At 54.0% G+C, this 60545-nt stretch overlaps 1 protein-coding gene across 5 annotated transcripts; it reads right to left on the bottom strand.

Moving 5' to 3' along the window:
• Positions 1-4868: 4868 nt before the first annotated feature.
• PPM1F (protein phosphatase, Mg2+/Mn2+ dependent 1F) lies at positions 4869-31178 on the bottom strand. Of its 5 annotated transcripts, none has more exons than XM_037158744.2 (8): positions 31093-31178; positions 24852-25094; positions 19275-19426; positions 14814-15016; positions 14034-14222; positions 12330-12473; positions 9930-10023; positions 4869-8710 (listed from the first exon to the last, which is right to left on the bottom strand). In XM_037158744.2, exons 2-8 carry the CDS (start codon positions 25046-25048, stop codon positions 8298-8300), a joined length of 1392 nt encoding a protein of 463 aa, XP_037014639.2. In that variant the 5' UTR covers positions 25049-25094; positions 31093-31178; the 3' UTR covers positions 4869-8297. The 5 variants fall into 5 exon arrangements, with proteins under 5 accessions (XP_037014639.2, XP_037014641.2, XP_037014638.2 ...); XM_037158746.2 differs by having other exon boundaries at positions 31116-31171; XM_037158743.2 differs by having other exon boundaries at positions 31048-31156.
• Positions 31179-60545: the final 29367 nt, after the last annotated feature.

The following is a 60545-nucleotide window of genomic DNA, read 5'->3' as shown; positions in this document are numbered from 1 at the left end:
TGAAGTCATCCACACATTTCACCAACACCTGCGTTAGGGCACCAGTGAGCTGGGAGGTGGGGGAGAGAAGGGCTCACTGTTTTTGACAATCTTATCACACATATAGGTCTCAGATGGTCAACAATGAAAAGCGGTGTTGTTGTAAATTGTACCTCAGTCCAAAAAAGAGGTGGGGGCACGGCGACCGTCTCAGCCACAGCCCTAGCTTATTGGGGTTTAACTGCCCCAACTTTGAGCCTCTGTCTCTGTCAGCAGCCCCCAGGGCCCATCAGTGGGGAATCAATAATGGGCCCGCTTCCCTCACTGATAGAGAAAAGATCTGGGGCCCAGAGAGAGGAGCAACCTCTCAAGTTCAAGGTCAGACCTATGGAACGCATCCTAGAACTCAGAGTGAAAAGGATAGCCACCAATTCCATGTCCAATTCAATCCTCAAGGTGACCCTGCAGATGGGGAGGTGATGCCATCCTCCCCATCTACAAATGCAAACTGGAAGCTCAGAGAAGTGAAGTTCCCTTCCCCAGGCAGCAGAGGTTGGCAGAGACCAGCTTTGAACAAGGTCTTTGCTTTCTGCCCCTCCACCTGCCACATGCCTGCTTCCAGAGGGAAGTCCCTAGCCTGCGCACCTTTGTTGACACTTACAGAGCCACCTGGTGATTTATAGCCTTCATTCAGTAGATGTGACAGATGCATGTGGACACCATGTCTGGGAGAGGCCCTGGGTTGAAGACACAAAGATGAATGAAGAGCAGTTATAATCTAATGGCAGAACTATAAAGCAGCGCATCTCTGTGCTCAGATGAGAGAAATGTGGCCCCAGGAGGGAAGTGATCTACCAAAGCCCGTGTGGTCAGTGAGGGGCAAGAGCTGGATGAGAGTCTAACTCTGTACCCTATTTCTTGATAAAGAGTCACCCAATGGTCCACACCGACGCAAACTGCTCACTCTCTTGGGTAACCACAGAAGTGAACTGAGACCACAAAGAGATGCCACTTTACACTCATTACATCGACACACATTTAAAAGTCTGATGAAGCAGGTGCTGGTGAGGAGGGGGAACAGAGGGCACCCTGTGCCACCCACATGGCACAAGCACCCTGCATGGCCCCATCAGGTGGGTGAGGATGCAGTGGCAGGGGCCTCCCAGTTGTGCAGCTGTGCAGTCACGGGGGCCGCACCCGGCACGACGCTCCACCGGTGCCAGCCTGATCCCCCAGTCATCTCTCAAGGGCCCCGAGTCCTGATCCGCACCAGGCCCCGGAGGTTCCCGGGCCAGTCCACCCCCGCAGCTTCGCTCTGGGGTGCGCGGGTCCGGGAGACCCGCCGAGGATGTTCACACAGCTCGGCTTCTGCAGAGACCAGAAGCCCACACAGCGTGGATGGATGTGAAAAACAGGGCGTCGAGTCATGAAAACATGAAGCAGAATACACACAGCAGAAAATGTTTTAAGTCTTTTCATGGTTTTCATCATTTTTCTATCTTTTCATAAAAAGAAAAGCAAAATGAGCATTGTTTATAATACCCACTTGACTAAGTGGGTTAAAAGGCTGTGGCCTGTGCATACAATGGAATGTTACTCGGCCATAAAAAGAATGAAATCTTACGTTTTGCAATGGCATGGATGGACCTAGAGGGTATTAGGCTGAATGAAATCGTCAGTCAGAGAAAGTCAAATAAAACAAAATTGCAACAGATAGATACAGAGAACAGACTGAAGGCTGTCCAAAGGGAGGGGACTTGGGGGGCTGGTGAGAGACGTAAAGGGACTAAGAAGTACAAACCGGCAGTTGCAGAAAGGTCACAGGGATTAAGCGAAGCACAGAGAACGTAGCTGATAATATTGTGGTAACTGAGTATGGTGTCAGTGGGGGGACTAGGAATATCAAGGGGAACACTATGTAAAGTATATAATACTTGAATAGAAAATTAAAAAGGACAAAATAAAAGTGTATAGGGAGATATATATTCATATATATACAGTAAAATTCATTTGTTTAAAGATTTTATTTATTTATCTTTAGTGGGGAAGGGAAGGAGAAAGGGAGAGAAATATCAATGTATGGTTGCCTCCCCTGCTGGAAACTGGCCTGCAACCCAGACATGGGAATCAAACTGGGATCCTCTGGTTCGCAGGCCCACGCTCAATCCACTGAGCTACCCCAGCCAGGGCGTAAAATTCATTTTAAAAATCCTCTTTAAAGATGACGCAGAGGGTGGGCACTCAAAGGTACACACTGTGGGCAAGACGGTGTTCTGGGTTGGTTGGTGGGTCTGTAATTATTATGCTTCATAGCTAATCTATGGCATCGATTCTCAATGTGTTTATGTCAAATACTTCATATTTAGAAAATGGAAGAAGTGGCCCTGGTGTGCTCGCTGTGGGGATCAGGCATGGAGTTAGGGACAGCGGGCAGCGGGTGCACGGCAGGGCCGGGCATGTCACGCTGGCTGAGCCCGGACAGGAAGAGAGGCCACCGTGAAAGGGGAATGTCCTGCGGAGGCCCAGCCCTCCTGGGGTGCATGGTGGCTGCCGAGGGCCAGCTTCCTTAAGCAAGGCTTCTTTCTCAAACATGACGATGCAAACGGACGTTCTGTGTGCCCGACTGCAGCCTGTTTTCGCCAGCACACAGCTCTTATCCTGAGTCTGTTTCGTCTTCCGTGGCTTGATACTGTTCTAGCAGTGTCTGGGCAAAAAGGTGCCTTTGATTTCAAAAAGTTTTATTTTTGAAATTGTACTTCTAAACACCTTAGTTATTTTGTTCCCTGACCAAAATCATATCTTGTTTTTCCTTCTCTCTTGTCTGAGTTTTGTCATGTTCATATTGCTTTATAATTTAAGAAAGGAGATGGAGAGGGCAGGGAGGAGGAGAAGGGGAGGAGGTAAGAGAGAAGGAGGAAGTGGTCTCCCCCGTCGCAGCCAGAATGACTGAGGCAGTGGTCTAGTGAGGGGCCTGCCTGGGGTGGGCAGTGGAGCCCCTGCGGGCCCTGGCGCCATGCCCGGAGCCGGCACCTGGAGCAATCCTCAAAGGTGCTCTGGGGAGGCCATGCCCCCTGCTTGGCCTTCGGTGCCCAGATGTTGGGGACGCCCCCAGCCCACTCCCAGGAAGCAGACCGGAGATGAAGTGTGGCTTTATGTGTGGGCTTGGCTGAGCCGTCCTCGACTGGTTCAGAACCTGCCTCTGCCCCACCCCAGCCTGATGAGGACGGGAGGGCAGTGCGGGACCAGAAGGGGCAGCTGGGGAGCCGTCAGGGCCCTCTGAGGACAGCTCTCAGGGTGGGTTACTCATCAGCTTTCCCAGAGGGGCATCTTGCTTCTGCCCACCTTGAAGCCACCCTCCCCCCAAGCCTGCCCTCAGGGAACCTGGCCGACTGCCTTGAGGCCCAGTTCGCATGGCCCCAGCTCCTACTCCTCCCCCAGACAGACCCTGTGCTGGACTTGACCTCTGGGTGCAGATTGTTTCCTTGCTGGCAGAGAGCCTGGCTGATGTCCCTGATCTCCCCGCTACCTGCCATCATGATGGCCTGGTCTGGCCGGGGCCACTAAGCTCTCGCCTGCTCAGAGTGCCCTGTCCCTCAGGTTGCCCCCTGCCCCCAGCCAGTGGCCCCAGAGAGAATGCTGTCCTGGGCTCCAGCTCCATGGCAGTGGGAGGAAGTGCGGAGCCACCATCTGGCTGCCGTGATGAGATTCAGACACATGAGGCAACTCATTAGGGAACAATGGAGACAGCATATACTTAAGAACGAGGATTCTGCTGCGCAGATTCTGTGGGAGCTTTGAAGGAGGAAGAGGGGGTGAGGGCCGGGGAGGGCAGATGGGTGACTAGCTGAGGCTGGGGGGTGGCAGTGACAGGGCCCGAGTGGAAACGCCGGCCCTCCCTCGGTGAAAGGACGAAGAGATCCAGCTGCCTCCCTGGTGGTGAGCGGTGGAGTGGTCTGGAGGGCGGGAGACCACTGCCCCAGGCTGCCTGGGGCAGGAGGGGAGGGGGCCCTGGAAACTCGCACGGGTGATTCAGGAAGGACTATGGAAAATGAGGCCAACCAGGCCTGAAAGCAGGCAAGGGGGTCCCCTAGGCGAGGAGAGTGGGTGGGCAAAGGCTGAGGCAGGGGCTCACAGAGGGAACGATGCAGCAAGCCCTGGCCAGCCGGCTCCAACTAACCTGAAAGCACAAGCTACCCCACCCTGTTTTGCGGAGCTCAGGCAGCATTTTGGGGCCCTGGCTCAGCAGCTGCTGCATGGAGGAGACCGTTTTTAATACTCATCCAAGGATATGGTTGTAAAAAAAGCAGACTTTAGAGAGAGAGGAAGGGAAAGAGAAATATCGATCGGATGGTTGCCTTCTGCACGCACCCTGACCGGCGTTAGGTCCTGATGAGATCAAACCCACAACCTACTAACAGAGCCATGGTCAGGGCGTGGAGGAGGCCATTCTGCTGTTGTCCACATTCCCTTGACGTCTGGGTTCAGCCCGCAGCACAGGGAAGAACCTCCCACGGGGCCTCGGACCCACTCGCTGCCATTTGAGCACTGTGAGGGCAGGGCTCCTTCCTCAGCGGCCCAGGGGCCCCAAGGACTACTGTGGGTTCCCAGGGGCCTGGCCTTGGTGCCACGAGCCCTGCACGTGCTCACCGTGGATGCAGCTTCTTGCTGCTGGTGAGGGTGGGCTGGGAGCCCACGGATGTGAACCAGGCTCTGGGCAGGCCAGCTGGAGGGGCTGGGGGCCAGTAGGGCTCCCTCCGGAATTCATCTGCTTCCCCTGCAGCGAGATTTGTAGACGGTCCCCTGCACCCCACAAACTTCCAAACACCCTGGACACCCAGGGGAACCAGGAATTCAGAGGTGAGACAAGGCAGGACTCAGGACTTGAGACATGTTTCAGAACTCATGGTTTATTAACACTTGAGCACAGCAGCCCTGGGAGGAGACGGCCTTTCTGGTCCCTGCAGGCAGGGTAATAGCCACCCGGCCTTAGAAAGGACCCCTACCCCCCACAGAACCTCACAAAATGCGCACAGATAAACCCTTGGCAAGGCTGGCACAGCGTGAGAACGGCAAAGCGCGGCAAGTTTGGCAAAGCTGTGGGGCCCCCGAGGAGAGCCCAGGCCCTAGGGGCTGCCCCTCTGGGATATGGGCAGGATCAAACCAAACAGCCCAGTCTGCACAAGCCCGCCTGGCTGCCGCAGGGCTGGCATCAGGCCAGGCCTGTCAGAGCTGTGCCCGAAGCCCTAGGAACACTGCTGAGGTAGCTGGGGGAAGGGGTGAGGCGGGACTGCAGTGGGCTCAGGGAGGGTGGGATCCAGGATCTCAGCAAGCCCCTGCTTCTCCCCGCGGCCTGGCACCTACTGCTATCTCCCTAAAGCACACCCATTTCCTAGCCCTGGGTGCTGAGGACAGGCTGGGTTGGGGAGGTCATGGGTTCACCTCTGGATTTCAGCAGGTGGGTAGTTAGACTAGCTGCCCTGGGGAGCCCCGCTGTGCCTGCCCCCCTCTCCCACCCCACCCCCACCCCCACTTGGGATCGGCTTTACCTGTAAAAGTGGAGCTAGAGTTCTCCAGCTTTTGTATTCCACATAAAGCCCTGGCATCAGTAGCTCAATTCTTTTCCAACCCACTTAGTTTTAAGAATAGACACTAGTAATACTTAATCACCCTGCTGGTGGTGGGGGAGGGGTCCTCAGCAGCATCTCTCCAGGACGTGCTGGGTTTGCCCCAGGGCCTCCCTGCTCCTCCAGAATTCCAGAAGCTGCTGCAAATTCAGTGCAACACTGTGCCCAAAAAAGGGGAAACTGAGGCCCAGGGAGGTACAATGACTTTTGCAGCTCACATAAGGAGCCGGTGGCAAAGCTGGGACTTGAGAGGGGGATCAAGGTTTCCAGACCAGTGTCTCAGCTAGGAGCCCTCTTGGGAACTGAAGAGGAAGTGGAGCCAGCTGCTCAGAGGTTGAGGGTCTCCCAGTGGCTCCCCCTGCAGCCAGTCCCAATGGAAAAGAACCGCTCTGTGCCTAGGGCCGCAGCAAGAGAACACAGACTCTTTGGGCTGCCAGGCCGGCCAGACCGCAAAGACCTCTGCTGGCGGTGGGGCTGGGGTTCAGGCTTGGAGCCCAGCAGCCTGGCTGGGGGTCAGAAAGACAGCAGGACAAGCCTGGAGAAATGTCCTGGTGGAGCCTCCAGCCAGGGCACAAAGCAGACCATTAAGTGGTGTAATCCAGACCCCACACAGCGAAGCTTCTCTCTTGGCAGCAATCAATGGAATAAGATCAGCAAATAAAAGAGGAAAAAAACCGAGCCCACTGCCCCCTCCTTCCAGTCAGGCCACGCCCTCAGGATGCCAGGCTGTAAGTAAAGGGTGGGGCCACACCGAGTCTTGTGCTGGGAGGGGCTGACAAAGGGGCTTCTGACCCCCAGAAGGCAGTGGGGGCCTTCGAGTGAAATGGGGCAACACTTGGTCATGCTGGCTGCCGAACTTTCTCTGAACAGCAGTGCCTGTGTCTAAGATGCTTTATCACGAGGCCCAAGCAAGGCATTGACTACATGGCCTCAGTGTCTTCGTCCTGCTCTAGGAAAGGGGTAGAGTCAGCCTTCAGGCAGTGGCCCCCCAAGGCTCCTATCCTTCCCTGGGACTCCCCTCAGTGCCACTGGGATTGGGGGCTCCCTGCGCGGACCGATCTGGGGCCCTGCTGCTGTAGTGGACTCGGAATGCTCCCTCTGCACCTCCTGGCGTGGGGCCCTGGCACCAAGCTTCCTCCCACTGCCCAGCGCCCAGGGAACACCCTGCCAGGGCCTCGGTTAAGCCGCTCACTGCCCTGCTTAGACCACCACTCTCTACTCCACACAGTTGTATCATCCCCACCGTGAGCTTCGCCTTCCCAGAGCAGTCGGGGACCCGGACACGCTCTCTCACAGACAGGCAATGCTGCAGGCAGACACAGCAAGGCAGCAGGGGCCACCAGCTGTTGGCAGAAAGAGGGGCAAGGGCTGGGTGGGTGGGACAGACTCCTGGCTGCACTCGGCTGCCTCCAAACAGACCCACCAGCTACACCAGACTTGCCAGAGCCTCTTTCATGTGTTTCTGAATGAAACCAATCCAACTACCAACACACAGGACATTCTGGAACATTCCAAACAGCAGCAAGGCTCTGCCTGCTCATGGAGTTCAGGCTCTCAGCCTAAGGTCCAGCCAGATACCAAGTGGCAGAGCCAAGGAAGGTGGGGATCAGGCAGGGGCCAGGGTCACCCTGAGCTCCCGGAGCCCCGTGGTCTGGCCTGGGCCATGCCGCACAGCCCACGTTCTTAGGGACCAGCCACTTTGCTGCCAGTGGAATGTCACTCTCCTGGGAAGAATTCTAGCCTAAACCATCCACTGTCACAAAATCAATCCCGCTTTTGTGGAAACTTAAATGTGCCTATTAAGAGCCCATCCCAGGCCTGGCAGGTCCAGCCTTACCTAAAACTGTTTAAGGCACTTGAATGGCTTATTAACACTACCTGGAAAGATTTTTGTTTCAATCTTGATTTAAGAAAAAAAAAATTGGTAATACTGCAAAAAAAGTTTCCCCTAAAAAATATCAATACGTTAAGTTTTCTAAGGAATAAAATAAATGCTAAGCTCTGCTTATTAGACAAACAGGTCCCCCTGGCACTGATGGAACAAAGACAAAACCTGAAATACTGCTTTTCCGAATTGGACTTTTCCCCGGGCGGGAAGAGGGGGGTTGGCACACAACAGACAAGTGTAGCATCTCTGAGCTTCCCCTCCCGGGGTGTGTGGAGGACGAGAGGGGCCAGTGAGGCCAGAGCCACACGTCACGGCTGCCATGATGCAGGCGGGTGACTGCCGCAGACCCGATCCCCGATCCTCTCCTGTTTGGGGAGCAAGCTCCACCAGCCAGGCCCCGCCAGGCGTGTCTGCAGACATGAAGCCCACCGCTGAGGCCGACGAGGAATGGGTGAGAAACCTGCATCGGGCACCCTGGGTCTGCCCAAGGGCCCACACAGTGTCCTGCTGCCCGGTGTCTTTGGTCTGGCTGCAGTCAGTGACTGTGGCCTCTGGTTCCACCCCTGCCCCATGGGGAGCAAGAGCCAGTCCAGTTCCCGGGTCATTTTCGCTTTGGTGAGGACTCCTTTGTTCTACTGCCCGTCATGAGCAAGGCATGATGCCACCGTCCCGCACATCTCCGCAGCGGTCCGGACGGACCAGTGGGAGCAGTGTGAGGACTCGGGAATCCTAGGGGAAAGCACTGCTTGGGTGGTGCCCGCTTGCCACCACTACCCGTCGGGTCCTAGGACATCTGAGGGGTGGGGTTACAGGCAGGGACCACCGGGGGCCTGGGCCTCCTCACTTCTCCACGGAGCATTGCTCTCTGACTCTGAGAGGTCAGAGGGCACGGCCTGACTTCTCCGGTCTCTCTGGGAGTCCCCAGCCCCCTGGACACCACCCTCCAGCAGGTCTTGGGGATCCCTGAAGAAGACCACCATGACCGTGATGTTGTCATGGGAGCCCCGCTCCCGGGCTGCAGCCACCAGCTCCTCAGCGACACGCAGCCCACTGCCCTGCTGCCGGACCAGGTGGCTCTGCACAAGGCCGGCAACCTCCTGGTGGGCGACTACGTCAAAGAAGCCATCACAAGCCAGTAGTAGGTAGTCCTCAGAGCCGGTCAGCTCCCGGGAGGCCGCGTCTGCCTCTCCAGACACATAGGGCTTCTGGAAGACATCCCCTGTATACGGGAGAGAGGCGCCTGGGGTCAGAGAATCGGCCTGCTGGCTGCTCCACTCGTTTTGCCAGCCTGGCCTCGCTGTGCCTACTCCCCTCTGACACCCATGATCATGGGCAAAGACGCAGGGCAATAAGATATCGCATGGAGGGGACATGACAGATATATTCTGGTGTTCCTGGGGGAAGAATGAAGACCCAGGAGGGTGGGAGTTCAGCTCCACAAAACTGCTTTCGCACTTCCCATGGAGCAGGGCCCAGAGTGCGTGGCCTGGGACGCAGCATGGGTGGTGGCCCTGGCTCCCCTGAGCTCCTGACAGCGCCCCCCAGACACCCAACTGGCGCTCAACCAAGCTCACTCCTCCTCCCTCACGCCTGCTCCTCCAGGAGAACGGCACCACGATCCTCAGGTCCTTAGGCCCAAATCTTGGGGGTTTCCTCTGATTCTCTTACACCCCACATCCAACCTGTTAGCAAGTCCGACTGGCTTTACCTTCAGATGCAGCTCAAACTCTCCTCCTCTCCCAATTTCTATAGCTCACCTCACCCAGGCCCCCCAAGGCTGCCCATTGGCCCCCTTCTACCCTGTCGTCCCTTACACGGAACTGCCCAGAACTCCCCACCCCCTGGAAGGGAGCCTGGCTCCCACTTCCCTGCCCTGGTGTGCCCAGAGACTCAAGGGCAGAAGCCACAGAAAGAAGGGGTATAGAGAGGGCAAGATTCTTGGCAAGGAAGACAGACGTTATCAGGAAGGAGGCGATTCCTCAGTGTCTGAAGACGAGATGGGGCTGCTGAGCCCTGGACTGGGGCCTGGCAGCGGTGGACGCTGAGAAAATGGGGTGGGGCAGGTGAGGGGCTGCTTTTACTTCAGATTGTCAAAGACAGGGGAAAAAAAGAATCATTAGTGTGTGTGTGGGGGGGGGTAGACCTCACTTACGGAGTATTTAAAACTCCCAGCTAACCAAAGGTTTCCCTCTAGATTGTTTGAGGAAGGGTTTCAACAAAAAGGTAAGGACGTGCAACTTGAGCCACAATGATCTGTGCGAGATGGAAGTTTCTTAGGCGTCTGTGCCTGCGCTCTCCACCCTCCCTTCACGGTCTGATTGTCAACCCAACCCCACTGACGACAGGCACCTTTTCAGCACATGACACTGCTGTCCCCAACAGTGGGGTCCAGAGGCCTGAGCCCTGGGTGGCCTTCGCTCCTGCCCTCACCTCCTTACCAATGGCTCTGGAGACAGCCAGGGTCCCGTTGACTCTCCAGCAGTCCGTGTGAGACACGAAGCCCCCCAGCGCTTCGATGCGCTCCTTCTCGTCCTGCGGGAGACAGCCGGGGCGGGGGCAGAGTGTCCAGCACTGCCACCCAGAGGAGGTGAGCCGGTGTCTAAGACAGCGCTCGGAGCCACTGCTCTCGAAAGACGCCCAAATGGGGCTTTAGTCACATAGTGAGAAATTCTGAATAACCTAATCGCCCTTCAGCTACAGGAGTGATTAAATAGGTCATTGTGCAAACACAGACAGGTCACTCATGGCCACTGACCAGCAGCCCATCCCTGAGCAGCATTTCAGGGTCAGGGACATGCTCATGAGGCAACAGAAGGAACACGAGCCCCAGGGTCAGACGGCAGGTCCCCAACTGCCTCTCTTGTCGTGCAGGACACTGTCCCTTCTCTGTAAGCTGCTGCGAGGAGACCGAGCACGTGCAGCATGTGGAAGGTCTGGATGAGACCTGAACCAGGCCCTAGACAAGCCCTGTGGCCCGGGTCCTCATCCTTCTCCTGCACCCGCAGACCCTGCCCACTCCCAGAGGACTACGGTGCTCCCGGCCTGAGTGGACAGAACGAGGCCCAGCCCAGCTGTGAGTCCTCAAACCTCTGGCCCTATAAACCACCCCCAGCTAGAGGTTTCCAGCCATGAGTCTGCCGCCTCAGGGAGGGTAACGACACTGTCCGCTGCTTGATGATGAGCCTGAGGCTTGGAAAGGGTGGAGCCAGGGCCAAGCACGGCCATCTGTCCTTGCTCTTTGCCACGGTGTCACGTCCCACCCTGAGCTCAGGCAGTGTTTGGAAAGTGCTACCTGCAGAAAGTACTCAGTGGGCCTCAGAGGGGGTGTAGGACTCTGACTTACATGGGTGAGGCCAGCGGGTGCAGAACCAGCACCCCAAGAAGAGGTTTCTCTCTACCACTAACTCGGGCCACAGTTCACCTGACTGCTTGTCTTGGGGCAGGAGGGCACACCTGAGAGCAGGCACTGGAGGCCCGGAAGTGACAGAGAGTACCTGCCACTTCCTGGCTGTGCTTTGGGCAAGTTACTTAACCTCCCTGGGCGTCAGTTCTCTCCTCTATAGCACGGAGAGAGCGGCGTAGCTAGGAGGCTGCGCACAGGCTGGGAGCTGCCGTGAGGCTGAGGAAGGCTGTCATTCCCGGCTGTTTCCATACTCCCTGCAGTGCTTTCTAGACGTCACAGAGACAGTTCCACAGAATTACATAAAACCAACACTTCACGTGGAAAAGCCCATAAAGACAAAAGAATTTGCAAATCACTGCGCAGACAGGGAGCCAAGCTCCCCGATGTTTATAAGATGCCTACAGATTGGTAAAAAAAGGGCAACGGTTTGGGACAAACATGGGTGAAGGACGGGAACAGAGTGTTCCCAGGGAAGGTGATGTAAACCATCTTCAGCACTTGGAAAGATGTGAGAGCTAGTTCCTTAACAGAAACTAAAACTAAACAAACGCCTTCTCTCCTCAGGACCCCACCCAGCCCGGGGGGCGGGTAGTTCGGCAAGTCCGTGCCCTGCAGACGAACCTGAACAAGGTACATCTGCACTGTTACAAGGACATGCTGTACTGTTATTGATTGCTGCCTTGTTTCTAGTACCAAAAGACTGAAAAAAAAAAAACTGTCCATCGTGGAGAGACGAAAATGAATGGAACTGCACCAGTCCTAGGAGGGGGTGGGAGCAGTTTACTTGAAGACCTGAAACACCCCCCGGTGCACGGGGAGAAAATGCCCGTGCAGAGCAGCACGTGGGGGCTACAGGCATCCCCCAGACCCGCAGACTCTCTCTCCCACCTCAGGACACAGAATGGACGCCTCGGTGAGAAATGGTCCGAGTAGGAACGTGATCCTCGTTTCCAGGTGGGTGACTGACCTCAGGGTCTCAGCAAAGCTTCCGCCTAACAAAGCTCCCAGCCTGTCTCCTTCCAGCCCAGCGTCACCTCCTCCCTGAAGCCCTCCTTCCCCATAGCCCAGGTGGGCCACTCCTTGCTGGCATGCACGCTAGGACCCTGCACGCTGACCCTGTTTACTGGGCTGTGTCCTGGGTAGACAGCCCAGCTCCGTCCCACAGCTCTGGGTGCCACCTCACTATGACAGGAGGGGTTTACTGGGACCACTGGCTGTTAGCGTCCCAAGCTCTAGGGGACCCCTGGCCACTGGAGCCCAGCAGGGGAGCTCTCCCCATGGAGGAGTGCCACGGGGTTTCCTGGGAAGATGGTCCCTTTTACTTCCTAATCTGTCCCAGGGACCTTCGGCCAGGGCTCACTGACCACCTGCTTCCCTGACGGGCCCAGCCAAGGGGGCCAGGGATGTCCCAGGTGTGGGTGGAGGGAGCCCTCACCTGTCGCTCGGGTCTATGTGGCTCCATCAGCTTCACTACCTGTCCCTGCTGTACCAGGATAACCTGGGAGTCCCCGAGCCAGGCGACGTGCAGGGTCTCTCCTGCGATGAGCGCGCACACACCTGTGGTTCCGCTCTGCAGTCGCTGCGAAAAGAGAAGGCCGAGCGGGGTGAGGGCGAGCCAGGCACCTGCCCCGCAGGCACCCGCTGTGCAGACCGAGGGACTGCCGGGAGAGTGCTCAGCCGGAGACGTCAGGGCTGCTGAGGCGGACAGGCACCGTGAAGGTCACAGGACGGTGCTGCATGGAAGGAGGGCGCAGGCCGTGTGATCTCATTTATATCAAACTCGGGAAACACATCTGTGTGTCAGGGGGCAGAGGAGTGGGGAGCAGGTGGGTGGGGAAGGACGGGAAACGGGGCAGGAAGAAACTTCTGGGTCGAATATCTGTCACTGTGAGGGTTTCAGGGGGGGAGACATATGTCCAAACCTATCACATCGGACGCTCTAAATATGTGCAACTAATTATGTGTCATTATACCTCAATAAAGATGTTTATAAATGACAAACTAAACCAAACGCTTGCTTCAGAGAATCCTTTCCCAACTCTGAGTGGCCCTGAGCTCGGAGGCTTTTCTTATCTCCTGGGGGTGACAGCGGCCAGGAGGCTGAGGCAGGCTGGGGTTTCGAGGGCGCCCCCTCGCTGTCTTAGGTGCCTTGAGGTTTTCCGTCAAGACCGGCTGTGCTGACTTCCGCGCAGGCCCCCACCCCACGTCTCCTCACCAGCCGTGTCAACTGGGCCTCAGTTTCCCAGTGTCTAACATGGGCCTGATCTCAGCATCTACCCCGCGGGGCTGCGAGACACCCACTGACGAGAACACAGAAGAGGCTCAGTGGAGGTGGGGGGGGTGGACTGGTTCTTCCTTCTTTCAGCAGCAGAGGCCTCACCGCCGAGCAGCTCGAACTCCCAAGGAGGGAGCACACTCCGGACACGCCGGCTCCTGCAGAGACCCCGCCCCGGAGAGCGGCGGGCACTCGGGCTGTGCACTGTGTGTTTTGTTTTCTGCATTTTATGGTGCTTGAATAAACCAGGGGCCTTGCTAACCCTGGAGAGAATCCCCGCCCTCACCCGCCGGGCCAGCTAATTCCTGAAGACAGCAAACATCTCCCTGCAGAGTGCCTGCTGTGCACAAGCCAGTGGGTCGGGAGCCCATGTCTTCAACAATCTGCTCTGCGTCTCATGCCGGGCCGACGTTCCCGTGGCCCAGAGGGCTGGGACTGGCCGGGTAGCCCAGAGCCTATATGGCTGAGTCCAGTGAGCCAATCCTGAGCTCACGGTGTCCCGCTGGCCCTGCCTTGCCCACGCCTGTCGGCGGAGACCACAGTGAAGGCTATGGCCACGCTCTCCTCTCTCTCTGCCACCTGACCCGTGGGGGTGCTTCCCACGCGGCACTGTGTGGCATGGCGCCACCTTTTGGGAACTGTAAGTAATAAACACCTCCACGTAATAAACGGCTCTTTCGGGCATTTGTCTCTGTGTCCGTCATCTTACGCTGCTTAATTAAGACAAAATCCTGGGCACATCTTAACACAGCCAGCCTGTCCTCCCCCATGAGGCCAGCACGCCCTCCGCAGGGGCTGGGCCCCTCTGATGCTGATGGCTCCTCGCCCCCAAACTGCATGGGAGACGGGTCTACCTGTCCTCACCTCGCGCTTGGCTTTCCTGAGGAACATCTCATCGGTGCGCCAGAAAGCTTCTCTGAGGGCTTCCGCAGGGTCTGTGCGCAGCTCCGGCTGGTGAGCCGCGTTGGCGTGTACATGCACGGCAGCGTACCTCGCGGCATCCACTCCCCCGTGACCATCAAACACTGCAAAGTAGGCGCGGTCCACAGGGTCCTGGTGGGGAACACAGTGGGAGTCACTGCCCGGCTGGCCTCATGCCTGACTGTGGCTGGGACCCAGCCTGAGGCTCTCATCGGGCACTGCCACTAGGGTCAGGAGGGGCCTGGAAGAATCAGCCTGGCCCCCGCCACCAGACAACCCTCCGGTGAGTCAGACCCCCTTCTGCACTAGGCTGCTGGCACCAGGAGCCGTGTCAGGCGGCCACGAGTGCCTCAGACAGAGCGGGACTCAGCAATCATGAGTGCGGGTGAACTTGGTGCCCAGGGCCTCCGCTCACAACAGACTCAGGAAAACCATTCCCTGCTCAGTCCCTCAGCTGGGAAAGCAAGGTGGCTAGTGGCTGCCCTGGCCCAGAAGTGCTGGGACAATGAACTGGGCCTCCCAGACTCCCTGGAAGTGCTTTGAGAGACGTCAGCACCGTGGCCCTCAGATGGAAGCTGTAGGCATCACTCCTGCCTCGGCTCTGGCTGGAAGCTCTGCTTGGCGCCCAGAGTGGTCTCCAACCCCTTGTGCAAGCCCTCCTTGTCTGCCCTGACTGGAGACGCTGGTGAGGCCTCCCCAGGGCCCGGGAGGTGGAGCACTCACGGACAGGCCGAAGAGCTGGTTGAAGGCAGGAAGGCATACATGCCGGTCCTCCATCCTGCGGCGAGTGTTCCGGATGGCGTGAATGGAGACCAGCCACTGCCGTGGCAGAACCCGGGCTGTCGAGGGCACCTGCTTCTGCCAATGGCTGCATACTTCCCAGAGACGGTTAAAGAAGCTCCACGCCAGGCCCTTGGTGTCCAGCACTGATGGGCAAGATGGGGGTCGTTAGGGAAGCACCAGTGCAGGCCAGCTGATGCTCCGCTGCCTCCCCTGCCCCCCTCCCCCTGACGTGGCCTCCAGACAGCCCCATCACAGGCCTGCACAGCCCCTCCAGCCAGCACCCCCCCCCCGGCATACCAGCCAATAGGACAGGCCGTATCATCAGCAGTGAGCTGTGTCTGGTTTGGCAACACCCACCGAGAGCCTCCTGCCCCACGTGGAACACCTCCACTCGTGGAATCCCGCCCCAAGGGAACAGCAGAAATGTGCCAGTAATTTAAGGACAAAGTACAGAGCCAATTATGATTCTGCATTAATTAGAAACACTACATATCCACGACAGAGTAAATTACGGTTCATACTTCTGACAAAGAATTACACTGCTATTAAAAATAATTTTCACTACTAAACACGTAACTGCCATTGGCCCAGCAACCGCACCCCTTGGCATTTATCGCAGAGAAACAAGGACTTTGTTCACACACAGACTGGTGCCCCACCGTTCAGAGCAGCCCCACACACTGCAGGTGAAAACCCAGATCGGCTCGGGTGTCCCCCGATGTAGGAACAATTACACAGACGCGGGTACATCTTGCAGTGGAACGCCACTCAGCAGGGGCGGGGGGGAGCTATGGACACATACAGACACCGGGATGAGTCTCCAGGGAATTATGCTAAATGGGAAAAGCTGATCCCCAAAAGTTACGTCCTGTGTAATTCCACTTATATGTATTTTTGAAGTGATAAAATTACAGAAATTGAGAAGACTGGTGGTCGTCAGAGGTTGGGTGGGGGGTGTTAGGGTGGCCATGCAGGGGAATGAGGGAACCACCTGACTATGTCTGATCCTGGCCACCATATTTTACTTGTTTTGTAAAACATTACCATTGCAGGTAACTGGGTAAAAGGGGCCTGGGATCCCAATGTGTTATTTCTTACAGCTGCATCTGAGGCTAGCATTCTCTCAGATAAAGTTTAAATAAAAACGAACATGGACTTATACGGAGCTTGTAAGTATGTAAAATGCCTATGCCATGACGTTATGGAAAAACGCTGATATTATGAAAAAATGTTGATAAAAAAAAGGATGGAAAACCCCACATATAGTTGAGTCGTGAGTACGTGAGACATTTCTCGACCACCGGGACCCGGCAGGTGGAAGGCAGCGAAGCCCCAGCCTGCCGCGTCAGCAGCGGCTCTCCCCCGGCAGGCGGCGGTTTACAGGTGACGTTTTCTCTGCCGTACACCTCTCCAGTGCTTGCCCAGGCTGCCAGTACAAGTGTTAACCCCAGGGATGGTTTTAAAATACGTCCACACCCTCTTCGATTCTTCTCCCTTCAAAGATGGGAGCTCCATTCACTCCCTCTGAACGTATAACTGTGACCTCGGTGACCTGCTTCTAATGAATAAAACCAAAGTGACTGTGAGTGGCTCCAGATACCAGGTCCCAAGAGGCACTGTGGCTTCCCTGTCACGTGCCCTGTCTTCCTCACTCCCCCTCTGTCCCTTTCTGTCTCCCTCGTGAGCCGCTGGCTCTGAGGGAAGCCTCCCGCCATGTCATGAGGATGCTCCAGCAGCCCTATAGTGGAGAGTCCACAAAGGGTGGAACTGAGGCCCCCTGCCAACGACCGTGTTACTAAACCATGTCGGAAGTGCAGCCTCTGCTCCCACTGGCCTTCGTCTGACCTCCTGAGACCCTAGGCAAGAGCCACCTGTTCAGCTGCTCCCAAATTCCAGACCCACAGAAACTGTGGGACAGTAAGTGTTCATCGTTTTAAGCCACTACATTTTGGGTCAATGTTATGCAGCAACAAGTGATACTGCCGGCAACATAGACTTTAAAAGTTTAAATCCTACTTAAACCTGGCTCTAAAGAAAACACAAATAAGGAAGAGTCCAAAGGAACCCTCGGGTGCCACATCTCAGAGACTCAGTTCATTCTGGTGCACAAACCCTTCCTGGGAACCCTGCTGCCCCAGGTGCTGGTAGCAGGTACAGGTAAGTTGGTGCCAGTCACCTAAGAGGGGGCCCCAGGCAAGTACCTAGAAACGTGGTAGACTCAGGAGTGTCACAGGCTACACTTGAAGTGTTTGGAGAGTTGGAGAAAAAATAGCTTGTGCCCAAAGGAGGTGGCTGCAGAAGAAAAGAAGGGCCAAGGCCAGGGGAGGCGTGGAGGGCCGGGGAACACGGGAAGCCCTGGGGAGATATTTCTGAAGACACCCACCCATCAGGAGAGTCTGGAATTTGCTGCTGCCACCACACTCAGGACTTGGCCGTGAACGGCCTTTGTTGAGAACTGCGCTTTATCAGGTCTGAAATGCCCAGGGAGGGCAGAGCGCTGTTTACTCTCCTAGGTCATGCTGCTGTTGTCCAGCAGCATGCTTGAACTTGAATCTTGGCTCCAGCAAAGGGCAAGTACCAATGAGAATGATTACCTACAGGGAGGATCACCTGGCCCACACACTTCCGATGCTGCTCATAGGACACGCTACTCTCCTGGCTCCTGCAGGAACTACTCACTGGGGTGGGGCCATTGATGGCTCCACCTGACCCTGCCACACAGAGGTCTTAGTCACATCGCTGCTCTTGGGGGATGATCCTAACACCCCACTGATAGACTTTAGTAAGCCCCACTCCCCTGACAGGGACAGCTTATCCAGGCCTGCACAGAGGGCAGGAGCAGGAGCCCCCAAGTGCAGAAATCTGCTGCTGTACTGTTCCTTCCTGCCAGTAGGCGGCGCTAACATCCCGCGGGGATGCAGGAGGGGTGGGGCTGGCAGGCGCTCCCTCTGCAGAGACAAAGGCCTGCGGACTTTGTGGAGGCAATGGCTGCCTGTCACTGAGCTGCTGTCTCGCGCAGGTGGGAACATGAGGCCGTGCTATACGGGAATGGGGAGAGGGAGCCCAGGAAAAGGGCAGGGGACCTGGACAGAAGGGCCTGGTACCTACTGCAGGGGCAGGCTGCTTTTCTCCTCTTTGGCCGACCTGTTCATTGCTTTGCTTTGAATGCTCCCACTAGTGCTGAGATAGTCAGATAATGCGGGAATACCTTGTTTTATTATGCTTCCCTGGATCGTGCTTGACAGATACTGCATTTTTTGTAAACTGAAGGCAAGGTACCCCCCCCCCCAACCTCCACCACCGGTAAAAAGACTGACACTTTGCCCGCAGTGGCCTGGAACTGAATCCCCAGTATCTCGAAGGTATGCCTGTAATTAAGCGACGTAGGGGAGGTGTCAGCAAAAGTAGTCTATAAATGAACCAAATCAACCCACTGTATACCTTAAAGTTACACAATGTGATACATCAATTATATCTCAGTGAAAAAATAATAAAGTAACACAGTTAGATAGGAAATGGCAAAGGAAGCGGAACCTGCCGAGGTACCCACTACCCTGCTGACCAGGCCCGGGCCCCCACTGGCCCTCAGCCCTGCCCACGTGCAGCCTGGGCTGCACCCTTCACCAGAGGTGTGGAGTGACTGAGTGCTGGCGCCCAGCTGGGCCCACCGCACATTCTGCCGCAGGCCACAGCCAAGCAACCCCGGCTTGCTGTGTGGAGCTCCGGTCCGACGGGACCCCACATTTTGGTGAGATGTTAAGAGAAAGGAGTTACTGGGGAAGCGAAAGAAAGACAGACAAAATAAGAGCCCTGCCTTTTCAGCGTGAGGCTCACTCCGTTTATGAGTCTCTCTTGTGCATGACCACCGTCCCAGGAGCAGGCTGCCTCCCCAAGCTCTCGTGGAAATCCAGTCTCCACCTGACAGGGCCAGGTGGGCCCAGGCCATGGGCCAAACTCTACCATTTTCTACCAGCTGGACATCAAGGCTGTCCCTGGGAGCCCATTCCCAGGTCAGCCTCCCAACTCCGACATCACTACGGGGCGACGCTGGCTGAGGCAGAACAGAAGCTGACCAAGTCTGGAGCCTGGGGTCCTCCCATGTGAAATGGGCCACGTGGTATCCCTCCTGGCTGTTCTGCAGCCCAGCGAGCGGCTGCTGTGCTCCCCCCATGGTCATCAGGCTATGCGTGCTTTTGGTCCTGCTCCGTCACCAGCACGTGTGCACGGTGCTATCCCCTCGTGGGTCTCAGCCCTGTGCTGCCACACCGTCTTCCCCCAGCAAAATGGGAAAGGAGATGAAGGCCAGTTGAGCCCTGCCTTCTCCCACTGGTGGCCTGTCCTTTGTCTGGCCTGGCAAGTGTGTGGCCTGCTAAGCCTGGGGTCCCAAGAAAGACAACTCACAGGTCACAGGGGCCTTCTGCTCCTCCACTTCCTCGTTGTCCTCCTCCTCCTCCTCCTGCCTGGGCAATGTCCTGAATTCAGAAAGGTCTGTCTGCAGCAGCTGGGAAATTGCTTCATGGGCCAGAGATGAAGCAAGTGGTGGTGGAGCATTCCTGGGGTGGGAATAATAAGTGAACTGGGGCCAGCTCCTCAGCAGAAGCCAACACTTCAGCCCTGGCCTGAGTCCTCCAGAGGGAGACCTGGGCCCCCTCCACCCAGGGAGACCCCCCCTGGAGGTAGCAATGACCACATGCATCCCATTGTGGGGCCATAACGAGCAGGTCAGCCTCTGGTCCTTGGGGAGCCCCTGTCCATGTGGCACTGTTTACGGGGGCTGAGGCTGGTGGGGAGGGGTGTCGCAGCCTTGTCAGCTGTGTCCACTGGCCTTCAAGGCCAGGCCCAGACAAACTGCACAATGTTTAGCCTGATGACAGGTGCCTGGTGACCAGTACCAGCTGGGGACCTCTGGGTATGGGGGAACTTATGGGTTGAATTGTATCCCCCCAAATCCCTGTGTTGAAGTTCTAATCCCCAGTACCTCAGGACATGACCCTGTTTGGAACAGGGCTGGTTGCAGATACAATTAGTTAAGATGAAGTCACCACAGAGCAGAGTGGGTCCAGTAACACTGGATCCTGTTCAGTGGGAAATCCGGACATGGACACGCCCACAGAGGACACTGGGAGAATGAAGGCAGAGACCGGAGTGATGAACTTACAGCCAAGGTGGCCAGCAGCCACCAGAAGGAACAAGGCCTGCTGACACCTTGATCTTGGACTTCCGGCCTCCAGAAATCCGAGACAACCCAGTTCTGCTGTCTAAGGCACCCAGCCTGTGCTCCTTCATTATGGCCACCCCGGGAAACAAATCTTGGGCTGCACTTGGAAGGCTGGGCTGTGCCTGGCCCACAGGGTCCCTGGTCCATCAGAGCAGCCTGCACCAGGGGATGCTGGGGGTGGGGGTGCAGACATCAGGCCCCTGGGGAGTCCTGACCTCAGTGTGTTTTAAAGAGGGGTGTGCCACGATGGGAGAGGCTTCTCTCTGGCTTCTCCACTCAGGGCGACTGAAGGGTGAGCTCCCAGGAGGCCAAGGCCCCAGCTAGGCAGGACCTGGTGGTGGACAGGACGGGGCAGAGCAGGTGCCGGGCAGGGAGCCGGACAGGTTCCACGTCCACAGTGAGTCTCAGGTCCGACGGAGGGGTGAGAGGCCTCGGGCTGACGGGCACATGGCCTGGAGATGTGGCCTCTGACACACGGGGGTGAGGGCGACGGCCTGAAGGAGCTTCCCTGGGCGGACAGCGGGTGGGGGCCTGGGAACAGCTGGACAGGTGGCTGACCAGGCCCGTGTGGGGACAATTCTGGGAAGCAAGACTTGGTTGAGTGCTTCGAAGGTCACAGCCAGGCCATCCAGAACAGAACTGGGGGACTGGTGTGGGCAGGAATAGGAAAGCAAATGGAGGGAGGAAATGGGAATCTTGAGTGCAGCAAAAGGGGGACAAGTGGCAGCTCCTAGTAAGTTACGGGGTGAACCGACCGAGGCCCATGGGGAAGGACTGTCAAAAATTCTGCCACTGCCCTGGCTGGTGTGGCTCAGTGGATTGAGTGCTGGCCTGCAAACCAAAGGGTCTCGAGTTCAATTCCCAGATGGGGCACGTGGCTGGCTGGGTTTTGGGCCAGGTCCCCAGAAGGGGCACGTGAGAGGCAACCACACGCTGATGTTTTTCTCCCTTTCTCCCTCCCTTCTCCTCTTTCTAAAAATTAAATAAATACAATTTTTTAAATTAAAAAAAATTCTGCCGCAGATGTGTTTTTTCCACGGTTCTCTGGCCTGCCTGCCCAGCACCGAGCCTTGGGGCTGACTCCCACACTGTGTTCCTGGGAAGCCCTCCCTGGCTCCTCCAGGCATAGGGGTCACTACGCCTGGTGCCCCTACAGCTTCTAGAACATATCCTGACCCCAAAATCTGCCTCCCCAACAGTGGGAGGTGGGCTCACCCCCATGTGCCTTTCCCTGAGGGCTGGGGGCCAAGGCTCAGGGTGGGTGGCCCGTGCTTCTCTGCTGGACTGACCCACTGGGCTTCACCCTGATGACAAGGACCACCCAAGAGCCTGGCGGATGGTTCCCGTCCCTTTGGGGGCTGGGCACTTGTGGCGTCTATAGGTGGTCTTAGGGATCCACTGGGATGAATGCCTTCGAAAAGCAACCGGCCAACATGAGAAATGAGTTCCTCTGCCATTCGGGGATATCCTGTCCACCACCGGATCTTCCCTTCTCACAGCAGCAGCAAGGGGCGCCTGGGGAGGTCACGCTGAGCCTTCCTGCAGGCCCCTGAGGTCCCACTGCCGAGGCCACTGAGCTTCCGGCCATGGGGACCCACACAATGCCTGGCTTCGGGCCACACGCTTGCTTCCCGGATGCCTCTCCCGCCTCCTCCAGGGTCCCGCCCAACCCTCACCCCCCCCCCCGCCCCAATCCCCGCCGCCAGACACTCAGGCCTGGTGTCAGTCAGGGCTCCTAAAGGGGCCAGAAGAGGCAGTGAAGGGGACAGGGTGTGAGCAAGGCCCAGGAACCCGATAAACACTCCAGCCCCACACGCCTTGGGGATTTTCAAGGAATCTCCAGTTTAGCAGTAGAGACGAAAACATGTCTGAATAATATAGAGTAAGGAAGGCACTGCCTGGGAACCTGAGATGTGACAGGGAGCTGCAAACAACAAGGGAACAGATAGGATGTAAATTATCACACCCTTGAACTCAGCGATCTGACTTCCAGACAGTTTCATGAAAGATGCAAATTACAGCCTGGCTGGTGTAGCTCAGGGGATTAAGCATGGGCTGCAAACCAAAGGGTCGCCAGTTCCATTCCCAGCGCTCAGAAGCACACTGAGGCCAGGGCCTTGTCCTGGGTTTAGGGGTGATGCAGTGACTAGGGACTCCGAATGCCATGTGGCCTGCCAGCCCACACACCACATGCCTGGGTTGCAGGCCAGGTCCCCAGTGGGGGCCACACAAGAGGCAACCACACACTTATGTTTTTCTACCTCTCTTTTTCCCTCCCTTCCCCTCTGCCTACAAATAAATAAATAAAATCTTTTTTTTTTTAAAGATACAAATGACAATCTAAAAAAAACTCCACGGACCAACATGCTTGGGGCCTCTGCCACCCACAAGCCCAAGTGCTGCAGCCTGAGTGGACGCTCCAACTGTCACACACAGTGCAGACACCACATGAACATCCATGTCTACAGACAGAAGAAAAACTAGAAAAGGACCAAAATAACCGAAAATAAATCCCCTAAGATAGCTGGAAAATAGAAGACTTTGAAATATTACATTTTAAGGTACATTTGAAGGTACTTTAAGGGGGATTCACAGAAGCCTGAACGACCCCCTCCAGGGGGCTGTGACTCTTGGTCTCTTCTGTCACTAAGAGTCTCAGTCCTGCTCTGTCATCTTGCTAATTAACAGGGTGCTCAGTCGACACCCGAGCCTGGGGCCTGCTGCCACCGCTCTCCCTCCCTCTCAGCCTTGCCTGTTGCCGGGGCCTCGGGAAGCCCCGCTCCACCTCAAACAAGTCCTGCTTCTCCCTGCATTTAGCGTTAGGCACCTGCTCCAAGGCCCCACATCCCACGACCCTGCAGACCAACCCCTGACTGCTCCAGCTCAGGCCCTGCTCCGGGCAGGAGTGTGGTCCCTGGCTCCTGCTCAGCTACCCTCCTCTTCCTCACCCTCTGCCATTTCCACTGCTATGAAGCAAAACCACCCCACCGTCCCCGATCTTCCTCCTCCCTGCACATCCCTTCTCTGAGCCCTCTCCTTCCTTGACGTAGGACTCGACCCTCAAGTTGGTGCCCCCCCAAGGCCCCCCGAGCAGTGGCCACTACCTTTTCTTAGGTTGGACCCCATGTGCCTGGAGGCCTAGCTCACCTGGGGCTCTGCTGGCGCCCAGGCTGCCTTTCCCACCTGGCTTCTGCCCCTGTGGACACGTTATCCCTGGCACAGCAGTGTGCGGGCGCCTTCGCTCTTCTCCAGCCCTGGTCGGCATAGGTGCCAACCCTCCTGGGCCCACCTTTCCTGCCGTGGCCCCCGAGGCCCCATGGAAGGCACTGTGGCTGCTGGGAGGATAGACTCTGCGGCCCTGGGCCCCTCGAGTTCCCTTCTCCCTTCTGAGTGTGGCTGCTGCGCCTGGCTGGCTCCTTCTCCTCCCGTCCTTCAAGCTCCTGGCCCCGAGGAGGCAGAACTCTGGGAGCCCTCTCTTGCCCTCCCCTCCCACCTCCTACACCACCAGCACCCCCAAAGTGGCATCAGCAGGTCCCAGGCCCACTCTGCTCCATCTGCCTCTGAAATTATTTCCTCGAAGCCAGACCAGCTGGCAGTCCCCTCTACACATGCCATCCCCGAGGGACGTGGTCACTGGGAATTGTCTCCTGAGTGCTGTGGGACTGCGGGAGATGCTGGGATGGATGTGGCCCCAGAACAGGCCCACGACCAGAAGCCTTTGTGCTCAGCGACCCAAGCTCCCGCACTGCAGCTGCACGGGCAAGAAAGAGTGGGCAGTCGAGGGGAGGGGGCTGGAGCTGACCTGCGGAGAAGGAGGCACACTGAGGCCAGGGCCTTGTCCTGGGTTTAGGGGTGACGCAGTGACTAGGGACTACGAATGCCGTGTGGCCTACCAGCCCACACGCCATGAGCCTCCGCACATCTTTCTCTGCTGGTCAGACTCCCCTCTTCTGGGTCTCAGCTTCCTTATCTGTGAGATGGGGAAGCACCACCACCCGTCTGCGGGGCAGCGGGGCCTGCATGTGGGGCACGTGGCCAGGCCCTGCCCCAAAATGGAGGTCTTGGCCAGTTTCCTAACCCATCTGGCCTCTGTCTCCCCACCTGTGAAAAGGGACAGAAATAGGATCTACTGCTTAGCACCTGTCATGAGCTGAACTGTGGCCCACGAAATGATATGCTGAAGTCCTAACCCGAGTGGCTCATGGTGGGACCTTATTCAGAAATAGGGTCTTTGCAGGTCACACTGCAGGAACAGGGGGCGCCTCTTATCCAACAGGACTGGAGTCCTTACAAGAGAAGACACACAGAAAGACGGGGAAAACAGATGCCATGTGAAGAAAGACACATGGGAAGATGCCATGTGACAAGGAAAGCCAGGCTGGAGTGGCGTGTTCCCAGGCTCAGGCACACGAAGGGGCAGTGATGACACCAGAAGCTGAGCGAAAGGGCTGGAACAGACTCTTCTGACAGCCTTCGGGTGGGAACACGGCCCTGCTGACACACCGATCTCTGACTTCCGGCCTGCGGGGCGGAGACGATGCCTTTCTGTGACTCTAAGCCTCACTGCCTGTGGTGCTTTGTTATGGCCGTCTTGGGAAACCAACGCAGCGCTGCCACAGAGATGCACAGACTGGACACAAACTGCACAGGGCAGGAAGTGTGGGGTAAATGCCAGGTTCAAGGTCAGCGTGTGGCACATGCCATGCCTCTTCCTCCCATCCCGTGCTGTGCTGTCCCCTCCCGGTGGGTACAAGGCCTACCTGTTGCTCAGGAAGCCCACCGCCAGCTCGGCCAGCTCGCCCTCCACCTCCTCCTGGCTCAGCGCTGTCCCTGGGACCTTCCACGGCAAAGGGCTCTCTGGGCTCAGTGGGGCTGGGAAGTCGCGGAGGAACTCGTCCAGGAAGCTGGGGGTCTCCTCTGCTATCCAGCTGCTCTGCTCGGGGGCTCCAGAGGCCATGCCCAGAGCATCCCGAGGGGACTGCTGGCAGGGTTCCAGTCATGCACTAGGGGGAGACACCAAGGTCAGCAAAAACAGGGAGCACTCAGCGCCCTGCTGTGGGGTTTTTGGGCCTTGTAGTGCTGACTGCCTGGCGCCTAGATATATCTCCTGCACCTTCAAACACGTAGCGCAGAAACCACACCAACTCCGGGGCCCAGGGCAGAAGGCCACCCAGCTTCACACACAGTTAAGTGGGAGGGACAACCCTGGCCGCTCTGATCTGAGAGAGGACGTGGGGGAGGCTAGAGAAGTGGCTTCAGGAGCCAGAGCAAGAGGAAATAACTGCCTAGATATCCTGAAGGCAGGACAGCTTCTTGCAGCAATGGCCAGAGTGGCCAGTGGTGGGTAGGAGAGGGACACTAGGACCAGGCCACTGAGGCAGGTGAGGGGGCTCAACTTGACCCAGGACCTGGGCATCCAAGAGGTGAGGAAGTGATGGCACCAGGTTTGTGAGCCTAGAAGTGGTACCCAAAGGGGAGAAGGGTCACCTGTTAAAGGAAGGAAGAAAATGGCCTGGACAGGATGGTGGCAGGGCCCATGTGCAGGACAGGGCTAGTCCTGGGCTATTTCAGAGATGGACCAGAGGGGGAGCAGAAAGGGCTCCCCAGAAGGTGAGGGGTACCCCAGGATATAGACAGTAGGAAACAGAGGGTGAACTCAGGACAGTCAGGGGAGTTTCAAATGTGGTCAAGCCTAATAAGTCCTCTGCAACAGGAAGAGTCCAGGCCTCCAGAGGCCCAGCTGGAGGAGAGGCGCTGGGGACGGCCCAGGCCACCGATCCCACTGCCTCACACGGCTCCAGCCTCGAGGGCTCTTCCTCCCAGGAAGCTTAGGAGGGTGGAGGGCTTGCTAGCTGCCAGCCCTTTGGCATGACCTGAAACACTCCTGGGAGCCAGGATGGGCCCCCATTTCACAGATAGGAACACTGAGGCTTACAGAGGGGCAGTCCTTTGCCTGAGAATGGACGATAGGGTCATAGAAGGTTTATGGAGCCCAAGCTTAACACCCCTGTTCCCCTAACCCACTTCTCTCACATCTGGAAGGTGTTGCTCACCCCCACCCTCCACCCCAAGGTGGGACTCCAGTTCCTCTCCCCCAGCTCAGGACCACCCTCTCCATCTCACACCTGCCCCCTTCTCCTCGGCCTGCCTCTCTCAGTTTGCACGCTAGCTAAGGCCCAGCCAGTCAGACACACCCACAGTCCCCAGGGTTGCTGGACTCCCACCTCCTGCTCAGCCCTGCCGACCCAGTCCCACAGTTCTTCCATTCACTGCCCCTCAAAGTTAGCCTCTGCCCCCACCCTTCCTCAATCTCACTTAGGGGCTGCAGCCTGGCACTCTCCAGGCCCCACTTCCTAACACACACCCAACACACACCTGGGTAGTCACCTCCCATCACCATGAGCCCCTGACAGGCCCCTCACTCTCGACACCCCCCCCCCCAACTCCTCTCCACAGCAGCCAGCTGGGAATGTTCTTTGGGAAGGAATCCCACAAATTTATCCCCCCAAGAAACAGTGTTTCCTGATGGCAACAAATTGACTTGAGAACCCAAGCAACACCTCAAGTTTTAGGAGATTTAGGGGAGCATTTTCATAGCCCATCCCCAGCTGAGGCCTCTTAGGTTCTGAGGGGTGAATGGAGAGGGCAGAACCACAGGAGAGAATCTTCCAGAATCGTCAGTCTCAGATACCTACAGACCACAGCCGTCCACTTCTCTGGAGGGCAGCTGCAGGCAGGGACTGCAGTTGGAGGGTGAAGGCAGCTCACAAGCCCAGGGCAGAGCATGGCCAGGGGAAGGGCTGTCCTTGCCAAGCACTAACTTAGTGCAAGTCTTCTCAAAGAATAAAGATGGAAACACGAGGGGGAGTGGGAGAGGGAGAGTTAAATGTCGACTGGCAAAGGGGTTGAGGGCAAAGGGCAAATAGCGGTCAATTAAAAACCATACACACACAAAAATCTCTCCTTCTTCCAGAGACAGGCATCTAAAGTTAATTTTTAAAAGCAGACACACACACACACACACACACACACAAATATAGAAATAGGGCCACTTGTAACAGAAGGACACAGGGACAGACTTAAGTTCACAGCTATCCTTCCATTTAGTCACCAGCAGAAGTGAACAGAGTGGAGCCCCAGGTTACTATGGCCGACAGGTAAAAAAAAATGGTTGAGAAGTACAACAGAGAAGGGAGACCACTCACTGCATTATGACCACCAGGGTGAGACTGAGGAATGGAGAGATCAGGAAAGGCAGGGAGCCCCATGGGGTGGCGAGGGTCAGCTGTGGGGGAGGCCTGCGAGGCCACACCACTGGCCACAAACACAAGAACTGAGCCAATGAAAATGACAAGGTGACAGTGAGAATTTCCCAGCAAGCCTGGACACCCATGGGCAGAGACAGCGGCCTCCTCTGCCTCTGCCTCTGCTTTCAAACCCAAAGCATTCTGGTCTCCTGTTGCTTAGAGGAGAGAAATGTAAGTAATGCAGAGCTGCCTGGAGCAACGCTGAGTGCCCGGCAGGGTTGGGAAATGCTGAGCCCAGAAACAAACACTCCAAAGGCAATGAAATCTCAGAATCCACATGAAATGACCGTGTGCTCACTGACCTCCCCAGAATGCACAACCATGGCCCACAGAATAAAGCAGAGTTCAAGGCCCCTCACCCTGCTGGTGGTGGCACCACCGGACATTTTGTAATGTAGGAGCCTCACAGCCTTGGGATACTGTTCTCCGTCTGGGCCCCCACCCCCCAAAGTCGGCCAGTTTTTCCCTGGGGGTTGGGGGCCCCTCCTCTCTGTGCTGCGGCCCTGGTCTCTGCCATGGGTCCTCTCCACGTCCCCACTCGCCATGCACAAGGCTGAGGTCATGTGCCCACTGCCCCAAGTCCAGGGTCCAGCATGGGCCTGGAGAGCAGTCGGAGTGGGGCGTGTGTGCCGGGGGAGGTCTGGGGGTTGAGGCAGCACAGGAGTGACAAGTGCTCATGCGCAGGCTTGGCCTGTAGCCTGGGGAGCAAGCTGCCATATTCTCAGGGCCTGCACCAGCCGCCCTCCTTCACTAGACAGGTAGGTGGCCCAGGGCCACCCTGTCTGCTGAAGACCAAGGCTGGTTTCCACATCACCTAGAAGCGGCGAGGTGCACAGAGAGGAACCAGGACATGGCTTCCGTTCTCTGAGGCCCAGCTGCTTTATGACTTACGATTAATTTCCTTCCCTGCCCTTCCTTTTTTCAACAAACTCCCGACTCTGTGATGGAGTCACACGGATATGAGCAAAACAATCCCTGCCCTTGGGAGCCCAGGGCCTGGAGATAAAGGCCTGAAGACAGCAAGAGGGAGGAATTCCCCAAAGTGGGACTCAGAGGTGGCCCTAAGACTGCCAGGAAGGGTGGGGGACAATGCTGTGGCCCTGAGCTCCGACAGGACCACCTGAGGAGACGGCCTCAGGAACAGTGCAGCGGCCAGCAGGCAGGCAACAGAAGCAGGTAGTGCAGGTTGAGGTGGCACCGAGTCTGGCACAGAGATGTCCCCACTGGGCATGATGGTGAGGGACTTGTGCATGAATTTGTGCAAGTCACCAAAGACCGGGGGTGAGTATGGGAGGGACACCGAGCCCCCAGCTCCCAGTGCCACCTGCCCCTACCAGTCTGGCTAAACCTGGCTCCGGGAAACCACTTGCACTGTTCCGAGGCCCCTTTGCACTGTTCACCAGCGGGCAGCCAGGGGGCTGAATGACAGTGCTGCCAGCCAACATCTGCCAGCAGCCCACAGAGGCCGCCACTACTCTGAGCACTCTGCCTGGGTCACTGCTTTCCACTTCTCACAACCCGCGATTACCTCTACTTTACAGGTGGGGGCCGCAGCAGCAGGGCCAAGTGACTGGCCTAGTGTCGTGGGATAGGGTTCATGACTGGCTCCTAACTGTGCCAGAAACCGCGCCCACCCCACACCTGTCACCAGCCCCAATTCTGCCTCTCTCATGGCGCCGTTTTTCCTTACTGCGCCCCTGCCCTGGCACAGCCCCTCACCTCCATGTTCCTGCGCATCACCGGTGGGTGGCATCCCATCGTGCCCCGAGACCTCTCTAATCCAAGCTCTGCTGAAACCCTAACACCTTTGGAGATGCCCTCTGTCTTCTGTGGCTCCAGTGCACTTTTGCTAGCACCCGACTTGTAAAAAGTCCCTTGTTTTTTTTTCATTTAAAATATGTACTTTCCTCTAGTTGACTAGCTTTGACTCATATGCTCAACATACTGCTTATTCGTACAGCTGCATTTTCCTAGATCTGGACAAAATACTTGCTGAGCCCTGCTTAACTTCAGGGAGCCCCACAAAGAAATAGCAACCCTTTGAAAAGGAAACCACAGCACTGTTACAGAAATATTGTCTCCATTGTTAAAAACCTTTCTGCAAATGGAGAATCGTATGTCTTTATTTCTGAATAACTACTGGGAGAGTTTGTAACTGCTTCCAGGTCTCATACAAACGCATATGTATTTTTATGGTAACATATACATCACATACGATTTATCATTCTACCCATTTTCAAGAGCACAGTTTTGTGGCATTAAGCATGGGCATACTGTTGTGCAAGAACCACTTTTTATGGGCCCGACTTTCTCACTAGGTTACAAGCTTCCTCAGGGCAGGGAGCCCACCCCTGTCCCCTCCAGTGTTGGCAAGGCCTTTGTGCATGGCAGCTGACAAGTGTGATGGCAGCGGGGAGGAGCTGGCTTCCTTCCACCACGAGTGCATGGTGTGGGTTGGGATGTGCAGCCTGAGGTCTGTAACCTTCAAAGAGGAAGCTAAAACACGCTATGGAACATGGTGGGCAGCAGAGAAAGGTTTTAAAGACAGGGCTGGCTTCAGGTGCTAGCTCAAAGGAATTCTACAAATGAACTTGTGTGGAAGTTTCCAATTCTCAAAGGGACATTCTTTTTGTCTACCACTTACAACTAGGCAGAGAGTACATGCTGTTAAGTCACAATGCAGATGAAGAAACAGGCTCGGGGACAGCGAACAACCCAACTAAAGCCACTAAGGTGAAGCTGGACTCAGACGGGATCTTCAGATGCCCGTATCAGTTCCACCTCGGCTGCAGGAGGAAAAGAGTGAAATCTGACAATAGGCGGGATACGAGCATAAAGGCCAGAAGCGAGCGGAAATGACCTCAGAGTGCTGGCCCTCACAGTCCATCTCCCAAGCAGAGAGCAGAGCTCCACTCACAGAACTTAACTGCCATGCGGACACCTGTCAGTCAGGGCCTGGGTGTAGCTGGGTGGGAGCAGGGGGTGGGGGGGGCGGGTCCATCACCACCCACTATGTCAGGCCTTTACTAAAATCTCCACAATCAGGTGCCATCTCCCCCTACTACACAGAAAGGTTAAAGGGTTTGCCTTAGGTCGTGGTCTCCCTGGCTGCGGTTCCATCTCACATACACGTCCCGCTAAAGCTGCTGCAGCCCCAACACTGGCTTTAACTAAAACACTTTAAATACACTCAGGGCAGGGCCATGGGCCATGGGTGGGGGCACCTGGGCAGAGACGCAGTCCTGCAAAGGTTCAGGGGCTGGTGGGGTGGGCGTCTGGGCAGTGGGACCGGCCCAGATGCTCCTGCGGAGAGAAGAGGGGAGGGGCCAGACTCCGGAAAATGGGGACGCTTCACCTCTTAGCACCCCATGCCGCTCTAGCCCTCAGTCCACACCTGGCCTTGGCTCAGCCACACCCCCGTCAAGCTAATGTCCTCCCAATTCTGCACCCTTGGCTCCTCAGTCCACCAATTCCCCGCCTCAGGGTCCTCAGCAGCTCCTCTCTCTCTTCAGCCCACGAAGCGGCCCCCTAATCCTTTGAGTCTCCCCATTTCGGCCTCCCTGCCGCGGCAGCCCCCCATCATGCCCCCTCTGGATCCTCAGCGGCCCATTTCACCCCTGCACCACTAGGATCCCCACCTGAGCCTCACCCCAATGCCGTCAGCCCCGCAATCCCGTTCCAAGGGTCTCCTCACCCCCAGGTCCCCGCGGGCCTCACGTGCCAATCTGCCGCTCCGCGCTCAGCCCGCAGCTCCGGCCGGCCCCGCCCACTTCCCGTTCCCTGCCCCCAGCAGCCATCGCGCAAGCGCAGTTGGGCCCACTGAAGAATGGGGGTGGGGTCGAGCCTCTGCTGCCCCCTGGCGGCCATGCGACCCGTGACTTCGGCCCTCTCATTTAAGGTGGAGAAGACAGGCTCTCCTGCTGGGTTCTGCTTGCTTACTGGTGACTTGCTTCACTTTTTGAGCCTTGAGTGGGTGGGTACATGGGGAAAGCAATCCCTACCTCACAGCGCCCAGAAATTAAGCAACTTGTGCAGTCAACAGACATTAAGTGGTAGAGCAGGGATGCATACCCCAACTACCCAAGGGACGCCATCCATCTGGCAAGGAGTCCCGGACCATCATACTTTTAAGGACTACTTCAGTTTCCGATTGCTGCTCTGACAATGACCACAAAGTGAACACAAATTTATTAGCAGTTTCGGAGGTCAAAAGTCCACAAAGACTCAATGGGCTAAGTTCACGGTGTCCGCAGGTGCATTCCTTTCTGACGGCTCCAACGGGAATCTGCTCCCTCGTCTTTTCCAGCTTTTGAAGACTGCCCCTCTCCTTGCCGGTGGTCCCTTCCATCGGCAAAGCCAGGAACGTACAGACCCTTATGATGCATTGGGCCACCCGAAGAACCCAGGATAATCTCCCTATTTTAGAGTCAAATGATGTGCAATCTTAATTCCACCTGCAACCCCCATTCCCTTTGCTACACGGGGGGCCAGGAGGACGTAGACATCTTTGGCAGTCACTCATCTGCCGCCATAGGGCCCCAGAAAGATGTTTTACCGCCAAAAGAAACAAATGAACTTTTAGGTCAAAGAAAATATTTCAATATATAGTATTAATATACTCATTTTTATATCAATACAGTTGTAACATATAATTAAAAAAATCTTGTATGAAGAAAGGGCCCTCAAAAGTTCCCCAGTGCCTCTACTCAAGTGACCTTCATGTCTGCACACTGGCCTGTGTCCTTCTTAGGAGTTAAGGTCTCTGAGATGTTTCACTAACAGGAAGGTCTTGGTGAAGCCAGGAACCTGGAAAACTAGCCGTTGGCCAGTTTGAAAGGAAACCATCTGGGGCGGGGTGGGTCTGGAAGGAAGAGGGTGTCTGGGTGGATAAAGCAGGGTGGAAGGGGTGCTGGCTCATCCCACTCTTCGACCCACGCCTCCCTAGTTCCTGCTGTCAGCAAGGCGGGAGGCTACTTCTGATAAACCTTGACCCTGGGTGTTCTCAAGCCTCAGTCTCCCTACCAGAAAAATGGGGGCAATAGCAACCAACCTCATAGGATTGTTGTGAGAACCTGCATCAGTGTTTCTCAAGGTGTATCCAGGACCACGTGCAACAGAATGGCCGTGGGGTGAAGTTTGAGAACCACAGTGCAGGTGAGGTGGTGTGTGGGACAGGACCTCCCACACTGTAAAGTCGGGTGTTCATGACAGCTGACAGATCTGCAGGGCTCCACGGCTGGGGCCCACATGTTTTAGAGCACGTTCCCTTCAAGGCTGGGAGCTTGGAGATGAGGCAAAGCAAGGCACTGCCTCTTGGTGAGGAGCTTGCCCCTTACTGACACAGGGCCAAGGACATGCCTGTGAGCTTACTCCTGCCCTGTGGTTTCTGCCTACCCCTCCCTGTCTGCATTCCATCACACCTCAACTCCTGGCTCTTGACTTTCACACTTGTAAAAGGAATCTCTCAATGTCACCCCCCACCCCACCCCCAGCCAGAGCCTCTGCTTCTCACTCTTGATGGGTGGAGGAGCAGGGAGCCCCCCAAAGAGCTGGGTTTTCCTCTTGTCTCTGTCCCCTCTGACTGAACTTTGTCCTGGTCCCCAAATGTCTCCTGTTCTGGAACCCCACCCTGAGCACTCTGCCCCCCACACACACACCCTGCAAGTGGTTATAACACCTCCCTCCTCCAGCTCTCCCAGGCTGCATGCCATCACACATCATGAGACTCCTTGTGGAGAGGGCATCACGGTGGTCTTGGGCCTTCAAACCATCACTGAGCTGTGACCTTGGGAAGGACGTGCAAACCCTCACCCCAACATTCCAGGACACTTGCACGCTGCGGTGCCCATCTGGCTTCCTGTCTACTGCTGCCTTCTAACGGGGGCCTTGGGGACTCCTTCAGCCACTGGTGTCTTCAAGTCTTCAAGGGCCTGACCCATGGAGTTGGAAGCGGGGGTGGGTTAATATCTGCAGGTGTGTGCGGTACATTCTCCTGTCCAGCAGACCTGGAAGGGTGGCCACATTCACATGAGCAAACACATCGGTCTCAACATACACCAGGGTTGGAAGGTGACAAGGATGGGGTTTATCAAGGACAACGGTCTGTTCTAGCCAGTTCAGCTGGACAGACAAGTCCTATCACTATGAGCCATTTGCAAAGACGGGAGGCCTGGTCTGGAGGGGTTCTGCCCCCCTCCGAGCAGGCCAGCTTGCAGCCATGGACCTCCCGCTTCCCCTTCTCCCACACCCTCCTCTTTCAAAGCAGTCTTTCCCAGCAGCCAGAGTGATCCTGTTAAAATGAAAGTGGGACCATGTCCCTCCTCTGCTCCAAACTCCCCAATGGCTCCCCATCTCGCTCAGAGTCAAAGTTGAAGTCTTAGTAAAGACTCCTGATTTTACACCAGGAGTCCTCTGCCCTTTACCACTCAAACCTCATCACCTCTGACTCTCCTCCACACTGTCACTCCGCTCCAGCTACGCTGGTGTTTCTCCAACCCACCGGGCGCAACGTTGCTACGGACCTCTGCTCTCGTTCCTTCTGCCCCACACACGGCTTACTCTTCACCTCCATCTCTGTGCACGCTTCCTTTTCAGGCTATTTCTAACCACCTTGTTTAAGACCAAACACCTACAAACACACGCAGGCACACCCACACACACCCACATACATATGGCACCTCTTAACCTCTTTCCTTGCTTCATTTTTCTGCTTAGAACTTATCACTGTATTATTTACTTAATTTTATTTATTTATCTTGTTCATCGTTTGCACAGTCTATTCAATCTTGGATCACCAAGGACCCTCTCTGTTGACAGAGACCCAGTTCCAACTAGTTTAAGCAAAAATGAAAAGAATGTAATGACCTAGAAGAGCCTGTGGGTAGCTAACCTCAGGCACAGCTGGATCCAGGAATCCAGAAGATGCCGTGGGCCGGGTCAGCTTGTTCACAACATAACAAACCTTCCCCAAGCACCCATTTACTTGATCCTGGTTCTGGGAACTGGCTGAGGACTTTTTCTGGTCTGGACTGGCTCACCGGAAGCTGGAGGTCTACAGCACTTTCACGCGCATGTCTGGCAATTGGCTCAATATCAGTTGGAAAATCAAATGCCCTTAGTCACGTCTTTCTCGTTACCCAACAGGCTGGTCTGAGCTTGTTCACCTGGTTACTGGCCTCTGAAAGTAGCAGGAGAAAGGACAAGTCCCAGTAGGTACTCCCTTTTTAAACCTTTGCTCGCATCCTGTTTGCTGATGCCTCCTCCGTCCAAGCGATCCCATGCCCTGCCTGCTTCAGGTGATGGAAAAACAGGCTCCGCCTCTTGATGGAAGGAACCGCATGTCAGCATTGAGGAGGGGTGTGCACAGTGGGATGGGAAAAGTCTACGAGCGTTGTTTCACATTTTCTTGGATAATCTCAGTTCACACAGCAGTGAAAACAGCCCTGCTCTCCGCCAGGGTATTCTCTGCTGCCCCACAAGAAACATCAGTGAGCAAGTGCTTCACACGGAGGGTGAGCGGAGGATGTGGGAGAAGGGGAAGCGGGAGGTCCGTGGCTGCAAGCTGGCCTGCTCGGAGGGGGGCAGAACCCCTGCAGACCAGGCCTCCCATCTTAGCAAATGGCTCATAGTGCTAGGACTTGTCTGTCCAGCTGAACTGGCCAGGTGTAGATAAAATGGCTCAAAGATTCACACACAGGTTTTTGTGAGAACCGAACTTTTATTTCTCTTGGTTAATTGCCTAGAAGTGGAATCGTAGGGCATGTGTTAAGTGTGCCCCCCCACCTTCAGGTGTCACCCAAGCAGGATCTGAGTGGCATGGGCACTTATGATTTTAGTGGCTCTCCTTGCTTCTCCCCTCCCATGTCCCCAGGGGAGAGGGCAGGAGGGTCACAGGTGCTGGTGCTAAAGCTGTCACCTGTGTGTAGGTGGCCGGGCTAGCACCCCTGCTCCCAGGGCTTCCTCCTCAGCCTCACAGAACTGTTCCCCCCTTTCACACTGCACTTACTTCTGCTAGAGCTGCAGGGCCTCCCGGTTCAGCCATTGCGTACACGGGCAAACAGGGACGATCCGGGGAACTAACGCCCCAAGGAGCAACTCTTGACCAATGGGGAGACAGGAGCCAGTGAATGCATGTTCCCCTCTCCCACCTCTCAAGAGGGCGCCTTGTACGCTGCTCCTCAGAGGGTCCCCAGTGGGACCAAACCCACTGCACGCGGTAATGATGCATTTGATGATATTCCTTGGAATGTTTCCTTCTCGCCCACACCTGATCCTTAGCATCACCCTCAGGCAAGGCCTTGTCTCATCCTCTTCTTTTAGGGAAACTCCAGCTAAGGCAGCCCCTGGCTTTATGACACGGAGGGAGGCTAGGGGCTGCAGGACAAAGGAAGAGTGACAGAAATGGCGAGGGCCTGGGTCGATGGGATGGCCAATTCTGCCCTCTTTCATTGTGCAATGTATGGGTAGCTTAAAGGGGAGAAAAAATACTCCACAGTTTCAGCTGTGGAGTATAAAGTCAAGTTCTTCATTGCCAGTGAGGTTCCTAGGTTTCACTTAACTGATCAGATATCAACTCGAACCCCACAGTGAAACAATCGTATACTTAGTGTTCTTCCCAGAGCGACTGAAAAATAATGACCAACTCCCTCAAGACAAGTTGGACAACTTCAAGTCCTCTGTCTAGCAGTTGTGGATAAAATGGCTCAAAGAATCACATATAGGTTTTTTGTGAGAACAGAACTTTTATTTCTCTTAGTTAATTGCTTAGAAGTGGAATCGTAGGGTCATGTGTTAAGCGTGCCCCCCAACCTTCAGGTGTCACCCAAGCAGGATCTGAGTGGCATGGGCACTTTTGATTTTAGCGGTCTCCCCGCTTCTCCCCTCCCACATGCCTGGGGGAAAGCGGCCACCTGTGTGTAGGCAGGCACGCCTGCTCCCACGACTTCCTCCTCAGCTTCATGTAACTGTTCCCCCCTTTCACACTGCAGTTTCTTCTGCTACAGCTGTAGGGCCACCCAGGGGGAGCAGAGGCCTCTGCCAATATGTTCGTGGCCCTCAAGCCATGAGGGCTGGAGCGGATCTGCACCTCTGCTGGCCCAGGGTCCTTGGGCCTCTTTTGCTAGTACCCTCTGTGCGCGCCCCTCCCCCACAGTCCTTGCGGGTGCTGATGGCTCTAGCTTCCAGCACTGGTGCCCATTGTTCGCTGGCACATTCCAAGTGTATCCCAGCAACAGGCCCAACAGTGAGCTCTTGGCTTTCTGCACTGTTAGCAGCTGAAGAGGCTCAATGGGAGCTTGCGGCCTGAGCACAAATGTCACCCAAGCACCCAGTGGGCAGTTAGTTACCTGAGCAGGCTCTGTCCCTGCCTTCTACCTTCAGCCCTGGGTAGGGCCTGGGATGAGGGCCAGCACCACGCTTACTGCTCACCCAGTTTCCCATTGGTCCATGGACCCAGCTGTCCTTAGGCCAGCATCTACTGACAGCCCATCCTGCAAGCATCCAGTGTTAGCCTCCGTGCTGAGTCACAGCCTTTCTGAGATTCTGTTCCAGGATCCCACAGACCCTGTGTTTTTTCCTGGGGACCCTAACTACCTCAATCTGCAGGCGTTGAGGGAAAAAGATGCTCTCTTCTCCCAACTCAAAGAGGTCTGCAGTGGGCAAAGGCACTCTGTGTGTGCAGCACAGGAGCAGGTAGTCACCCCCATGCCGCTCACGACACCTAGATACCTCTCAGACACCTGCACAAAAGAGATCACCCCGAGAGCCCTTGGAAAGAAAGGGAACGAGAAGGCCGAGCAAGAGGAAGACCCCACAGTTTCAGAGAGGCAGGCAGGCTGCACAGGGTGGAGGCCCTGATGACTCTGGCATGCACGGTCTGAGTTTAGGCTTTGGGGAATCCAGAGAGGCCTCTGTTTTTTCATGCTCAGGCCTGGCCTCTACAGAGATTCCTCTGCACACAGAGCCCAGAAGATGCAAGCAACAAGAAATCCCAGGTCTCTGTGGCGAGTTCCTGTCGCTAAAGAAATGCCATCATCAGCTCCTACAGCTTTGCCTGAGGTTTTCTGCCAGTGCAGAGGAGGAGCGGTCCTGCCACTTGCCATGTCAGGCTGCCTCAGAGGTTCTCAAAGACAAGGAGCCAGGAGGGTCTTCCTCAGCTTTCTTAAAGGAATAGCCAGCATGAAAAGGACGAAGATGCAACCAGTGGGCAGAAAGGATCTGAGAGGAAATATTCATCTGCCTCTCACAGTTTCAGGCCTGGAACATAGGTTCCTCTACCGCCATGCAGACGAGGAAAACCTCAGAGGCTGCCAGTGCTTCCTGAGCTAGGTTCCCCAGTCGCTGTCCAGGACACGCCGAAGAAAGAAGTGTTCCAACGCATCAACTGTGCTTTGCAGGGTGAGACGGAGGCCATTTCGGGCCATGGTGCTCCAGAGCCTTTGTGTTCTCCCCCTGCCTGCTGCAAGGACTGTTCCTGCCCCAGCCGTCCCGTCCCTCCAGCCCCCAGTGTGAATCCACAGCTGTGGAAAGAAAAGAGGAGGCAGGACTCTCCAGGCCCTCCTGGAATCTGCTGGAGGGGACCCCTCTGCCTGGGAGACCCCTCCTTTGTCTCCCAGGTAGCACAACCCACCTGGCCCCCTCTCCTCCCTGTCAAAGCCCCCTGCTCTGTCTCCCTGCCCAGTCTCCCTGCTTCCTCCCAGCTACCAGGCAGGGCTGACTTATCTGCAGCAGGTGGGGACCCAAACCCCTCTGTCCACGCTCCCTCCCTGACACCAGGCATGGGCAGTGAAATAGAAGCCCAGCTGCTCTCTGGCCCACTCCAGCTGCTGGACATCCCTCCCCACTTCACACGGAAGCCCACTTGGGGGCCCCCTCTACACAGGGGCGGTGGGGAAGGAGGCTCTTTGAAACACAAGGTGCCAGTGTCAGTTCTATCTTCCCCGCTGCTCCCAGCACCTCCAGAATGGAGTCCCCCCATATCTGTAGATACACTCGTCTCCTCCCAAACCCCACTCCTGGCACGGTTCCTAGTGCCCCTTCCTCCACCAGCCTGCCAATTTCTTCCGCAGCCTGCGCCGCCTCCTCAGCGAGCACGTCTGCAGGCTTGCTTCCACAGCCCGTCTCTGACAACGAGGTCATGCTAATGGATGCTCTCCCGCCTGCCCAGGCCCTCCTTGCAGGGGGTCCCCCTAAGCTCTAGTGGAAGCTTCCCATCTGCACGGGCCCTTCGGGCACCTTTGAGTAACCGCTCGGTGTTCTTCACAGGGGCCACCAGCCTGCTTGCACTGAGTTGCGGCAGCCCCACTCCAGTTTTGAAATTTCCCATGCACCTTGGAGCCTCCCGACAGTCCGACACTGGGGCCCCTGATGGGCAGCAGTTCGGAGCCTGCACTTTCGACAGCCCTCTCCAGGGAGGAAAACAAGCAGCTCCAGCCCCAGCCCAGGCAGCCTTGGGCGACAACAAACAAGCAACTCTTGGAGGCTCATTACCCACAACTTCCACCTTGGGTGCCCATGCCAGCACCCGGCCAGCTTCTGCTTGCCATCTCAGCTGTAGTCCCTTCTGCCACCCACAAGCCCAGTGCTGGGACCAAAAGTCAGTAGCGCCGCCCAGAGTTGGGCAGCACAAGCTCCACCCACTTCAGGCTGGCGGTGTGGGCAGCACCCGTAGGCCCTGGGAGCAGGGCAGCCACCCCAGATCTGAGTGTCACCTTTGCAGCACTCAGCATGGCTGCAGAAACGAGCGGGGCCCCTGGCACCACTCGCCACCCTGGGGGAAGCTTGGGCAAAAGCTCTCTGTGGCTGCCCTCACCAGAGTGCCCCAGTGGTGATCGTGAGCCCCAACAATAAGAACCACCCTGTGTTAGGAAGCACTGCTGTCCCTGCCTAAAGTTCCATCTTCAGAGGTGCACACAAGAGCCTCCTTCCTTGGTTCTTGCTGAGGGCCCAGCACCACTGCCAGCAAGGCTGCCTTTAGCGGCGTGACCCTTCTGGCCTCCACCCCCAGCCACTCGGCCTCCGCCGTGAACACAGCAAGGAAGGTCCTGGCTGTTAGGGCCCGTGCATTGCCTGTTCAGGGGTAGGCAGATCACAAAACCATTTAGCCACCAACCAAGTCGTTTTCCTCCAGGTCCAAGCAGCAAATGCTGGCCTGAAAAAAACAGCTTTCTGCAGAAGCAGCCCCGTCCACCTCCCTCCCAGGCTGGATGGTGTTGAGAAGCACAATGCAAGTCAAGCCTTGGTCTCTGAGATCCAGGAGCGAACCGGGCGCCAGAAATGCAGCCTCGCAGCCCCAGCCTGCCCTGCAGTTTTCCCTGGAGCTGGGCAGTTCAGGGCTGGCGTCTGGTCATAGTGTCTGCAGCCTCAGGACAGCAGACAGGGGCTCTTAGCCGGCTTCCCTGCAGTCCCGGAGCAGGTGGGACACCCCCTCCTGCCTGACTGCACCCCCTCTCCTCGTGTGCTGCCCAGAACCCAATTTCGTCTTCTTCCTAAGTTGTAATAAAGCCTCGTTCTCGTTTCTCTGCGTGCATCTTACATGCCCGTGCCTGTGCCTGGAGGACAAGTGTGCGAGAGCACTGACTAGTGCACTCGGCAGTGTGGGAAGCCAGACCTAACTGCGTGCAGCCAATGGGGAATGGGCAGCAGCGTAACTCGAGGGCTAAAAGGACCGACACCAAAATATTAAAAGTGTGTTTGAGTGATACAGCCCAGGACTGAAGGGGCTCCAGGGAGGGAAAAACAGGGAGGATCGCCGCGGCCTGTTGCGACAACACTGCCCCCTCTCAGCCACATCTCCGAGCCAAGCGAGCTGCACCCCCGCCCGACTTGGGAGAGGAGTCCCTCCTCCCAGCAGTCCACGCCCGACCCACGTCGGGCTTCGCTACCATAACAATTTTTAACTTTTTAAAAAGTCCTAGGTAAGTCACCCACACACACATCTCAACCGATTTGTAAATAAATAAAACAAATATAATTGATTAAATTTCATTTTAAAAGGCATTGTCTTCTGTGACCTTTCCACCTTGGAATACATTAAACCATAAAACATTTTTTTTATTATCACCGCATAATGGGTTTTAAGCTGAAAGACACCGGCGCAGGGTGAAGACATCAGGGGAAAAGACATGTGCTCGGGGCTTCTGTTCATTTTCACCGTGACAGTCTCATGACTGACTAGGAGACCCTCATGGGGCCTCGCTCCTCACAGAGTTCAGGGGGCAGGCTCAGCCTTTTCTCCCCTGGAGTCTAGAGCCCCCCTTTTCTCTGCATCAGTCCCACCGTCCAGGAAACCAGCCACCTACAGGCTGCCCAGCCAATGCCCAAGTTCCCCCGCCTCCTGGGCAGCGTTTGTAGGCACTCAGCAGACAGCAACTTCTGCAGCTGAGAGCCACCAAGAGACTCCAGGGCCTTGTGGATCTGACCCTGGGGATGTCGGGGCCTAAGGTCACTTCTAGGACCTGAGGCAGGTCCCCACTCCAGGAAGTCCTTCTTTAACTGTCTCTATGCCTCCCCAGCAAATGCCCCCTGCACTGATGTTGCAGGTTCTGCCTCACAGCTGGGAACGCCTCAGTGGGGCCCTCCAAGGGATGGAATGCACACCGTGTCGGGGTGTTTACATGGGATAATGTGCCAGGAATCAAGAGCGGCCTCCCTGCCCCTCCTCTCCCAAGTCAGGGAATTTGGTGCTGGTTATTTTGTGTGTGGCATTGTAGGGATTTAGGTTTACAGAGATGTTTTATATTGAATGCTGCAGGTTTTTACATTAAACCTTTACCTCCTGCTAGTTTTATTTTGTAAACACATAAAATAAGACACAAGTGTAGAATGCACCCTTACAAAGGTAGCCATCAGTGAGTCATCGAGGGAACCACAGCTGGTGTGGCAGCAGTTTTTCACTCCAAGTCCAAGTGCTCCTGAGGAGTTTCTCTGCTTCCTCGCCCTGCTGCCTCCACTTCCACAGTTAACCCCTGAGACCCTCCTTGGCTTTCCCCAGCTCTCTGGCTGCGTCCACTCCCTTCGAGGGTTGCTGCCACACTTAAGATTGAGTGAGTTAGGTGCCATCATTGCACTTGGAATGTGCACGGAGTAACTGATTTTATTTTTGTAGCCTAGAGACATTCTCAGTGTTGAACTGGGTGTTGGCAAAAAATGTGTTTCTGTTTATAATCAACCAGAAAGCAGGGGCGTCCAACCTGCGGCCCGCAGGCCAGGTGCAACCCAGGATGTCCGCGAGTGCAGCTTAACACAAAATCGTAAATTTACTTAAAACATCGTGAGTTTTTGGTGATTACATGTTGCAATGCCTCGTAAAATGAACACGTGTACGCTTGCTGTTTGCATGTGTGTGTGTGTGGCTTTGGCTCTGCCGCGGCACCAGCGTGTCACCTTCCAGGTGAGGACAGCAGGACTGACCCCAACGCCTAACGTTGCACGTGCTCATGGCGACGCAGAGAGGCAGCAATCTACCAATAATATTTCGACCTACTATTGCAGTGTTAGGCATTTAATGTTATTTAGAGGTCAGGTAAGGATTGGCATTTGATTATTAGAGGTACTCCCACGCCTTAGCAGCACCTCACACGTCGCCCGCCACGCTTCGCAATTGGCTGGCCCCTCGCCCTGCACCGGCAGCTGAGAGAGGGCTGTGGAAAGGCCCGATCCTTGCTTTCTATTTTCCTGTCAATTAATTTTCATAATAAAAGTAAGTAAAGTTCCTTATATGTTATTATTATTTTTTAACCCCAGCCTGGCTTCTGTCATGTCTCAAGAGAAAAAAAGAAAGATTAGCGATGAAGGGAGATGGCTCGGTGGGAGGTGGACAGGCGCCAGTTTTTTGTCAAGGCAAACAGGAAGGCGCTCTGCTTCATCGGCAGGGAATTGGCGTGAGTTTCCAAAGACTATAATTTGAAAGGGCATTGTGTGCCAAAACACACCGCCAAAGCCAGTGCATAGGAAGGACTGTGCTGTGAGGGCAAAATAGCAGAACTGAAAACAAGTGTCTTCTCAACAACAATAGTTTCAGAAAGTTACGACTTGGGCGGGTCCATTGTAAAAGTGAGCTATGTGGTAGTATATTTAATAGCAAAAAAGATCAAAACCATTTACTGATGGTGAGTTTATTAAGCAAAATATAGAAGGCATGGCGGATATAATTTGCCCTGGAAAAAAGGGAGATATTCTAAAATCAGCTTGTCTTCCCGGACTATAGCCAGGCAAACTGAAGAAACTGGAAAATCAAAAGAAGTTTGGAGAGTAAAGCTGCTAATTTAAAACTTGATGCTTTGGTGATGGATGACGGCTCTGATGCTACAGATGTGGCCCAATTTGCCATTTTCATTAGAGGTATTGATAACCAATACTGAAGAAATGGCTTCTCTAGTGCCATTGAAAAGCACAACTAAATCAAGAGATTTATATGAAGCAGTAAAAGTAGGTTAAAGTGATTTTCTTTGTCCATCGTCAACATGTCTGGTACAGATAGTTACTGAAAGTGCCCAGGCAATGGCAGGTGAAAGAGAAGAACTTGCAAAATTAATAGAAGAAAATGCAATTACCACCCCAAACTCATGCGTGATGAAGTATTATTGCTTTAGTACATCACCAAGAAAATTTATGCATAAAAGCCTTAAAAATGGAGGATGTCATGCAAATCCTCATCCAGACCGTGAATTTCACAACAAGAGTCAAGGGACTGAATCATCGCCAATTCCAGGAATTCTTTAAAAGTATGACGCTGACTATGGCGACATCATTTACTTTTTGAAAGTGAGATGGCTAAGTCGAGGCCAAATGTTGAAAAGATTTTATGATTTGCGACATGTTATCAAGTCATTTACAATATCCAAAAAGAAATTTGGGCTGGAACTTCACAATGAAAACTGGCTTACAGGTTTAGCATTTTTAGTGGATTTCACCGCTTATTTAAATGAGCTACACGTGTGTCTTCAAGCTGACAACCAGCTTATCGATACCATGTTTCAAACTGTAACAGCTGAACCATATGAAACTGAAGCTATGGTAAGCTCAAACTCGGGCAAACAATCTTATGCATTTTGACACATTGGCTAAACACAGTCCTGTGAACAGTGAAAAATATTCATCCTTGCTTTTTAATTTCATACAAGAATTTGAAAACATGTTTCAAGGTTTCTGGGCAAGTAATCAGTATTTTGCTATCTCTGCGACTCCATTTTCAGTTGATATAAATATGTCACCTGCCAATTTTCAAATGGAATGAATAGAGCTGCAAGCTGATGTTCAACTTAAAGACAAATTTGATTGTGTCTCTTTACTGGACTTTTACGGGTCCTGTCTTCCCAGAGACAAATGTCCCTTGCTTCACGATCACACTTTTTCCATGTCATCTCTATTTGGTAGCACCTACATTTGTGAGCAACTATTTTCAAAAATGAAACACCTTCAGAGTAAAATTAGAACCAAAATATCTGTCTGATGAGCACCTTGTGAAGTCACTGAGAATCACAATTACTTCTATCAAACCTGATATTGATGCGCTAGTTTCTCAAATACATTGTGAAACATCCCACTAGTTTTATGTTGCCCTCTCTTTTTTTAAAGATAGGATATATATATATTATTATGTCATTACAGTTGTCCCATTTCCCCCCTTCATTCCCCTCTACCCTGCACACCCCTCCCCCACCATTCCCCCCATTTAGTTCATGTCCATGTGTCATAAGTTCTTTAGCTTCTACATTTCCCACACTACTCTTGCCCTCCCCCTGTCTATTTTCTCCCCACCGTCCATGCTACTTATTCTCTGTACCTTTCCCCCCTTCTCCTCCTCCCACTCCCCTGTTGCTAACCCTCCATGTGATCTCCATTTCTGTGGCTCTGCTCCTGATCTAGCTGTCCTCTTAGTTTGCTTTTGTTTTAGGTGTGGTTCTTAATAACTGTGAGTTTGCTGTCCTTTCACTGTTCATCTTTTTTATCTTCTTTTTCTTAGATAAGTCCCTTTAACATTTCATATAATAAGGGCTTGGTAATGATGAACTCCTTGAACTTGACCTTATCTGAGAAGCACTTTATCTGCCCTTCCATTCTAAATGAAAGCTTTGCTGGATAGAGCAATCTTGGATGTAGGTCTTTGGATTTCATGACTTGGAATACTTCTTTCCAGCCCCTTCTTGCCTATAAGGTCTTAAAGATAGTTTTAAAAAAAGATTTATTTAATTTATTTTTTAGAGAGAAGAGAAGGGAAGGAAGAAAGAGAGGGAGAGAAAAGTCAGTGTGTGGTAGCCTCTCACACGCCCCCAGCTGGGGACCTGGCCTGGGAATCAAACCAATGACCTTTTGGTTTGCAGGCTGGCACTCAGTCCACTGAGCCCACCATCCAGGGCAAGATATGTACCTTTTCTATATTAATGACAACATAGAAACAAACTTGGGACCTCCTTGAGAATTTTAAAAGATTATCAAAAGGTCCACTGAATAATTAGGGTTATTATGTGAGGACTTTTTTGCTTATCTGTGGACATTACGAACAGACCTTTTTTTACTCATCAGTTTTTGTTAGTGTTTGGGTATTTAATGCGTGGTCCAAGACAATTCTCCTTCTTCCAGTGTGGCCCAGAGATGCCAAAAGGTTGGACACCCCTGCCATCAAGCTTTACACTTAAGATTGGGGTACTTTACAGTGAGTAAAGTAAACATCAATTAGAAAACAAGAAATGTGAAAAAAAAAGTTCCCCAAAGACAACTTCAGGCCCAGGTGGCTTCCTTCTATTTCTACCAAACATTTCAGAATTAATGCCAGTCCCCTGCACGGTGTTCCAGAGAACAGACTCAGAGGGACACACCCACAGGGCTTCCGCTGGACCAGGGCGATCTGGGTACCACCTGCATAGACATGACGGGAAAGGGGAATTACAGGTCGACCCTCCCAGTGTAAATGTCAGAATCTGAAACCCACACCAGCAGTCTAAATCTTGAGAATGTTAGAAAGAAAAGAAACTGGGATTCCATGGTGGGATTTCTATGGGTTCAAGTGCAGGTGATCACTGGGTGTTGGCCTGCTGCCTGGGAGAGTGGCGAGAAGGGACAGTGCCATTGGGCAGGTGGAATAAACATTTGGTGACAGAGGCTTGGGAGGGCTAGGCGATTCTCAGAGAGAGTCCAGAGGTGTCCCTCTATGAAGACAGAGGTCTCTGTCCCTGGATTGTAGTGAGGGAGGAGTGAGCAGGGAAGGGACACCCTCACAGCTGGCACAGCCGCTGCCTGTGCTCAGCTGGGCCTCAGCCCGGGCTGCTCCAAGGGTCCCCTCACGTCAATAACCCGCAGACCACGGGGCAGGCCAGCTTCGTCCCTGAGCCCACCCAAGCACCAGCCCAACAGCTCGCCTTCCTCACCAATTAGCACTCACTGTTTATCAAGGTTCGTCACTGAAGCCCAGCTAATGAATTCGTTAGAGAGCTGCCCTGTGGACAGCGGCATGAAAGGCCTGGGCTCCCGGCCACATGGGTGCAACGCAGACCCTCAGGACGTGCACCTTGAGGTGCTGATGTGTGAGGATGGTGGGAGAGGAGGGACACAGATTGGATGCCCTGGTTCTTCAAGGGAGCTTCATCGCTTTGGGGTTTGGAGTTAAAACACGTGGGTGGAAGCTGGGCAAGGCACGCGCCCTGCTATTGGCTCTGACACCGCCTCTCTCCCTCCTGCAACCTTGGGGAAGGGGATGTGGGGGGAGGAGGGAGGTGGCCCTTGGTTCAGGAGTCAAGGACTTTCTCTACAGGACTTGGGAAATCAAGGGCCCTCAGGCCCCAGGAATCGGACTACATTCCTCTCCCAGATCCACCTGTCAGCAGGGTTGTGACTCTGGGCAAGTCACTTAAAATCTCTGAATTTCAGTGGTCACGGCAATTTCATATTGCCATGAACCACGCAATATGGGTCAGTTCAGTAGTCGGCAAGACCCTGGGGGCGTGTAGACCTCATCCACGCGGCCACCAAAGCACCAGCCCAGCCTTTCCCAGGTACTGATGTTAACTGCTCATTGCCCAGGTGTGGTCAGTTAAAGACGAAGCTGATGCTTTGTGCAACTGTCATGTGGGCAGTTGGTTTGGAGTGTCCTGGGTTCTGAGTCAGTTGGGAGTTAAACAGCTGGCGGGTCATTCATGGTAGTTGTTTGAGCAACTCATAGTCTCCAAAAGAATGAAGATGCTGAGGGACAGCTCGGATCACTTAGGGGGCCTTGCCTGGGGCAGTTTGGGAGTCAGGGATTCAAATGTGGAGGCACGAGGCCGGTGAGGCATGTTCCCTCCTCTTGGGTCTGGTAACCTCTCTGGTACCAGCCACCTCCCGGAAGCAGCCTCAGGGCAGGAGGATGTGGTAAAGGGACAGATGAGAGCTTTTGTTTCCGTGGTGCAGGCTTCGGCTTGACCAACTACATTCCTGTCTCTAATTCATCGCTGAGTGTTGTGTTACTGGGCAAGTCAGTGAATACCTCTAAATTCTAGTGCCCTGAACCATAAAATATGGGTCATGGCCCCTTCTCTGCCCGCCCCACAGGGCGCATGTGGAGGAGCTCACAGGAGAACGTAACAGACACTCCCATGAGCTGCTACAAAGCACCACACCCACGCGCAGACTGAAAAGTGACTTTCCAGCTTCCCCTGCCCGGGAGCCACCCGAGGGTCCTCTCTGGAGGCAGCCCTCACATTTCATGCTCATTCTTCCAGACACTTAACATTTGAACCTCTAGGTAGCACTTAGGAAGAACCAGACACTTTTCCTCAGGCTCCATCTGAATTTTGTTGTATTTAGCCTCATAATACTAGTAAGGGGGCCCCAGGTCACAGAACAGGGAACTGGGGGCAGAGGGGGCGAAGCAGTCACTTTTCTAGGTTTATGTGGCTTCCAGGACGATCTGATACAAGTGACCAGTCACCAGCTCCCATGCTCGGTCACTGTGCTGTGCTGACTTTCCGCATTGTTGCATCGAAATCATGTCCCCGCACAACCCGGGTGCTGGGTATTTTAACAACCCTCTTCTAAGCCCAACTCAGAGTCCATTGGCAGCTGGCGAACAGGGAGAACAGAAATGTGACCTGGGGAGGAATTAATACTCCTCTGTGGCCTTCCGCCAGCAATGTGTCAATAGTTTTTCCTATTTTCAATGTCCGGGATCACTGTCCAGAATATAAAAAGGATAGCATAAGGGATTCATACAAAGGCTTCGATAGAAAATGATTTAAGAGAATCTGGCGCCCCCAGAAGTGCTCAGCAGCATGAAGATGGGCATCTGCCCAAAGGACAGGCAGAGCACACATGTCCCCCACTGCCCACTCCACTGAAGGTGTCTCGGAAACGCCACCAGTAGGGCCCAGTTGTTAGGCTGCAGTGTGCACAGCAGAGACTGGGCATCGATGAGAACGGACCCTGGACACTCAGAGCCAGCGTGGCCACTGCCCACTCACAGCCAGGCCTCAGTGCTGGCTGCTTGGTTCAGTCGTCACCGAGACCCTGGGGGCGTGTAGACCTCATCCACGTGGCCACCAAAGCACCAGCCCAGCAGACGCCTTTCCCAGGTACTGATGTTAACTGCTCCTTGCCCAGGTGTGGTCAGTTGAAGACGAAGCTGATGCTTTGTGCAACTGTCACGTGGGCAGTTGGTTTGGAATGTCCTGGATTCTGAGTCAGATGACTGGTCATTCAGGGTGATCACCTGACCAATGGGAAGTCTTGATGCAAGACAGCTGATAGAATCAAGTCCGGGGGCAGGGGGGTGGTTAGTGAGGGGCACATGAACACAGGTTTGGGTGCCCTGTCCTTCAAGGCGGGGTGGGGGCAGTCTTCATTTGGAGGAAAGGCATTATGTCTCCCACCAAGGACCGAAACAGAGGCAGCAGCTGGGTGAGGGTTTGAGCCACTCTCTTGGGCCAGGCCTCTGCTCCTGGCACCTGCTGTCTCCCTGCAGCAGCTTTGGGGCAGGAGGATGCAGGGAGTGAGGAGAGCCCATGATCTCTCCAAGACATGATCTCGTGTCCAGGTAGGTGTTCAGGGATCTCCGTCCCCAGGGCGCCCTCTGTGGCCCCTGCACCAGACCTGTTGCGCAGCGGTGCTGTGACTGATGGCGAGCTGGGTCCTCAAGCACGACTCATAGCGCTGGCTTTTGAAAGAAGGTTTCTACTGCCAAGTGGAACAGCAAGCAGACAAGAGGCAAGGCTACAATCTGACTCCTGCAGAGAGGGGTGAGCTGCATTTAAAGGAAGAAGCGGGGAGGTTGTGCATGTTCTGGAGTTACATCGTTTCAACATAATGAGAGCTTAGTGCACAGGTGCCTGGGGATCAGTTTTTCATGCATGGCGTGTTTGAATTTGGGGTGGGGGGTGTTAGTATGTAGTCCTGCTGGATTTTGTCTCAATGACTTGAAAGGTAATTCTAGCATAAATTGCTTCTCCAGCGCATGCCTAACTGCCCCACTGTTTGATTTGCAGGCACTGCTAGTTCTGAAAAGCAACTTAGTATCTCATTAGAAACAGGACAAGGCCTATTTGGATTAATTCTGTGGTTACAACTCTGGGCAAGTTTCAGTGTCCTGCACCATAAAATGTGGGTTACAGCCCCTCCCCACTCTGTCCACCCCATGGGGCTGGTGTGAGCATCACAAGAAATGACAGATCCTCTCCACTAATGAAAATTGAGTATTAAAGCATCCAGCTATTACTGTTGAGGGGTTTGTTTCTCTCCTCAGTTCTGTCAGTTTGCTTTGTGTATTTTGGAGATCACTTGTTCATTGGAAAATGTAGATAATTATCTCCTCGAAGGATGGAAACTTTTGTCCTTATAAATGTCCATATATGGGAAAAATTGTTCTGAAGTTTGTCTTATATTAATAATGCCAGCCATCGCTGGGTAGTTAGATAGAGCATTGTCCCAATATGACAAGGTTGCGGACTCGATCCCTGGTCAGGGCACACACAAGAATCAACCAGTGAATGCAAATAAGTGGAACGACAAATGAATGTTTCTTCCTCTTTCTCTTTCTTCCTCCCTCCCTCTCTAAATGTCAATGAATAAACATTTAAAAAATATTTAAGGGGCTGCCTTCAGTAAAATAAGATACTGTTTTAAAAGTAAAACTAGATACCCTGGCTGGGGTAGCTCAGTGGACTGAGCATTGGCTGCAAACCGAAGAGTTGCTGGTTCAATTCCCAGTCAGGGCACATGCTTGAGTTGCAGGCCAGATCCCCAGTGGGGGCGTGAGAAGCAACCACACATTGGTGTTTCTCTCCCTCTCTCTCTCTTTTTTTAAAGATTTTAATTCTATTTTTTTTTTTTTGAGAGGGGAAGGGAGAGAGAACAAGTGGAAGAGAAACATTAAGAGTGGTTGCCTCTCACACCCCCTACTGGGAACTGGCCTGCAACCCAGGCATGTGTCCTGACTGGGAATGGAACCAGTGACCCTTTGGTTCTCAGCCCCGCACTTAACCCATTGAGCCACACCAGCAAGGGCCCTCTCCCTCTCTTTCTCCCTTGCTTCCTCTCTCTCTAAAAAATAAATATACAAAATCTTAAAAAAATAAAAAGTGCAACTAGAATAAATGAGTAAAAGTGGGACAAGTTCCCATTCGCGAGATAAAGGTCTTCTTTTTAAGAGCAATTCCCATAATTAAAAAGGCAGTCTTTAGCTTTTCAGGCAGACCTGCTAAATGAGCAGAAGAAATTCCTGTTGTGAGACTGGGTTATGATTCAAACCACTACCAAGTCCCTTCAACCCTGATCCCAATACACTAAAATGTGCTGCTTTGCGGATTCCCAGTGGGCGCTTCCCGACCTGGCCGAGCGTTGAAGGCTGCACCACCAGAGAAGGAAGAGAGGAGTCGATCAAGCAACAGAAGGCAAGACACAAAATGTCAGTACAGCAGGATTTCAAACATAACACATTTCATTTGAGAGCGAGTGTGGTCCCCAGAAGGTATCCCTCAGAGCGGCCGCAAAGGCTTCTGAGTGGGAACTAAAAGGAGAGGACAGTCCAGGCTTTATGGAGAAGGCAACAGGAGAAATATCCTGGTTTCACGAGTGAGAAACAAAGATCCTTTTCAAGATCATCCTTGAGGAGCCCTGGCTGGTGTAGCTCAGTGGGTTGAGCACAGGCCGGCAAACCAAAGAGTCACTGGTTTGATTCCCAGTCAGGGCACATGCCCGGGTTGCAGGCCAGGTCCCCAGTGTGGGGCACTTGAGAGGCAACCACGCATTGATATTTCTCTCCCTCTCTTTCCCTCTGTCTAAAAATAAAATTTGTAAGAAATGGTTATATAGGATTTGACTGGATCACTTACGTCAAGCCTAGAAAAAGCAAATCATCTATATTCAAAGGGTAATGAACTGAGAAACACGTAAGAGACATTTTGTACACATGACACCATGCAAGACAAGATCACATGCCAAGACAGGCATTTCAGTTGAAAGTTCATTTTTAAAACAAGTCCTATTTTTGGAAACACATTTGGGAACTAGTTCTTACTACCACGCCATCCACTCACATCAAGTCGCTAATTGTCACGCCTTCCTCATCTGGTGACCCAAGAGCCCCAAACCCTAAACCACGAAAGCCTGTCGGCATAGTGGTTGACTGGGGTAGATTTGACTACTTTGTGTGTAGACTCTCAGAGTTTTGATAAGCAACCGATTCCTACAATTTGTTATTTTCTGTTATTCCACCTTCTGATTGCCGGCAACGGACTTTTAAATCAGGAGTGACTTCTGTTGTGCTTACGTTTCTGCACCTCTCATAGCCACGCCCACAGTAGGTGTGGCTTCCCGAAGACTGCGCGAAGGAAAGGGCCCCACTGGCTCTGTAATTTCTCTTCCCATAGAGCATCAGCCAATGGTGCGGTGACTTCCCACTGAGAAAGGTCCACTTCTTGTTTCTCCCGCCCATGGTGCTGATTGCGGATCGGAGTCAAACTGGAGAAGAATTCCAAGTCATAGTATGAAAAATCATTTTAAAAAATCATCTTAAGATGCTTTCTACTACAAGGGTGTGCTATTTTTCCCACTGAAATATTATGATTTTAAATGTCTGTCATGACTGAATTCGATATTTGTCCTTAAAGCACAGTTTAATAACACTGGGATCCTATCATGGGTTGCTCTGGATGGCTTTGACTCTAGGTACCTGACCTATAAGGATACACTTGGAAGATCATTTTGCCACTTGAAGATGTCCACAGTACTATTAGTGATGTAATGCCCAGTGTGCTATATGCCGAGCACTTTACAGGCATTCTGATGGAAACTTGGCTTGTTCTCTCAGAACAAGCAGCCTAAGAAGAGAGAGCAGTCACAGTTTTAGACGTGACTGAGCTAGTTTCTCTTTGCACGCCTATTTGTTTGACCCAGCTACGGCATAACAACGTGCAACTGTCTTACTGTGCTTCCTTGGAAAATTCTCGCTTCTTTCCAGATTCTTCCAGAGAAGGACAAAAATTCGGTTTCCAATTTGATATCCCAGAGTTGAAGCTCTTTTCGCGTATTTTTATCTCTGAAAGTTAAAATATTTCCACATGACCCAAGCCAAGAAAATAAACAAAAGCAATGAACCATTTGCAAAACAGGACAATTTCCCTCCGATCTGAGTTCCCTCGCTGCTGCTCCTCAGTGTGCAGAGCCCACGATGGGCTCCCCGAAACTCTGAAATAATCTTGACTTTGCTCTCACACTTGTGGAGTCTTTCCTCTCTCGGCCTCCTCTAAGGTAGCAATGACAAAAACAACAGAGTTGTCCCCCAAATGTAATTTTCTTCCCAACTGCCATTTTTTAACCAAAGAATCTGAGACCCAGGGGCCTGCAAAGGTCTCGACTTCAGGAGAGGGGGTGAAAGACGGAGAAGTAGCACTGACTTTTGCACAGTATCCATGAACTTGGGCAATTCTTGCTCCCTTTTTCCGGATCTAACCTCACGTGAAGAGCCAAGTCTCTCAACACCACATGGTCCTCACGCATGGCATCAGTCAGACCTTTAATGAATTCCAAAGGATATAGCCGAACAAGCAAGAACAGATTCTTATCGGTGAAGACTTAACCATTGGATCTGGAAGGCGAAGAACCAATGGGGAGAACACAGCTACGCATCCTGGGCTGCTGCACCATAGCATCTGTGTTTAGAGTCCATACCTGGACTTCAAAGAGGGCTCGTCTTCTATGGAGGCAGCCTAAACCCGCAATACCTGTCAGAGAGTAGAGCTCAGGAACTGGCCGCAGAGGTGTGTGTGCTGGATTCCATTGGCCCTTGCTGATCAAAAGTGGCTGAGTTAGGTCAGTGACCCGGACATCACACTGCAGCTCGGCAGAAGCAGGAAAGAACACCAGCCGAACTGTCAGCAAAACCTTTGCAGCATCACACAGATTGGTCCAAAAGCTCATTTTTGGATCACAAAGGGAGACCCATAGGTGTGCTGGCTACATTGTTTCCCCAAGTTTCAGAGTGTGTTAAAAATACTCTTGCCCTGGCGGTGTGGCCTGGTTGGTTGGAGAGTTAGTTGTCCCAAACACCGAAAGGTTGCAGGCTCGATCCCTGGTTGGGGCATGATGTGAGGCAGTGGATCACTATTTCTCCCTCACATCGATGTTTCTCTCTCCCTCCCTTCCTCTTTGTCTAAAACAAAACTAAAACAAAAAACAGCCTTTGTTCTGCCAGGTGCCCTAGCAGCCACTGGGACACAAAGGGCTGTGACCAATGCTGAGCCATCGATGGCATGACTGCTCAACATTCTGCGGCACAAGCACCTCCCACTTTGGGATAGGGATTTCAGCAGCATCCGTGGGCTTTGGGAGCACAGCCACTATCCCAGATCTTAGCTGCACCTTGGAGACCTCAGCACTGCAGGGGAAATAGTGGGGGTCCCGGCACCCACACTTTTATGAGACAAGACTGAGCCTGAATGCCTGCAGCCCTGCTCGCCAGAACACCCCAGTGGTGACGGGGGCCCAGCACTAAGAACAGCCCTGCATTTGGAGGCACCGCAGCCCCCATCTGAGTCTCACCCACAGTGTGCAGAGCTCCTCTTACTTCCATCTGAGGGCCCAGCACTGCTGCCAGCAAGGCTGCCTTTTGTGGGGCGTGCGTCCTGGCCTCCGCCCACCGCTGCTCTGCCTCTGAGGAAGAGCCTTGCCATCAGGGGCCCTTCATTCCTTGTCCAGGAACCATTTGAACAGAACACTGTTGGCCATCAACCAAGCCACTTTCCTTCAGGTGGGAATCCACTCCCTTGGGGTCTAGGAGGCACATGCTGGCATGAAAGGACAGCTTCCTCCAAGAGCAGCTGCTGTGCCTGTCCCTTCTCCCAGGCTGGACCACGTTTGGGCCCCACCGAGATGTGCAGCACAGTCTAGCCCTGACCTCTGCCACCTGGGAGCCAACTGGGCACCCAGAGGTACAACCTCCCACTCTAGCCCTGCCCTGCACTTCTTCCCAAAGCTGGGGGGTGTGAGGCTGCTGTCCAAGCCCAGCAGTCAGAGACCTCAAGACAATGGAGGTGCTTGGCCAGCTCCCGTTCAGTGGAACCGTTGGGACCCCCACCCCCTCCACTTAAGGTTGGCTCCTCCCGTCTCCCCATTTTCCTCCCAAAAGCCATTGGTCTTGTTCATGCTTTGTAGTAAAAACCGCATTCTCCTTTTCCTGCAAAGATCTCGTGTCTGGGTTTGTGGACCAAGTGTGAAAAAGTGCTACCTAGGGTTCATGGTCCTGTGGGAAGCCACGCCCAGCTATTTCACGCTTCCCGTGGCCTAGCCATGGGGTCCAGGGAGTCATTCCAACACGGATGATGCCGTGCCACCGGGGCCGGCCTGCTGCACCTGATAGGGCTGAATGTTCCAAACCCAGTGTGTCCCCTGGCCATCGGCCCTGTTGAGAGGACTGTGGGCCAGTCATTTCTGTTCATTAGGGGGAAAGAACCTGGTTGACAGTGTGCTGCTGCTCTCGGGAAAATGTTTCAAACACTGGGTTATACAGCCTGAGCAATTCGTTGGTAAGAGGCAGACGGGAATTAGCTCTGCCCTTCATATAACTCTAACACAGGCAACAAAGCCGTGAACGAGAACCAGAGAAACCCACTGACGTCAGAACTTTCCTGGTTAACATCACTGATCATTCACTCAGTAAACACCCAGGAGGCAGTGGAGACCAAACTGTGAGCAGCAGAATCTTGTCTGGCTTTCCTGTCAATGGGCCCTGACTGGGAATCAAACCCGTGACCTTTTTGATTTACAGGATGGAGCTCCAACCAATTGAGCCACACCAGGCAGTACATGATGAGTAATTTTTATTGAAACCTGCACATTTGGGGTATTATGTTAGGAGACTCTGGGTCATATTTAAACACTGGTGAAGGGGAGGGGGTCCTGCCTCATTAATGCCAGGTGAGTGTGGTTATCCAGGATTCCCACTGGGCCTTTATTAACCCCTGAGGGGTGAGGGTCTCTGGTGGTGGAGGGGTGGGTGAGTTCCAGCTCCCCATAAAGGCTCTAGTGACCCATCGATGGTAGGGATGGTACTGGAACAGGCTGAGCCTCTCTTGAATGAATGAGAATGCTGTTCAATTATTATTGCTGCTGCTGTTGTTCTTATTCATATTATTTTGAGCCTCTCCTAGATATATTTAAAGGTCCTCTTCGGGCACTCCCCAAAGGGCTCCACCCTGCGTATGCTCCAGTTGGCACCTGCCAGCCAGTGCTAGCAGAGATTTCCTGGAGAGCAAAAAGCTCAGCCCTGCACTTGAGCAGTGGATACCAACAACCCACAGCTGGAACCTGAAAAGCAAAGAGCTCCACACCTGCACTGGGGTCACAGCTTTTGGCTGGGAACACGCTAAGCCAAGAAAACTGCTCTGCGCCTGCGTGAAGAACTGAGCTGCCTGTCGGCCCGAACCTGGCAGCATTCCAGGGAGCCTGGTTCTTCATTAGCGTGGGCTACCCTTGGTGCACCAAGCTCCCTCCCTTTCTCCTCACCCACCACTTCGTTTTCAGTAAACACCCTCCTCTGCATCTGTTTCACTTCCTCTCTTGATTTCTATTTTGGGGGTGGGGAAAGGTAACAGTGTGAGTGCACTATTAGTGCACCATGTGACTTCACTGACCCCACAGGTAGGGAGGTGGCCACGTTGCCACTGGGTGGTGGAGAAATCCCTCTCTGACACCACCCCAGTGGGGAGAGGGTGGCCCTCCTCTTCACTTCTGGAAGCGGGGTGCAAAACAAGGCTCTCCCCAATCCCTACTGACACCAGAGAGTGGAGGCCTGATTTGCTGAGTATTTGAGAGGGATAAAAGTCCCGACCCTCCCACCTCACCCCTGCCGCCCCCACCTTTCCTAACACCACCACCAGCCAACCGCCCCCCCCACCCCCGCCCGCGCAAAGGGGCTGAGGCACCTCACCACAGCTTGGTGAGAGTGGAAGTCGAGCCTCTCCACTCGGTCTCTGCTGACATGAGTGGGTGATTTTTTTAAACAAATGATCTCTGGCTTCTACTTTGTGCCCGGCTTCATTGCCCTGACCCCGTGATGCAGATGAGGAGCTGGGCCCACAGCTGGCCCCCTAAAATGTGGCCAGAGCCTCATTGTCTGAGAACAATCAGGGGAAAGGTGAGAAGGGAGAGACAGGGCTTCCAACCTAGATTAAAGCTCCAATTCGTCCCTATTAAAATAGAACCATATAACATGTGCTCGCAAGCCCTCAGAGGATGACAGCTGTGAGCATGAGCTTCGGAATCAGAAGGCCCTGGGTGCAAATTTGAACTCTTCCCCCATTTGGCTGTGTGACCCTGTTGGAGCTATTGAACTTCTCTGAACCTCATCTCTCTATATGAGAATCGCTCCGTTAACATATTTTTCAGCCCCCACTCTGTGTAAATAACTGTTTGCTATTATTTTTTATGACCACTTTAATCACTTCTTATTGCTCTTTGCAATGTCTCCAAAAATGCCTACCAATTATTCTGCTCCATCTAGCTATGCTTTGCAGTGTTTCCCCACCCCCAACGTTGACTCCGGCCTTGATCTTGGGACTGACTCTGCCCATTGGGAGGTTGGCCCACATGACACAGACAAGACTGGAAAGTGCTAGAGGCTGTTCTCTCTCGCCACACTTGGACCCCAGCCACCACGTTGAGAGCCCTGGCTGTCCTGCTGGATGACGGCAGTCTCAGGGCCCAGTGGCACCTCATCACCCCAGCCAGCAGCCACCAGCCCCCAGACAAGTGAGGGAGGGCATCCTGCATCATCCAGACAGGAGACGACCTTCCAGCTGACCACAGATGCGGAGCAAACGCACAAGCAAGCCCGCCCCCAAAGAGGTGAGATAAACAGTGTTGTGTGAAACCACCAATACTTCGAGGCTGTTTGTTACACAGCAGTAGATAAGGGATTTGGAGCCTCTACCTTCTATTCTAAGGATGAGGAAATTAAAACTCAGAGAAGTTTGCCCAAGACAGTGGCGCCATGGCTCAGCCTCTTTCCGTACACCATGCAGGGAGGCCTGCTCTGCCATCCCCAGCCCCCAGAGGCAGGGACAATTATTGATCAGACAGCCCACAGGACGAGGGCTGTGCTCAAGGCCTCAGCTGTGTGGCCCGCTGGGAGACTCAGGCCATAGCCTTGGCCTCATGACCCTGCTGGACCTATCACTGACTGCTCAGAGCTCTGTGGAGATCTGTCCAGCCTGGAGCTTGGGGTGGAGACCCCCAAGGGGAGCTGGAGGATGCAGACTCTTTGAGAACTCCCCATCAGTGTAGGCCTCCCAGCGTCCATCCATCGGTTGTGTCTGTGTCCTCAGCCCCTGCTCTGTATTGCTGACAGCCAGCACGGAGGACGGCGGATTATCAAGTTTCCAAACTTTGTATCAATGAGAAAAATACTTCCCTTGGACAAGATGGAATAATAATGGCAGGAGAGAAAATGCACAGTATCTTCCCTAACCTAGCCCACCCCCTCCCTGTCCACTGGCTCTGCTCCCTCCCTACAGAAACGTGCTCAACTGGGAGGCATGTTGACAAACCATGAAACCAACATGTTACCAACTCACTTCCCTTTTCAAACTTGCAAATGCCATCCACTGGATCAGTGATCAAATAACTGAAAGCTGCTCACTCTCATTCAGGAAGCTAAACCAAAAAAACAGTATGTAAGGCCTGAATGCTTCTTGTCTGAGTAACTTTCATGTCTTGAAGTTCATTATTTGTCATCACAAACATACAGCAAACATTTGGGTCTTTATGCTGCTGTGGACTGAGGTTTGCGAAACTGCCACGGCTCTTTAAACTGTTACAATATGGGACCACTTAACAACCAGGCACTATTACCAACCACTGGCACTATGGCGACCTTTCAAATTTATGAAATAAAAAAATACAATGCTTTACATTTTGGGGTAGTCAGTGTGCACGTTTAAATAGAGGTGTGTCATATTGCAGGTTTTTCTCTAAACGATCGTTCAGACAATAAACTCCCCCTTCCTACAACCCCCTCTGCTCACACTCCGTTTTTCTCCTTCCTTTCATGACAAACTTCATACAAGCGTAGCTGCATTCCTGGTCTCCATTCCTCTCACCCCACCGACTCCCCAACCTACCCTAATCTGGCTTCCGCTCCCATCTCTCCAGTAAGACCACATCCGCGTAGTTCCCAGCGGCTTCTTGGGTATTTTCAGATCTACACTTCTCAACTTATCAGAAGCATTAGGCAGTGTGGACAAGGTTTGTAAGTTCTTTGGCTTTGTCCCATCTCTTTGGCCCCCCCATCTGACACTCTGAGTTTCACTCTCTTTGCCCTTCATTTAATTTCGGTACCAATCATCCTTCCCTAAGGCACCAATGATCCATCCATGTGGTGAGGAAAACCGAGTTTGTCTTCACGTGGAGCCGCTCACTTCCCTTACCACACATGGGCACCTCTGGGTCATCATTCAAAGATACACTTCTTGATCTCCCCCCCATTCCATTTCTCCTTCAATCTTCCCCCCTTGGTCAATGGTGCCCTCCACCAGTTACTCAAGGACCCACGCCAGAGAGCTGATAGTCATCCCTGTCTCCTCCCTGTCCCTCACCTCCTACCTGTAGTCACGAGGTTCTATGTCTACCCTTCCTCCGAAACAGGCCTAGAATCCAGCCTCTTCTCTCTGCTGCTTCACTGCTTCCGGCCAAGTCCAGGCCAGCATCGCCTCTCACCCGGACCATGTGCAGTGTCCTGGCACGCCTCCCTGCACCTACTCGTGCCTCCTGCAACCCATCCTCATCACCGAAGCATCCAGACCGACCTTTCCAGAACACCAACTTCACCACTGGTCTCTCCCCCGACTTGCCACTCCCATCAGGGGAATGTCAGAGCAGATTCACCCTGAATTTGACCCAGTGGATCACTTCTTAGGACGATGTCTCCACTCTTGATTTTTCTTCCGCCTCTTCTACTACTCCTCCTCATTCTTCTTTGCTGGATTCTTGCATCTCCTCAACGTCCTCACACTGTCACACGCTGCGGGGCTCAGTCCTGGGTCCCTTCCTCTTCCTGCTCTATTCTCACTCCCTCAGTCATCTCATCCAGCCTTGTGACTTTAAATATTTCTATGCTGGTGATCCTTAGATTTGTACCTCAAGCCCAGCCTTCTTCCCTGAAACCCAGCCTCATACATCCAACTCGCTGCTCCACGTGTATCTGTAACAGACACCTCACACTTCAGTTCCAAACTCAGCTCCTAGTCCTCTTGCCTACACTGTGCCCTCCCCCAGTCTTTCCTCTCTCAGTTAAGGACAACTCCACGCTCCCAATTGTTAAGGCCAAAGGCCTTGAAGTGGTCCTTAAGTCTGATCTTTCTACCCCATTGTACTTTATCCATTAGCAAGAACTCTCTGCTTTGTGGCCAAAATACATCCAGTGAAATGGTAGGGTGTTTAGGATTCACATCTGAATAATACAAGATCGTCTACAGGTTAATTGTTGAAGCTGGGTAATGGTATGCAGAGGCTCCGTTTATTATTCTGTTTATGTTTGAAATTTTCCACAATAAAATCATCCTGCTTCTCCCCACCTTCACGGCTCCCACCTTGATCCCAGCCGCTGTACCTGGTAGGACTGATTTTGCAGTAGCTCCCTCACTGAACCCCTGGCCCCCAGGCTGAAACCTCAGTGCAGAATCCTGGTAAGGAAGGGGTGGTTTGGGTTTGAGGCCTAGCGCAGCCATCTGCCCTCTCAGCCGGCACCCGGCCTCCACCCTGGCTGCCTCAGCGGAGGCGGAGCTACGTCAGGAGAGAAGGCCAATCTGCCGTGTGACAGGGCCTCAGTGGGTGGCCGAGCAGCCCTGGGCCAGGGACCCCCCACCCCCTGGGGCCCTATCGGTGCCCCAGGATCAGGATGCTGCAGCTCAGCTTCCCAGGGAGGCCGCTCACAGAGGCAGCCTTTGGAGAGCATCCGGAGGAGCTTCCCGAACAGTGTTCCAGGGAACAGAGTTGGCCTCTGGAAACCTCCAGGGAGAGGGAGCCTGGGGGCCCAGCTTTTTGTGGAATGCCAGGTAAGGCCACGGGTTTATTTACGAAGGCTCCTCTCAGGGCCTCTTATGTCCTAGTGTGAACTGTGAACCTACCACCAAGATAGAGGGGCCTGTGTGAAACATTCACCTGCTCCAGGTACAAGTGTCCCTCTACTGAACAGCCTGGAAAGCCCTACTTCCAAGCTCCTGCTGCCACATGGTCGGGGGTGGAGTTTCTGAAGCTCAGAGGACTTGTGGCTGCCCATAGCAGTGCTCCTCCTCCGGGCTGGGGTGGGGGTACAGGCAGGATGGCAGGTGGGCAGCCTACCGCTTACATCCAGCTACCACGGGGCACTAAGACTTACAGGCGATTTTCAACATCTGGCATGAGAACGGCTCCCCATGGCACCTCTGTCCCCTGTAAGTTACCATGTGAGGTACACAATCAGGGCTTGTTTGACAACAGAAACCGGAACAGGCCTCAGAGACGGTCAGGGCCGCCTGAGGCAGCACACACAGACCTGCTCAGAGCCGCTGAACCAGAGTGTGGGGTCGGAGCCTGGACGGGGGGCTGCATCGAGGGCCAGGTCCAGAGAGCACTTCTGCCAGCCCATCTCCTCCACCGGGCCTCCCTCCTGCGACACCTGCCTGGGGTGACAGGCTGGTGGCACCCTCC

Source organism: Artibeus jamaicensis, unplaced genomic scaffold (genome assembly GCF_021234435.1).
Source record: "Artibeus jamaicensis isolate MK-2021 breed Jamaican fruit bat unplaced genomic scaffold, CSHL_Jam_final contig_1128, whole genome shotgun sequence".
Taxonomy (NCBI): Eukaryota; Metazoa; Chordata; class Mammalia; order Chiroptera; family Phyllostomidae; genus Artibeus; species Artibeus jamaicensis.
Note: the sequence above shows the minus strand (reverse complement) of the source record. Positions and strands in the feature narration are given on the sequence as shown.

Excerpts from the sequence above, each read along its gene's own strand:
- PPM1F (XM_037158744.2), bottom strand. The coding sequence starts at position 25,048 with ATGGCCTCTGGAGCCCCCGAGCAGAGCAGCTGGATAGCAGAGGAGACC. Across the intron at positions 19,427-24,851 it reads GTGGGCTTCCTGAGCAACAG|GAATGCTCCACCACCACTTG; the intron begins GTAGGCCTTGTA and ends TTCCCACCCCAG. Across the intron at positions 8,711-9,929 it reads GGCTGTCTCCAGAGCCATTG|GGGATGTCTTCCAGAAGCCC; the intron begins GTAAGGAGGTGA and ends TCCCGTATACAG.